Source organism: Primulina eburnea, chromosome 11 (assembly GCF_022965805.1).
Source record: "Primulina eburnea isolate SZY01 chromosome 11, ASM2296580v1, whole genome shotgun sequence".
In the NCBI taxonomy this organism is placed as follows: Eukaryota; Viridiplantae; Streptophyta; class Magnoliopsida; order Lamiales; family Gesneriaceae; genus Primulina; species Primulina eburnea.
In genome coordinates this window covers 32,609,540-32,681,628 of record NC_133111.1, presented here as the reverse complement: position 1 = coordinate 32,681,628, position 72,089 = coordinate 32,609,540, and the positions used below count along the sequence as shown (strand labels likewise).

Below are 72,089 nucleotides of genomic sequence, written 5' to 3'. Positions count from 1 at the left end.
CTTGTATGTGAATAATCGTCTTTTTGTGCCAAATTTTTCAGATTTGAGACAGCGGATATTTACAGAAGCGCACAACAGTCGTTTTAGCATTCATCCTGGTGGCAGGAAAATGTATAATGATTTAAAGACACAGTATTGGTGGAAACAAATGAAATCTGATGTGACTGAATTTGTAGCCAAGTGTCTGAATTGCCAACAGGTGAAGGCTGAAAGAAAGAAACCAGGAGGATTGTTACAGAGTTTGTCCATTCCTGAATGGAAATGGGATCACATTTCCATGAATTTTGTGACACAGTTGCCGAGATCCTCCCGAGGTTGTGATGCGATTTGGGTCGTGATTGATCGATTGACCAAATCTGCATGTTTTATTCCATACAAGGTGACGTATAGATATGATCAGATGGCCGATATCTTTGTCCGAGAAGTGATTAGATTGCATGGAGTGCCGAAGTTGATTGTTTCAGACCGTGATCCTCGATTCACTTCGCACTTCTGGCAGAGTTTGCAGCAAGCTCTTGGTACGAAATTGCATTTGAGTACCGCATATCATCCACAAACTGACGGACAGTCAGAGCGTACGATCCAGACATTGGAAGATATGTTGAGAGCTATAGTGCTGGATTTTAGCACTAATTGGCAAGAAGCATTGCCACTTTGTGAATTTTCGTACAACAATAGTTATCAAACGAGTATTGAGATGGCACCATTTGAAGCGTTGTACGGAAAGAAGTGCAGATCCCCATTATATTGGGATGATATCTCTGAAGTTCCTGAGACTGGACCGGATATGATCAGATATATGACCGAGAAAGTTAAATTGATTCAAAAAAAATGAAGGCAGCTCAGGACAGACAAGCCAAATATGCCAACCTTCGACGACGACCGTTGGTATTTGAGACTGGAGACCGAGTATTCCTGAAGATTTCTCCTTTCAGAGGTGTTGTCAGATTTGGCAAGAAAGGGAAACTGTCTCCACGATATGTTGGTCCATATGAAATTCTTGAAAAGATAGGGGATCGTGCCTATCGAATTGCATTACCGCCTTCATTGTCTGGGATACATGATGTCTTCCATGTATCTATGCTGCGGAAATATCTCCCTGATGATTCTCACGTGATTCAGCCAGACGAGACTGAGCTGGATGAGACATTGAGTTATGTCGAGAAACCGATCAGGATTATTGATCGTAAAGAAAAACAGCTCAGAACGAAAATGATTCCCCTTGTGAAAGTTCAATGGACTCGTCATGGTGTTGAAGAAGCCACTTGGGAGACTGAATCAGATATGAGACAGGAATTCCCAGCATTGTTCCACTGATGTAAAGTTCTATTACATTTCTGTATATACTCCTTACTGATATGATAGATTGCTTGAGATTTCGAGGACGAAATCGTATCTTAGGGGGGGAGGAATGTAATGCCCGGAAATTAATCACTGTAATTGATGATTGATTGATTTATAATGTCATGTGATTATGAATGGACCAATCGGGATACCGAGAAGAGTATTTAAAATGAAAGTAGGGATTTTTGGTGCGAACCAAGACCGCACCCGCGGTCCCTACGACACAGCACCCGCGGTGTAGATGATGAAAAATGGATAGGATTGCCGTGGGGTGACCGCACCCGCGGTGCTTACGAGACCGCACCCGCGGTGCAGGACCGCACCCGCGGTGCAGCAAAGACCGCACCCGCGGTGTTGCGTGTTGCGCGGAAAATGAGCCATCTCTTAGCATGCATGCAAGATATATATAAACCGTTCTTTCCTTCGAAATTAGTAAGAAAAGAATAGGAAAGCTCAGGGGAGGTTTGCGAAATCCTTACGCCTTTATATTTCAATCCGTCCGTCTGATTTTGATTCCGACTTCGGTATTGAGTTCTTAGCGACGTAGGCTACAACTGGACGTAAGTTTTGCTACGTTTTGACATGCTTTGAAATTATGATATTGTCAGAATTGAATGAAATTCATATATGTTGTTCTTGACATATGAGACATTATAGAATCGAAGTCAGACTAAGAAACGGACTGATTATGGAATTGTTATGAATTTTTAGGGTATATTGATTTATACCAGACAGATCTGAATTGTGATTGGATTACGGATTGTATTGAATATGAGTTATGGATTGTAACTATTATCTGTTGACTTGGTATTGACAGGGATATTGAAATTGTACCGTTATACCGTTGATTTTGAATTAAGTCCAGATTGATCAGATTGTTATTGATTTGGACGGTATATTGATATGAGATTATTGATATTGTCATTGCCAGACAGGCTGTGAGTTCAGGACATCGACTGAGCCAGAAACCGACGAAAGAAAGGTATAAGTCAATGTGGTATTGGGAGATGGACTTGAGTCGGTTTAGACTTGGGTTTCCCTAAATCACATACTTTATTTTATTGCATGGATATTTGCATTGATTTGATTAATATACTTGTTCTCTTGATATTTAGACAACAGGTATTGGTTGAATTGTCTTGTGACACACCGTGCCGGATAGTGGTGGTATCGCCATGGCACATTGCACAATGTCACAAGATAGGATGCTAGCGATAGAGCTACAGTCCATGACGGTTAGGTCAGGACACTGGATGTATGGTTATATCGAGTAATGGAATCCATTACGGAATTCGATATAGGAACACCATATTTGGTTATATCGAGTAAAGGGGTTGGAATTCTTCTATTACGGAATTCGATATAGGAATACCAGGGCACTGGTTATATCGAGTAATAGAGATTATGGTTCCATCCTTTACGGAATTCGATATAGGAATACCACATCTGGAAACCGGGATTCCTAGACTAGGATTGAGTCTAGTCTGAATTATGATTGATGTCGACAGTTTGATTTGATATTGTTTATGTTTCAGATTTTGATACATATTCATGTTACCTGATTACATGCTTTAGATTGTTTATATGATTGCATGTTTCATTGATTTATACTGAGGATTATATTCTCACCGGTATATCCGGCTGTTGTCTTGTCTGTATGTGTACTTGACAACAGGTGGGACAGGTCCAGAGTCGAAGAGATGAAGAGCTAGATCGTGATTAGAGTGGTGGCACCGGACTTGGACTAGATGTAGGGTTAAACACTTGAATTTAGTTTTAAACCCTAGTTTGAATAAATGTTGAAATACAGGATTTGTATTTTATATACTGATATGTATATATGTTGTATGTCACTACGTTCCGCATTTTAAAAAAAAATTTAGACCCTGTTTTAATTGATTAATTAGTCCCAATGATGATTAAGAACTTGATTAGCGTCCGGATCCCCACAGCCGCCATCGCTTTCGACCGACCGGCGACGAAAAAATGGAAGGGCAATTTTGTCAATTCATCAAAAACTTGTTAATTATCTCATTCTTAATTATCATACTAAACATAATATTATTTTATCATTATAAATTACATTTCTACTTCAATTATTCTTTTTATCATTTCTCTCCTAATCATTTCATTATTTTATCCTCCAATCAAACGTAGCATTAGTATATTTATTATTTTTAAATTTTTATTACTTATAGATAATATTTTGTGTAGAACCCGAAAATCAGATTACGTATAAGCCATGCATAATTGCTAATATTTAAATCAAAAATGAATTTTTATAAATATATGAAGTGTTTAATTCATTTTATAATTGTTAAATCATGATTATTTATTTTAAGAGTAGATGGTTAGTTTTATCTTTTAAGGATAAATACGCGAGGTCGGGCCGGAGTTTGGAGATTAGAAATAAGATTAATAATAAGAAAATATTCCTAAATTTAAGTAAGTCAAGGAATAAGTTAATTTAAAGAAAAAGAATGTTTTAGAATTTATTAAATTAATGGGAGCTAGGTTATTAAATAAATTCTTTTAGGTTCCATATTTAATTAAAGCTTAAATTAAAATGTGCAAATAAATGAGGATGAATTAATCTAGAAATAATATATTCAAGAAATTAAACATAACATTTAAATACTTAAATCATAAACTATGCCATGTCATGCAAGAACTTATTCTAAATTAATGTGGTAATTCATTAAAATGTATAATGAGTATTTAAAACCTTAAGAATTTAAAATACAAGAATTTAACAATATTTTACCATGCACAAATTAGTAACCTTCGGTCAAGCCATTTCAAAGGGTAGTAACTTTTCTTTTCAAAGCGCCTCTAATGAGGCTACATGGTATATTCATTTCTTTAATCTTTTAATTCACTAATTAGTATAATTCTAACACCATAATTCACCTTAATTATACTTCAACCCATTAGCCTAATAAATTAATGTGTACATGCAACAAGAATAAGAACAAGAACCTCGGCCAGCTAGGGAATGAAGCATTTCAAATTCCCATTAAAAGCTTTCACTTGTAACTCTCAATTCAAACCATCTCTAATTGCACTTCATGGTGTATTCATTTCCTATTTTTAATTCACTAAGTAGTAGTAAATTCAAATACTAAAATCCACATCATTTCCCTCAAGCCATTTCCTAAACAAATTAACGTGCACATGCAGTAAGAATAAGAAGCAAAAACCAACGGCAACTAGGGAAGGAATCATTTCAAAATCCATTCCACTTCTTGACTTGTAACCTCCACCTTAATGCACTTCAATACCCATTTAACACCCCTTGAATCTTCACCTTCAGAACTTACAACCATAAGCTTCGAAAATAGCAGAGAACCAGCAGCATAGAATCGAGAGAATAGCAGCAGAAATAAGAAAAGAGATCCAACTCCGTTTCGCCGCTCGTATTCGTCGTATTGATTTGTTTTTGTCAAAACAAATTCCAGGCATGTATATATTATTTCTTTACTCTTCAATCAAGTCATACTAGATATTTTTAAGCAGTATATGTTCATGAATCCAACAATATAACGAAAATGACAGCAACTTTTCAAGGAAAAAGCTGTACAGAATTTCTTGGTTCTTTTGTTCTTGACTACACGGTTTTGCTGATTTTTGTTGCTTTCAGGGAGTTGCTCGGTTCCAGGCACACATGGCTGCTTCTAGGCATAAATTAGAATGTGTTAGGGTGTTTTTGGGTCATTTGTTTCAGTCCATACGCTCAAGAACGAAGCAATGACAGCAACTTTACATAAGCTGCAGAAATGAGTCACAATTTTCTCTCCTTGAGTTGTTTGAGGGGTGTTCGAATCTTGGCTGTCCTAGGGACTGTAGCCATGGTTAGAACACTCCCTTAACATGTCTAGGACGTGTCCAAGATGTCCTTTCCAAGCTTGGTACACAGATCCATCAGAATTTCACAACAACAACACAAATGCATTTCGGTTTTCTTCAAATTCTGTGTATATGCCCTTTCGGTTTTTGGATGTTGTGTGGATTATGGTTGGCTCCTATCCTGTAGCCATGGTTCATACAACACTCCATCATGTCTAGATCGAACCATGGTCGATGAAATGGCCACTGGAACGACCCACGACAGTAAAACAGCTCAATACATTTCACTGCACAGATTTGGTGCACTCGGTTGATACCTTCGGTTGTCTTAGGTAATGGCTTGGTTTGTGGTTGGCTTTTAGCCCTTATCCATGGTCTAAGCCATGCCTTAGGATGTTGGTAAGAGTCTCTGGTTGGTGGTGCAAGCCACAACAGTCATTAGTTTCATAAATTGATCAAAACAAACACCATAGTTGCTGCTGTATTTTCTGCTTTTGACAGCAACAATGGGTCACGGTTTTGGTGATTGTTTGAGTTCTTGGTTTGCTTTTGGCCCATGGCCTTGGACTGGACACTACCTTAATGAGTTAGAAAAGTCATGTTTTTGGCCGTTCGCGATTTGGTCGAGTTTAGAGGTCGTACGAGAATTTACAGCGAAAGGTGCCAAAATGACTCTCGAAAGAGTGTTTTATGTTTTTGGATTCCTTTCACTTATTTTCGTGTTTTACATTTATTATGCATATTTTTCAGTATGTTTGGGGTATTTTTAATCATGGTTAAATGTCGGTTTTAATGTTGGTTCGGGTTGGTACGAAGCCATGGTTAAAAATCAAGTTATGGGTTCTATTCGTCTCGTTTTTGGTCTATTGTTAAGTTTTTGTCAAGTTAAGATTTATTGCATGTGTCACATATTAGAAGTAAGTCGCAGCAAGCCTGGGAACGATCCAACTCATCCGGAAAAAAAAGGTTATAATTATATTACGTGCATAAAAAACTAAAATGTTTATTTTTTATATATATGCTATATGTCTTGTGGCCACCTTACGTTTATGGGTTTGGAAGTCGGTAGGCGCAACCGAGGACCTCTCCGCCCGGTGACTTACGACCGGTTTATGATTATGTATGGGTACGGACATCCAGTCCAAGGGCTGTGATTGATCTCTACCGCCCAGTATACTGTAGTTTAGTCTGATCAGGCGCTTACGCTATGTTATGAGCCACTTGCTTAGAAACATTATCTCTACCAGAAAAATTATGATATGTTATGACAGAGCTCTATTGAGCAAAGCTTTTACGTATGAATTTTCAGATATGCACGTAGTTATAATTATTCATGATACGATTTGCACCGTACGCTTTACGATACTCTATTTTTACGTTGCATGCGATATTATGATATATATTACTTGTTATTCACGATATATACATGTTGAGTCTTTAGACTCACTAGATTTGATTGTTGTAGGTATTGATGAGGTCGAGACCGCGGACAGAGACCAGTGAGCGATCTTGGGACAACAATAGTAAACCAGAGGACCTCATGATTTGGTTTATGCATATTTTATTATTCAAACTCAGTTTTAATACGTTGGATTATTTTTAAATTGATATTTACGTTGGATTTTTTTAAAATTGTTGGTTGAAAACAATATTTGCTTCCATTGTTATTTTAAAGTTAAAATTATTTACATGTTTATTTTAATTAAATGAGACAAGATAATTATTTATTTAGAAAATTTTTAATAATTCCGCAAAATTATGAATACGAAATACGAGCTTTTACATTTTGAATATTATTGTTGGAACATTTCATGTTGTAATCTTGATTTTGATGTTAACAAAACTTGTTATTTTGTTTCTATTGACTTTACCTAAGTGCGCAAAAAGCTATCTAGCCTAAACTGAAGCTGTTGAGAAGCAAACTGAAAGCGCCTACTGATTGCCTAAACCAAACCAATTCAAATGATATATCAAAGATCAGTTCAATTGATTGTCCAGCTGAGTGGTAGTTCAACAGAAGACCTTCAGAAGCCCGACCAGCTGATGAAGAGCTCAACTGATGAAGAGCCCAGCTGATCAGTTCAACTGAAGCAGTGAAATCAGTTCAGCTGACGAGCCAACTGATTTCACCAAATCAGTTCTAGACTAGTTCAAATGACCAGCCCAGGACATCAGTTAGGAGCCGACCAGTTTGCAGAACACGACAAGCTTATCTAAGTGGAATCCAGCTGTGCGCATTAAGGAAATCAATTGTCCAGTTAAAGAACAATAATGATCATTGTAGTAGAGCTTAAAGTCGAGGCATTCCAGAATGGCTGTCAGAAAGGATAAGACACAAATATCGATGAACTGATTCAAACTGCAACGGACATATTTTATGAGTCTTGAAGAACGGTCACAAAGCCTCTATAAATACAAGATCAAGACCATCAACAAAAAAGAGTGTGAAAATCATGAGAAAAGAAGATAGGGCACGTCAATTCATAGAAGCTTACAAGAAGCAACTAACCCAGATTTGAGGGAATACTTCAACGTGTTATCAGCTTAGATTAGAAACACAATTCCCTCAACGTGTGAGAACACTTTCCTGTTGTATTAATAGATCGGTTCTCACACACACACAAACACCATCACTTACATATGCACATAGAATAGAGCGTATAGAAAAGGTGAGTGATTTTCAAACTCTACTAGTGGATCCTACTCGAGGTGGTAGATGGGTGACGTAGGAGCAGTTGAAGTCTCCGAACATCCATAAAAATATCTTGTGCACTTAACTGTTTAACTATTGTTTTCACATTGATTTGATCCGTTCGAGCTGATATCAGTTCAGTTCTCACAATAACTGAACTGATAAAAGCATGGACCAATTCCCCTCATTTCAGTTATTCAGTTCACACAAGGTAAAAAGCTTTCAAGTTAATCAGTTTTCTTAACAAATGATTACTTTGAGTATTTTCCACTTGGTTTAAAACCAAACTCGATCTAATTCATTGGTATTTACATTTTTAGAACACTAGCTATTGCACCTCATTGAGAATATTATGTTTGAAGCACCATCGCAGGTGTCAAAACGAATCCATCAATTATATTTTTTGATAATCGATGTTGCAGTTGTTTTTTAGACAATATTCTGCTAGATAATAATATATTGTTCTTTTTATTAATTATAGGATGCCATTGTATGCTAGACTTATTGATGCTACTATTATTTATCAATAAAAAACACATGTATCTAGTTTTATTACACCTAACAAGTTAGATAACACCTTAAGAGTTTCTTCGATTAGATAATTTAATTTGAAAACTGTGGAAAAATGGTATATTACACCATCATGTTGGGTCATGTTTATATGAAATGGGCTTTTACGACATCGTCTGTTGTGGTGATTGTGTTTACGATAATCATTTGAAAACTGCTCTTGTACAAAATGACATCGAGAAAATCATACTTTCCACCTTCGAGTTGGCGAGGAAACCATCACGGTACAAGATGTTGCGTTAATTTGGGGGTTTAATGTTGACGGTGACCTTATCATCGGGACATATGTATTCTGGAAGTTTACTCTATGACAGGTTTATTGTTATGATCGGTCAAGTTTGTGTCAGTTCAGATAAACTTCAAATCCAATAGTTTAAAGTTGACTACTCTGTATTTACACTGTACACTTATTGATGAAAACAATATGGACATAGAAGTGACACAATACTCTCAACGTTTTGTGTTGTTGGTTATTAGTGGTTGTATGCTACCTGATTCTGAAGGTTACAAGGTCAACCTAGGCGGATCATTCGTGATGTACTTGACAAGATGGGAGATGGTAAGGTATTTACATTATATAAAATATAAAATTTCAAATATGTCAGATATTGTTTCTTTTTTACATGATTCATTTTTTAATTAATTTTAGTTTAAATAGCTCTTGTACGACCTTGAAGCTGTTGATGTTTTGTCATTGTCCTTAGCATGTATGCATCCCACTCTCTACCGCCCATTGATATGTTTTCACATTGTGGAGATTAGTTATATGAATGCTCAAGGCTGGGGCTCAAAAATTACGATTGAATCAAACATCATAGACTAATGGTGAATGCGTGGGAAAATCGTCATAATTTGATTGTTGAAAGTGATTTGGTGAAAAATAAGAAGAATAATTTTGACTGAATGTTAATGAAGAAGAAAAACTTGAAGCCCCACAGCTGATGTGTAAAAGCATACGAGTCCCAAAGCCACGTGATTGTGGGACTTGATATTGTTTGTGGAGGAAAAAAATGTAAACTGAAGGATAGGTTTTGACACCCTTGAAAGTGCTTCAAACACAGTATTCTCCATAAGCTGCGATAGCTTTTGTTCTAAAAATGAATACACCGATAAATTAAATCGAGTTTGTTTTTCACACCAAGTAGAAGATACTCGAAATAATCCTTCATTAAGAGAATTGAACAGTTTAAAGCTTTTAGCTTGTGTTTAGACTGAGTAACTAAAGTAAGGGAAATAATTTCTGGCTTTGTATCAGTTCAATTATGGAAGAAACTGAACTGATATCAGCTTGAACTAATCAAATCAGTTTTAGAACAATAGTTAAACAGTTAAGGACACAAGATATGTTTATGGATGTTCGAAGACTACAACTGCTCCTACGTCACCCATTCTACCACCTCGGGTAGGATCCACTAGAAGACTTTGATTTATAAAACTCTTTGTACAAACCCACTCCAAAAGGGCAGCACTCAACTAGAACTCCTAGCACTTAAGATTGCAGGCAGCACCTTGCAATCTGTATAATGTTTAACGTCTTTATGCCAAGACTACCAAGACATTCTTTAATGTCTTTGTGTGAAGACTCACTCAGCTTTATACATGATAGAACTAGATATACCAATGATTGGTTGCCTTGACCACTTGATTTGTTGCATCGATTCTGAGTTTTTTTGCCAAAAAAACAGCTAACTTCTTGGACTTGATCTCTGTGTTGGCAAACTGGTCTAGCTGATGCAAACTGGACTCAACTGATTTTGAACCGCATTGATCATTTTGAACTGACCTGGTCTGGCTATGAAGCGGCGGATATACTGCAGATGATTAAGCTTTATCCAACAATTGTAGCTATAAGTTGGGTTTCGTCTGTTGATCATTTGAACTGGCCAGCTTGCAACTAAAATTTAGTATGTTGATCAGTTTTGTTGAACTGCTGACAGGCAACACTCAGAACACTGCGGGCTGATTAAAGCACCAAGCTCGGAGTCGAGAGAAGTGTCCACAATATTAGTTGCAGAATCAATCATCTCTACTATTTGCAATGCTTGTTATATAAATTTTTAAAATGATTTTGAAAATAATATAAAGTACTTTTAAATAACATATAAAAATATTTTAAAATAAAATAATTTTAATCAGTTTTCAAATGTCCTTCTTAGAACAGCTAGCTCTTATACCAATTCAAGGATCAGTCTTGACACTCTTGAAGGTGCTTCAAACACAATATTCTTCATAAGCTGCAATAGCTTGTGTTCTAAGAATGGATACACTAATTAATTAAATGAATTTTGGTTTTCACACCAAGCGGAAGATACTCGAAATAATCATTCATTAAGAAAACTGAATAGTTTAAAACTTTTAGCTTGTGTTTAAACTAAGTAACTGAAGTAAGGGGGATCAATTCTGGTTTATATCAGTTCAGTTATGAGAGGAACTGAACTGATATCAGCTTGAACTGATCAAATCAGTTGTAGTACAATAGTTAAACAGTTAAGGACATAAGATATGTTTATGGATGTTCAGAGACTTCAACTACTCCTACGTCACCCATTCTACCACCTCGAGTAGGATCCACTAGAAGAGTTTGATTTATACAACTCTTTTAACAAACTTACTCTGGAAAGGCAGCACCCAAGTAGAACTCCTAGCACTTAAGATTGCAGTCATCACCTTGTAATCTGCATAATGTTTAAAGTCTTTATGTCAAGACTACAAACATAAATTTAATGTCTTTGTGTGAAGACTCAAACAACTAAACAGTAATCTCAATTCTATGTATATGTGAGTAAGTGTGTTTGAATGTATGAGAACTGATCTAATCAATACAATACGAAGGTGTTCTCACATGACTAGGTAACTGCTTCTAGTAAGCTAATATGAAATGAGTGTGCCCTCAGTTTTTTTCACATATTGTAATTCAATTGTAGTTCCTCTCTTATTGTTGTTGATGTGGTTGTTGTTATCATCTTCAACGGTCTTGGTCTGGCATTTATAGGCGTTCAGCTGACCATACATGAAGATTCTATAATAAAGTCTGTTGCATTTGCATGTGCTTCTTTAGGACATGTCTTGTCATTCTTACAATTGTTTTGTAAGCTTTACTCTTATCAGCTTTGCCCGTCTATGAGGTAGCTTGTAGCTTGTACCTTGAATATTCGTTTTTAGCTGGATTTCATTAGATAGTCTTGTTGTGACATGCGAGCAGATCAGTTATTGTAATTCAGTTGTAGTTCCTCTCTTATTGTTGTTGATGTGGTTGTTGTTATCATCTTCAACGGTCTTGGTCTGGCATTTATAGGCGTTCAGCTGACCGTACATGAAGATTCTATAATAATGTCTGTTGCATTTGCATGTGCTTCTTTAGGACATGTCTTGTCATTCTTACAATTGTTTTGGAAGCTTTACTCTTATCAACTTTGCTGCAACGTCCATTATTGTACCTCCGTCTGTGAGGTAGCTTGTAGCTTGTAGCTTGAATATTCGGTTTTAGCTGGATTTCATTAGATTGTCTTGTTGTGACATGCGAGCAGATCAGTTATAACTGATGCTCTGAACTGTCCTGATGAAATGGTTTTCTGAGTTGATATGGTATCGGTTGAGCTCTTAATCAGCTGGCTCGGCTTCTGGAGGTTTTTTTGTTCAACTGAGCTCTTCATCAGCTGGCCAGGCTTCTAAAGGTCTACTGCCGAACCACCTATCAGCTGGACAATCAGTTGAACTGTTCTTTAATATATAAGTTGGAATGGTTCAGCTTTGGCAATCAATTGACGCTTTCAGTTGGTGTCTTGACAGCTTCAGTTTTGGCTTCGGGAACTGATCAGTTTGGGATCTGACCGGTTTCAACTTTCTGCGCACTAGATAAATTTGTTAAAACATAATAATACATTTTGTTAACATCAAAATCAAGATTGCGAACATGAATTGTTCCAACATAAACTTTTTGAATTCTTACTTCCATCATAATATATTAAGTTATAAGTTATGTATAATGAATTTATGTAAATTTACTTGTTTTTTCCTTCAAATTTTGCATTTGTTTTCAAATATTTGCATTATATTATATTGATACATGAGATGATGAGCTAAGATAAATAGGTGATAAATATGAGATGCTATTTATTTATATACACACTATACAATTATTAAGATTCAATATTTATTCAAAATCTAACAAAGCTCAAATGTAGTAATTTTCATTATTAACTTCAAATATACAGAAACTTAAATATTAAAAAATATTTAAATGTGTCGTGATGCACAATATAAAATTAAAAAACAATGGTGATATTATCAAATAAAAAACATAACGAGATGATTTTACACAGCAAAGAACATATAAATCCATAAAAATCTGTCAGCCCGCGAAACAATAAAATACATTCAAATAAAAACCAAAACAAACTGATCGGTTAACATACGGTACTTAAAAAATACAGAGAAAAATGTACGATCATAATTCTAACATATTGAACATTTTAGTGTTTCTCAAACCGACAAACAATAAATACATAAATACTTAAATATATATTATATTTGCAATATGAATGAAATACAAAAATAAAAATCAATAAAATGTATAGACAGAGTTTCTCATATAACTTTACCTCGAGTTGATTATGGATTTGTAACTTTACCTTATGTTCTGATTACGACGTTGTTGTGATGAGCTTTCTCGCTGGATGGGTTGCCTAGCTCGAGTTGAAGGCTGGTCCATCTCATTTCTGATTCTTGTAATTTGGTCCCTTCCCTTTCTCCATCTTTGACGCCTATTCGGGTTGTGGCACAATTCAAATGTCAGCGCATCCCACTATTCCTCGCCAACAATCAGGCAACATCTTCCCTCATAGGTGTCTATGTTTTCACTCATCTCAAACCAATGTTGTACCGGTTTTGTAGGATCTAATTCATATCATTTGGCTGTAAATATTTCTTGTGAACACATAATTCCAGCATGAGCAGTCATTTAGACAAGGGTCGCCACCTAAACGCGTCCATCCTTACCTTGTCGCCCCCAGTAACAACAGATGACGATTGGTCTCTCATCATAGTATGAGAAGCAGTGTGTTAACTAGATATCACAGACCATTTCTAGAGAAAAACTCATTCTTTTTGTTATTTCAAAGCTTATTCTAATGCCTTTATCGGGCTAATTACTTCAAGTAAGGTTCTGCCATGATCTAGGTATGAGACTAGCTCTAGTAGCCACCCTTTCTCCAACAGATTGAATGGGAATGAGTCAACACCGTGCAACCTATATAAGAAGCGAAGCGTTGTTCACGTCACAGTCACTATGTTGCCTATGACTATACCTACTATCTACGATATTTTTTTTATCAAAGCTAATTTTGATTCAATTGTGACAACAATATATTCAGTTAAGAACTGTATTCATTGTTAAAAATAAAATAAAATAAAATAAAGGATTGTCTTTGAATATAATCACAAACAACTGGAGCGACATTACTTCATTGTCAGAGGGGTGAAGCTTGTAATATGATTTATTTGAATGTTTCTTTTTTATTTCTGAAAAAGTTTGAATTCGTGATTTGGTGAACTATTAATGGAAATGTATCCATACTAAAACAAAAACAAGAAAAAAACTATTCTTATCTTTTTCATATCCTAAAATTATAATATTTCTTATCAATTTATTATTTGATATCTACAATAAAAATCGCGTTGTTGCAAAATAAAACCAATATACAATTTATTTCCTTAAATTATTTCGTTAAATAAAGTATTTTTTCTCAAAACTCTTCCCTTAGAACTCCAAAAGTAAAACCAAATAAACCCTCAATTCTTGGGAGGAATAATGTTTTATAATAATGTTAAGGATCGTCTTCTTTCTTATACACCGAAACCAACAAAGCAATAACACCAATATCAAATCAAGTACACGAACAACCAAGCCACTATCGAATTTAGATTACTCACGCTACAAGCATGTACACCAGATAATCGAATGCACACCACAAGAAACAACACAACAACAATTACGTGGTTTGGTCCTTTTAGAGACCTACATCCACGGAGAAACACCACCAATCTTTATTGAATTTCCAGAAGAGTTTGTAATACAACAAGTTTACCAATTCAACAAGAAAGAAGTATTACAAGATTCGATCAAGCTTACTTCCCTTGATTCTCCTTCCTTCTTATCTTGCCTCTGTATTCTTCTACCTTCTAATTTGATAGTTCACCGGGTTTCCTCCTTTCTTGTTTTTGTTCTCTGGAAGTTTGTTCTGTGTTTTTCTTGCTCTCTCTCTCTCTGAAGAAGCCCCCCTCCCTCTCTTTTATCAGTCTTCAACCGTAATATCTGTCCTCAACTGATATGGGCTTGTTTATCCTCCAAGCTAGTTGGGCTTCATCCTTGAGTAGCCCATTCCCTTCCAGCCCAAGTTTTTGAGAAACCCGATTAACAATCTCCACCTTTTCTCTAAAGGTTGGCTGCTTCTCTTCCTTAGACGAACTTTACTTGTCTTCCACTACATTTACTAAGTTCAAGCAATGTTTGAACTTAGTATAAGGCAGTGTCTTTGTTAGCATATCGGCAGGATTATCCTCTGATGCAATTTTCTTCAGGGACACTTCCTTTCTATTCAAAATGTCTCTGACAAAATGCATCTTTACATCAATGTGTTTAGACCGTTCGTGATATACCTGATGCTTTGACAAATGTATTGCACTTTGGTTGTCACAATGTACAATTACTACATCTTGTCTTATTCCAAGTTCATCAATGAAACCTTTTAGCCATAAAGCTTCCTTGATGGCTTCGGTGGCAGCTATAAACTCTGCCTCAGTGGTTGATAGAGCCACGACTGACTGGAGAGTTGCTTTCCAAGTAATGGTTGTCCCAAACACGGTGAAAACATATCCAGTTGTGAATTTCCGAGTGTCTATATTTCCAGCAAAGTCTGAATCCACATAGCCCACTAATGGTTGTTCTTTCTCACTTATGTGTTTGAATTTTAGTCCGATATCTGCAGCACCTTTCACATATCTCAATAACCACTTTAATCCTTCCCAATGAGCTGGTCCAGGATTAGCCATGAATCTTGATACCACACTTATGGCAAACGCTAAATCAGGTTTGCTACAAACCATTCCATACATTAGGCTCCCCACACCACTTGCATATGGAATGTGTTTCATTCTTTCAGTTTCTTCTTCATCATGCGGAGTTTGATCTTTTGAGAGTTTGAACTGTTGTCCAAGTGGTGATGATACTATCTTAGCCTTGTGCATGTTGTACTTTATCAATACCTTCCTTAAGTATTGTCCTTGACTTAGAAACAAGCTTTTTTCTGTTCTATGTATTTGAATATCCATGCCCAGAATTTTCCTTGCTTCTCCCAAGTTTTTCATTTCGAATTTTATATTCAGTTGTTGTTTCATCATCCTTATTTCTTCCATGTTGTCACTGGCAATGAGTATGTCATCTACATATATCAAAATATAAAACATGACTCTTCCTCCTTCCTTCTTCAGATAGACACAACTGTCAAAATCGCTCATGTGCATTCCTATCTCTTTCATATAAACATCAAACATCTTATTCCATTGCCTAGGAATTTGTTTTATACCGTAAAGAGACTTCTGTAAGAGGCAGACTTTTTCTTGATTTTCAGTTGTGACATAACCTTTTGGTTGTTCCATGAAGATTGTTTCTTCAAGTTCTCCATGTAAGAAAGCGGTTTTGACATCTAACTGATGTAGCTCCAAATCCAGCTGAGTGACCAATGCAAGAATTAATCTTATTGAGCTATTTTACTACTGGTGAGTAAATTTCATTGAAGTCTATCCCTTCACGTTGAGTGCAGCCCTTTGCAACCAATCTTGCCTTGTATTTTATATCCTTAGTTGCTGGATTTGATTCTTTGAGTTTATAAATCCATTTGCATCCTAATACCTTTTTATCCTTGGGTTTATCAACAAGTTTCCATGTCTCATTCTTATTCAACGACTCCATCTCCTCATCCATTGCTTTTATCCATTTCTTGCTGCAGTTGCTCGTCACCGCTTCTTTGTAGGATGAAGGTTCCATGGTTTCCAATTTTTCAGCTATAGTTAATGCATACCATGTCAGATCGAGTTGACCATATTTCTTGGGAGGCTTAATTTGTCTTCTTTGTCTGTCCCTGACCAAAGAGTATGTGTTTGTTTCTTCATTTGTTTCCCCTTCTTGAGTTTGTCGTGTTGAATCATCCTCTAAGTCTATTAGAGTTTCTGGTTCCTTCATTTGAGTTTCCTCATCAGGCTCCACCTCAACTTGAGATTCCTTGAACTCAGAGATCTCACTGGTTGAGTTGTTATCTTTTAAGTCATATCCCATTTTTGATTCATCAAACACAACATTCCTCGTGTTAAAGCATCTTGGTCCTGTTGGCTCTAAGTTCCATACTTTATAGCCTTTTATTCCTTCAGGGTAACCAATGAATATGCATCTCAGGGCTCTAGCATCCAGCTTATCTTGCTTTATGTGTGTGTAAGCAAGGCATCCAAACACTTTTAGATCTTTGTAGTCTACTGGACTACTACTCCAAATCTCCATGGGTGTCTTAAATCCCAGAGAGCTTGTTGGACTTCGATTGATCAGATAGCAGGCTGTGGAAAGAGCTTCACCCAGAATGTCTTAGGGACCCTTGCACTCAATATCATGCACCTCACTTTTTCCAGTAGAGCTCTGTTCATTTTTTCTGCAATTCCATTCTGTTGTGGAGTGCCTGCCACTGTCCTATGCCTTGCGATGCCTCTTTCTTTGAATAATCTGTTAAACTGTTCGGACAGGTATTCAAGTCCATTATCTGTCCTTATATGTTTTACTCTTCGATCAGTTTTGTTTTCCACCATTAACAGCTATTCTTTGAACTTGCCTGCCACTTCATCTTTTGTTTTTAGTATATAAGTCCATACTCTTCTCGAGAAGTCATCTATTAGGGTCATAAAATACCTTCCTCCCCCGTGTGTGGGTGTTCTTGAAGGTCCCTATACATTAGAATGTATGTATTCAAGGGTTGAGGTGGTGTGTTTGGCCTCAGGGAAGCTTACTCGTTTTGATTTTCCCAAAACACAGTACTCGCAGAGCTCCATTGTCTGAATTGATCCTTCACCTAACAGCTTCCTCTTCATCAGCTCATGGAGACCTGTTTCACTTAGATGTCCCAGTCTTTCGTGCCACAGTTTTGTGTTGAGTTCCAGTCTTTGTGTCACTGCAGCTTTGCCTATCACTGTACTTCCTATCATTAGGTACAATGAGTTTTTCATCATAGCTTTCATAACTACCAGTGATCCTTTCATTACCTTCATTGTTCCCCTTTCTGATCTGAATGTATATCCCCCAGAATCCAGTGTTCCTAAAGATATCAAATTCCTTTTAATTCGGGTACAAATCGTACATTCTTCAACAACCTGTCCACTCCATCATGCATTCTAATTCTTATAGTGCCTTCTCCTTTGATTCTACAAGCTTTATTATTACCTAGTAGAACCATTCCCTCATCAGCTTCGGTTAGATCCTCAAACCAGGACCTATTTGGACACATATGGAATGAGCAACCAGAGTCTAGTATCCATTGAGTGTTTGAATCTTCAGTGGTGATGACAAGAGCATCTGCTGATTCATAACCCTCTGTCACCACTGATGCTTCAATGTGATCTGCTGGTTTATGATGTTTCCATTTATTTTTGTCAGGGCAGTTTCTTTTGAAATGGCCTTCCTTATGACATATGAAACACTTGAGTCTCATTTGGCTTTTGGACCTTGATCTATTTCTTTGAAATTTTGATGTTCTCTTGTCTGGCCTTCCCCTTGTCACTAGAACTTCACCCGAGGGTTCTGAATTCATTGTGGTCTTTCTTTGTAATTGTTTAGACCTTATTGCTGACAAGAGTGTTATTGTTTGTTCTCTCCAATACAGAATCGCGTCCTTGAAGTGTTCATAGGTTCTTGGTAATGCATTTAGGAGTATGAGAGCCTTATCCTCTTCTTCCAATTTGATTTCAATATTTTCCAAGTCATCCAGGATCTTGATGAATTCTTCAATTTGATCCTCAAGGCTCTGTTCTTCCTTGATCTTGAAGGAGTACAGTCTCTGTTTCAGGTACAACATGTTCGCCAGGGACTTTGTCATATAAAGGGATTCCAATTTACTCCACACAGCAGCTGCATTCACTTCCCTTGCTACTTCCCGCAGAGGTTTATCACCAAGGCATAGGATGATTGCACTGTGTACCTTTTCAATGAGTTCTTCATTATCTTTAATTGAACTAGACATCTCCTCCTTCTTCTTTAAAGCTTCTAACAGACCTTGTTGAATGAGTATGGCCCTCATTTTTATTCTCCATAGTGAGAAATCGTTTTTCCCTGGAAACTTCTCAATATCACACTTCATTGTTCCCATTGTTTGGGTTCGGTTCCCACAGACGGCGCCACTTGTAAAGGATCGTCTTCTTTCTTATACACCGAAACCAACAAAGCAATAACACCAATATCAAATCAAGTACACGAACAACAAAGCCACTATCGAATTTAGATTACTCATGCTTCAAGCATGTACACCAGAGAATCGAATACACACCACAAGAAACAACACAACAACGATTACGTGGTTCGGTCCTTTTAGAGACCTACATCCACGGAGAAACACCACCAATCTTTATTGAATTTCCAGAAGAGTTTGTAATACAACAAGTTTACAATTCAACAAGAAAGAAGTATTACAAGATTCGATCAAGCTTACTTCCCTTGATTCTCCTTCCTTCTTATCTTGCCTTTGTATTCTTCTACCTTCTGACTTGATAGTTCACCGGGTTTCCTCCTTTCTTGTTTTTGTTCTCTGGAAGTTTGTTCTCTGTTTTTCTTGCTCTCTCTCTCTGACGAAGCCCCCCTCCCTCGCTTTTATCAGTCTTCAACCGTAATATCTGTCCTCAACTGATATGGGCTTGTTTATCCTCCAAGCTAGTTGGGCTTCATCCTTGAGTAGCCCATTCCCTTCCAGCCCAAGGTTTTGAGAAACCCGATTAACAATAATCATTTGGATCTAGATGTTAAACTTGCCAAAAAGATCGCTTAGTGGCTCCACTCGAGCTTAGTTTAAGGTAGTATTTGAAAATATTTTAAAAAATAATTATGGATTTTTCTTTTATAAAGTTGCATAATTGTGTAGTTTTGTTCTTTAAGATCGAGCTTTCAGAGCTCAACTTCGAATATTTGTAAGTATTCAACTTGACTAATAATTAATTTTATCATTATAATTATGTTTCAAATATAATTTTAATTACTACTTTATCTTAAATTATGTCTATTAGTAATCAATTTATAAATATTAAATGGTATTTTTTATCAGTGGATAATCAAAGCTTAAATTAAAGAAAATCAAGCTTCTTGATTTATTGTTCGAGTTACTCGAGAATCAAATCTTGAAAGCAATGGTGTTAATTCGGGTGGTTTGGGTCGGGCTGAGCAACAATACTATTCAATAATTGCTCAACCCGAACCCGAGCCAACCCGGAGACTCTTAACTCGACCCAAACCCGAACCAAACCGATCAAACCGATTAACTCGGTTTTGAATTGTTTTAAATTTTTTTTTAAGAAAATTAAATAAACTTCAAAAAAAAATTAATTTAACATATAATAACAAAATCTCCCTCGTATATATGATTTAAATTTTAAAGTCTAATTGTAGAAAAATAAAGTATATTTACTAAATCAAATAAACAATTGTTTAAAAAATAAAAAATGTTCAAAATAAATATTAAATTATGAAAATTTATGGTATAAATATACAATAAATATTTTTTAAGACATACAATATATAAAAATATAGACAATATTTATTAATTATATATTTTTTAAAAAAATTACAATTTTCGAGTCGACCAGAACCCAACCCAACCCAACCCGATCATTTTTTTCGGGTCAGCTATCGAGGTACAACCCGATCTGACCCGAACCCGGAAGCCCTAAATCCAAACCTGATTTTTTTCGAGTTAAACCGTATCAAGTGGATGGATCGAATCTGCATTGGATATCCCTACTCGAAAGCCTCTAATTGAGTAGAAGCTTGAGCTAGAATTATAAAACTTTATAGCAACTCAAGCGCAACTTGACTACAAGATGCCTCATACTCAGACTCTCTTATTATTCAAAGATTTTAAATTGCATTTCTTTGTGTGAAGACTTGATAGTTGCGGATGCAAACGTATATTGCCGATGTAAACCTAAAGAAAATATTTGATTTTTATTTGAAATATTTTCTTATTTGAAATTATCCGAGTAAAACTATTACAATTTTTTTGAAACCGAATTCGATTACAAATTGGTTTTTATAGAGTTCTTGAATTTTAATAATATATATTTTATTTACATATTAAAATATATATTTCAATATTTTTCAAACGATAATTTGAATAGATAGGAAAAAATTGTTCAGAACTCGTAATTCGAACCAAATTTGTAAAAAAATATTTAAACTATTTGAGCTCAAGTACATCTAAATCGAAACAAATTCGAGCCTTAAAAATTATGATATCCTCGTATTCTACTACATCTACACCCTACCCCTCAATGCCAAATTGCACAAGCCTAAAGATATCAGAAAAATATGATCATGCGTGTGAAGCATAATCATATAGTTTAAACCACTAATTTTTTTGGTGGTAATCATCAATAATTATACATACAATGTATGATTATACTGTACGGCTACGTTTGGTTGAAAGGATAAAATAAACTAATGATTAATATGTAAATGATAAAAAAAATTATTGGGATAGAAAAGTAATATATCATGTAAAATAGTATTATCTTTGGTATTAAAAAATATATTTCAAGATTTTTCAAACGATAATTTGAATAGCTAGGAAAAAAATGTTCAGAACTCGTAATTCGAACCAAATTTGTAAAAAAATATTTAAACTATTTGAGCTCAAGTACATCTAAATCGAAACAAATTCGAGCATTAAAAATTATGATATCCTCGTACTCTACTTCATCTACACCCTACCCCTCATGCCAAATTGCACAAGGCCTAAAGAAATCAGAAAAATATGATCATGCGTGTGAAGCATAATCATATAGTTTAAACCATTAAATTTTTTTGGTGGTAATCATCAATAATTATACATACAACGTATGATTATACTGTACGGCTACGTTTGGTTGGAAGGATAAAATAAACTAATGATTAATATGCAAATGATAAAAAAAATGATTGTGATAGAAAAAGTAATATATCATTTAAAATAGTATTATGTTTGGTATTAAATATATTTCAAAATTTTCAAACGATAATTTGAATAGCTAGGAAAAAAAATGTTCAGAACTCGTAATTCGAACCAAATTTGTAAAAAACTATTTAAACTATTTGAGCTCAAGTACATCTAAATCGAAACAAATTCGAGCCTTAAAAATTATGATATCCTCGTATTCTACTTCATCTACACCCTACCCCTCAATGCCAAATTGCACAAGGCCTAAAGATATCAGAAAAATATGATCATGCGTGTGAAGCATAATTATATAGTTAAAAACCACTAATTTTTTTTGGTGGTAATCATCAATAATTATGCATACAATGTATGATTATACTGTACGGCTACGTTTGGTTGGAATGATAAAATAAACTAATGATTAATATGTAAATGATAAAAAAAATGATTGTGATAGAAAATTAATATATATCATGTAAAATAGTATTAATGTTTGGTATTATAAAATATATTTCAAGATTTTCAAACTATAATTTGAATAGCTAGGAAAAAATTTTCATAACTCGTAATTCGAACCAAATTTGTAAAAAAATATTTAAACTATTTGAGCTCAAGTACATCTAAATCGGAACAAATTCGAGGCTTAAAAATTATGATATCCTCGTATTCTACTTCATCTACACCCTACCCCTCAATGCCAAATTGCACAAGGCCTAAAGATATCAGAAAAATATGATCATGCGTGTGAAGCATAATCATATAGTTTAAACCATTAATTTTTTTTTGTGGCAATCATCAATAATTATGCATACAATGTATGATTATACTGTACGGCTACGTTTGGTTGGAATGATAAAATAAACTAATGATTAATATGTAAATGATAAAAAAAATGATTGTCATAGAAAAGTAATATATCATGTAAAATAGTATTATGTTTGGTATTATAAAATATATTTCAAGATTTTCAAACGATAATTTGAATAGCTAGGAAAAAAAATGTTCATAACTCGTAATTCGAACCAAATTTGTAAAAAAATATTTAAACTATTTGAGCTCAAGTACATCTAAATCGGAACAAATTCGAGGCTTAAAAATTATGATATCCTCTTATTCTACTTCATCTACACCCTACCCCTCAATGCCAAATTGCACAAGGCCTAAAGATATCAGAAAAATATGATCATGCGTGTGAAGCATAATCATATAGTTTAAACCATTAATTTTTTTTTGGGGCAATCATCAATATTATGCATACAACGAATGATTATACTGTACGGCTACGTTTGGTTGGAAGGATAAAATAAACTAATAATTAATATGCAAATGATAAAAAAAAATGATTGTGATAGAAAAGTAATATATCATATAAAATAGTATTCTGTTTGGTATTAAAAAATATATTTCAAGATTTTTCAAACGATAATTTGAATAGCTAGGAAAAAAAATGTTCAGAACTCGTAATTCGAACCAAATTTGTAAAAAAAATATTTAAACTATTTGAGCTCAAGTACATCTAAATCGAAACAAATTCGAGCCTTAAAAATTATGATATCCTCGTATTCTACTTCATCTACACCCTACCCCTCAATGCCAAATTGCACAAGGCCTAAAGATATCAGAAAAATATGATCATGCGTGTGAAGCATAATTATATACTTTAAAACCACTAATTGTTTTTGGTGGTAATCATCAATAATGATGCATACAATGTATGATTATACTGTACGGCTACGTTTGGTTGGAATGATAAAATAAACTAATGATTATATGTAAATGATAGAAAAAATATGATTGTGATAGAAAAGTAATATATCATGTAAAATAGTATTATGTTTGGTATTAAAAAATATATTTAACGATTTTCAAACGATAATTTTAATAGCTAGGAAAAAAATGTTCATAACTCGTAATTCGAACCAAATTTGTAAAAAAATATTTAAACTATTTGAGCTCAAGTACATCTAAATCGGAACAAATTCGAGCCTTAAAAATTATGATATCCTCGTATTCTACTTCATCTACACCCTACCCCTCAATGCCAAATTGCACAAGGCCTAAAGATATCAGAAAAATATGATCATACGTGTGAAGCATAATCATATACTTTAAACCATTAATTTTTTTTGTGGCAATCATCAATAATTATGCATACAATGTATGATTATACTGTACGGCTACGTTTGGTTGGAAAGATAAAATAAACAAATGATTAATATGCAAATGATAAAAAAAATGATTGTGATAGAAAAGTAATATATCATGTAAAATAGTATTATGTTTGGTATTAAAAAATATATTTCAAGATTTTTCAAACGATAATTTGAATAGCTAGGAAAAAAATATTCAGAGTTCGTAATTCGAACCAAATTTGTAAAAAAATATTTAAACTATTTGAGCTCAAGTACATCTAAATCGAAACAAATTCGAGCCTTAAAAATTATGATATCCACGTATTCTACTTCATCTACACCCTACCCCTCAATGCCAAATTGCACAAGGCCCAAAGATATCAGAAATATATGATCATGCGTGTGAAGCATAATTATATAGTTAAAAACCACTAATTTTTTTTTTGGTAATCATCAATTATGATACATACAATGTATGATTATACTGCATGGCTACGTTTGGTTGGAAGGATAAAATAAACCAGTGATTTAAATTTAAATGATAAAATTAATGATTGTGATAGAAAAGTAATATATCATGTAAAATAGTATTATGTTTGGTATTAAAAAATATATTTCAAGATTTTCAAACGATAATTTGAATAGCTAGGAAAAAAATGTTCAGAACTCGTAATTCGAACCAAATTTGAAAAAAAAATGTTTAAACTATTTGAGCTCAAGTACATCTAAATCGAAACAAATTCGAGCCTTAAAAATTGTGATATCCTCGTATTCTACTTCATCTACACCCTACCCCTCAATGCCAAATTACACAAGGCCTAAAGATATCAGAAAAATATGATCATGCGTGTGAAGCATAATCATATAGTTAAAAACCACTAATTTTTTTTTTGGTAATCATCAATAATTATACATACAATGTATGATTATACTGCACGGCTACGTTTGGTTGGAAGGATAAAATAAACTAATGATTAATATGTAAATGATAAAAAAATGATTGTGATAGAAAAGTAATATATCATGTAAAATCTAGGAAAAAAAAGTTCAGAACCTGTAATTCGAACCAAATTTGTAAAAAAATATTTAAAGTATTTGAGCTCAAATACATCTATATCGAAACAAATTCGAGCATTAAAAATTATGATATCCTCGTAATCTCCTTCATCTACACCCTATCCCTCAATGCCAAATTGCACAAGGCCTAAAGATATCAGAAAAATATGATCATGCGTGTGAAGCATAATCATATAGTTTAAACCACTAATTTTTTTTGGTGGCAATCATCAATAATTATGCATACAATGTATGATTATACTGTACGGCTACGTTTGGTTGGAAGGACAAAATAAACTAAAGATTAATATGTAAATGATAAAAAAAATGATTGCGATAGAAAAGTAATATATCATGTAAAATAGTATTATGTTTGGTATTAAAAAATATATTTCAAGATTTTCAAACGATAATTTGAATAGCTAGGAAAAAAATGTTCAGAACTCGTAATTCGAACCAAATTTGTAAAAAAAATGTTTAAACTATTTGAGCTCAAGTACATCTAAATCGAAACAAATTCGAGCCTTAAAAATTATGATATCCTCGTATTCTACTTCATCTACACCCTACCCCTCAATGCCAAATTACACAAGGCCTAAAGATATCAGAAAAATATGATCATGCGTGTGGGGACCCGGACGCTAATCATGTTCTTAATCGTTATTGGTACTAAATCAATTATAATAATCAGGGTTTAAATTTTTTTTTAAAATGCGGAAGGTAATGGAATCAAACTCCGATACATATCAGTATAAAAGTATAAATCTGATAAAATATACAATCATACATACTCAGGTTCAACAACTACTATCAAGTGTTCAAACCCTAGCTCTAATCCAAGTCCGGTATCACCACTTTAATCTCGATCTGTCTTCACCTCTGTGACCCTGTACCTGTCCCACCTGTTGTCATGCACACATACGAACAAGACAACAGCCGGATAATTCCGGTGAGATATAAATATCCCAGTATAAACAATGTATTAAATGCCATCATATAAAACATATATAAAAGCAGAACAAACATCAAAACATGTATATAATCTGACTACATGAATCAATGACTCGTGGTCTAATCTTATCTTATCTCAAATCTAGGGATCTCAATCTAATTTAGACTTTGGTATTCTGTATCGAGTGTCTGAGATAGACGTCGATCTACATCTAAAGCTCTTCGATACACCGTAAGTCTAGAGTCCTATCGGTTCTGAGAAAGACTCGGCGGTTCTGCCCTAGCTAGGCTGATCTGCCCTAGACTCGGACCTGTACACGGGGTCCGTGTCCACTACTTTCGAGACATGAAAATTACAGTGCCTACACGGACCCCCTTCCGGACCTCTACACGGGGTCCGTGTCCTTTACGAATTGGAGAGAAGATTTTTCCTATTTTAGAGTTTTATTTATTTTGGCAAGTAGATTTGATATCTTTTGATTTTGAGACAATATATACTCAAAAATTTCATCATTGTAAACAACAATTGATTATTATTCATCCTTTATGATATTGAGAATTCTCTCAACACAAGCTTAAGTTTCGTTATAACTTTTGCGTTGTATCAAATCAAACTTATCAAAAGATTTATCTTTTGTGGCGTTTGTCGGTCGATTTTCACGAGGGTTGCCAAGGGCGGGTTCTTTGGAGGTTCTCTTGAAACGCGATTGTTTCTCTTGTTGATTAATTGTTGCTAGACCGCGTGATCTAGAGGCGATTATCACACCTATCCATTACTTGTTTCAAAGATCGGGAAAACACAACCGTTTCTCTATAGTTATATATAAACATATCAATCTGATAATCTGCAAATATTAATGCAATAAAATAAAGTATGTGATTTAGGGAAATTCAAGTCAAACCTAACTCGAGTTGTGCAATCCCGAATCAACATTTATTTATACCTTTCTTGCTGTCGATCTGATACAATCGAAGTCTTGATTCAAAATCTGTCACTGTTCAATCTGGCAATGACAATACCGATATTCTGTATCAATATTCTAATCAATTCAAAACATCTTTGTTATATCAAATTCTGACAGTATAACAGTACAATCTTGCGATACTGATAATACTATATCAGTCTATATCAATTCCCAACGTTTACAATCAACCACCGTACAAATCTGACATCACATCTCAGTCAATTTAACTCTGAAATTCATAACAATTCCATAATCAATCTGTTTCTTAATCTGACTTCGATTCTATGATGTCTACTATGTCAAGAACACCATATAAGAATCGTATCTGATTCTGGGCATAACATAATTTCAAATTTTAACAAAACGTAACAAAACTTACGTCCTGTTGTAGCTGTCGTTGCTAGGAACACGGTGCCGTACTCGGATTCAAGTTTGGACGGACAGATCGCTCGAAGTCAAATTAAACGTGATTTCTCCCGGAAGCTCTCGTTCTTTTCCTCTGAGATTCTGAGGAAATTTTGCATGTATATATATATATATTATATATATATATATATATATCCGCAAAATGCATCAGGACGAGTGGCTCAATCTTGGCTCCACACGTCTCGCGCATATGCGCGACTTACTCGGCGCATATGCGCGAGACCTTCGGGTCTCCGCGTTGAAGCTCTCGACAACTCGCGCATATGCGCGCCCCATCGCCGCGCATATGCGCGAGACCTACTGTCTCGTGCCCACCTACACTCGCGCATATGCGCGCATTACTCGGCGCATGTGCGCGAGGCCATATCTCAAATTTACCAAGTCTCGGGTACCCTCGCGCATGTGCACGAATCCATTGGCGCATATGCGCCAATCTTTCTGGAACCCTCGCGCATATGCGCCCATATAGTCGCGCATGTGCGCCGATGCTAATGTTCTCACACATCAATTTTCACACGTGATCTCATTTCGTGTCTCGGTTTGCCCTTTCATAATCGTCTCGATTAAAAATCAATAATCGTAATTTAACACGACATAAAATATCGGGCATTACAATGCGTGTGAAGCATAATCATATAGTTTAAACCATTAAATTTTTTTGGTGGTAATCATCAATAATTATACATATAATGTATGATTGTACTGTACGGCTACGTTTGGTTGGAAAGATAAAATAAACTAATGATTAATATGCAAATGATAAAAAAAATGATTGTGATAGAAAAGTAATATATCATGTAAAATAGTATTATGTTTGGTATTAAAAAATATATTTCAAGATTTTTCAAACGATAATTTGAATAGCTAGGAAAAAATGTTTAGAACTCGTAATTCGAACCAAATTTGTAAAAAAATATTTAAACTATTTGAGCTCAAGTACATCTAAATCGAAACAAATTCGAGTCTTAAAAATTATGATATCCTCGTATTCTACTTCATCTACACCCTACCCCTCAATGCTAAATTGCACAAGGCCCAAAGATATCAGAAATATATGATCATGCGTGTGAAGCATAATTATATAGTTAAAAACCACTAATTTTTTTTTTTGGTAATCATCAATTATGATACATACAATGTATGATTATACTGCACGGCTACGTTTGGTTGGAAGGATAAAATAAACTAATGATTAATATGTAAATGATAAAAAAAATGATTGTGATAGAAAAGTAATATATCATGTAAAATAGTATTATGTTTGGTATTAAAAAATATATTTCAAGATTTTCAATCGATAATTTTAATAGCTAGGAAAAAAATGTAATACGAACCAAATTTGTAAAAAAATATTTAAACTATTTGAGCTCAAGTACATATAAATCGAAACAAATTCGAGCCTTAAAAATTATGATATCCTCGTAATCTCCTTCCTCTACACCCTACCCCTCAATGCCAAATAGCACAAGGCCTAAAGATATCAAAAAAATATGATCATGCGTGTGAAGCATAATCATATAGTTTAAACCACTAATTTTTTTTTGTGGCAATCATCAATAATTATGCATACAATGTATGATTATACTGTACGGCTACGTTTGGTTGGAAGGATAAAATAAACTAAAGATTAATATGTAAATGATAAAAAAAATGATTGTGATAGAAAAGTAATATATCATGTAAAATAGTATTATGTTTGGTATTAAAAAATATATTTCAAGATTTTCAAACGATAATTTGAATAGCTAGGAAAAAAATGTTCAGAACTCGTAATACGAACCAAATTTGTAAAAAAATATTTAAACTATTTGAGCTCAAGTACATATAAATCGAAACAAATTCGAGCCTTAAAAATTATGATATCCTCGTAATCTCCTTCATCTACACCCTACCCCTCAATGCCAAATTGCACAAGGCCTAAAGATATCAGAAAAATATGATCATGCGTGTGAAGCATAATCATATAGTTTAAACCACTAATTTTTTTTGGTGGCAATCATCAATAATGATGCATACAATGTATGATTATACTGTACGGCTACGTTTGGTTGGAAGGATAAAATAAACTAAGATTAATATGTAAATGATAAAAAAAATGATTGTGATAGAAAAGTAATATATCATGTAAAATAGTATTATGTTTGGTATTAAAAAATATATTTCAAGATTTTTCAAACGATAATTTGAATAGCTAGGAAAAAAATGTTCAGAACTCGTAATTCGAACCAAATTTGTAAAAAAATATTTAAACTATTTGAGCTCAAGTACATCTAAATCGAAACAAATTCGAGCTTAAAAATTATGATATCCTCGTATTCTACTTCATCTACACCCTACCCCGCAATGCCAAATTGCACAAGGCCTAAAGATATCAGAAAAATATGATCATGCGTGTGAAGCATAATCATATAGTTTAAACCACTAATTTTTTTTGGTGGTAATCATCAATAATTATGCATACAATGTACGATTATATTATACGGCTACGTTTGGTTGAAAGGATAAAATAAACTAATGATTAATATGTAAATGATAAAAAAAATGATTGTGATAGAAAAGTAATATATCATGTAAGATAGTATTATGTTTGGTATTAAAAAATATATTTTAAGATTTTCAAACGATAATTTGAATAGCTAGGAAAAAAATGTTCAGACCTCGTAATACGAACCAAATTTGTAAAATAATATTTAAACTATTTGAGTTCAAGTACATCTAAATCGAAACAAATTCGAGCCTTAAAAATTATGATATCCTCGTATTCTACTTCTTCTACACCCTACCCCTCAATGCCAAATTGCACAAGGCCTAAAGATAATTATGCATACAATGTATGATTATACTGTACGACTACGTGTGGTTGGAAAGATAAAATAAACTAATGATTAATATGTAAATGATAAAAAAAAATGATGGTAATAGAAAAGTAATATATGATGTAAAATAGTATTATGTTTAGTATGATTTTTAATAATAATATAATTTGTAATTTTTGGATGAAATTACGAAATTACCCTTTTCTTTATTTTTTTTCTTTACTCCGGCGACGACAGGCGGTGGTCCGGCGACGTCCCGAAGACGGAGGTGGTCTGACGGCCGGCGGCGTTCCGACAGTCGACGGCTGGTGGTCGGCCGGAATCGGCGGCGGCGGTCGGCCGGACTCGGCGGCGGCGGTGGTCGGCGGTCGATCGGTAGAAGATTGTGGTGATGAGTTTGAATTTAAGAGAAGGGTAAAATTGGAAAAATAATATGGATTAAAAGTGAGATAAATAATTCTAAGAAGTGAAGAAGTTTGATTTTAACCCACTAATATAACCTAATCATTCATAGAAAAACTTGACCTGGTTAAATAAAAAACGTACTAAACAAGTTATTAGGAGTTTAAAAAAAAAATTAAACCAAGCTAATCCTACAAACCAAACGCAGCGTACAGAATGTGTTTCAATGGTGTTAATGTACAACTCAAACAAAAAAATAATAGCGTACAATGAATGGATAATTTTTACAAAACAGGGAAAAAGAAAAAAAAGAAGGCGGCATTTGTTCAAAGCAGTAATGCTACTACAGAGCAAATATGGATTTCTAATAAAAAAAATATATAAAAAAATTAGTTGCCATTAGAAAGGAACTACAAAATGTACAGAAAAATGCCAAAAATCGGTTCTCTTGTACCTTAAATTACATACCCGATGAGGTTCTGTTCATCCTCTGAGCACCCAATTTAGGAGCAGCTGGTTTGGTTCCTCTACCTCGCCCGGATGACAAAGGCTTCGCTCCAGTGGTTGGTGGTGGAGCTGCGATGGATGCCCAGAGGTCATCATCAGCAGATCCACTAGATTTCAGATTCAAAGGCTTGGAAGATGTTTTAGGAACTGGGGCAGCTATAGCGCCCCATGGATCATCATCAACTTTGCTGGATTTCGAGTTTAAAGGTTTTGATGTAGATTTTGGAGCAGGATGTGCTACAGAACCCCAAGCATTACTATCATCATCATCATTGTTGCTTGTCTTTAACGCGCTCTTCAGTCTCGAGCTGGGAACTGAACCGAACATTGCATCGGGTTAGAAGTAAATCTAGAGTGATCTTCCACGCCCTAGCGTGCATCATTATGTGATTATATGAGTTCAAGTACCTGTTTTCAAGTCATCCTCTTTGGAAGTATTATCTCGAGACTTCGGATGTGAGACGGGACGTTTTTTAGCAGCTTGGATGCTTGCAAGAGCTGAAGATGGATTTAATTCCTCCAACGGCTCAATATCATCCCAACCATCTTTGTCTTCATCAATGCCATTTTCGAGTTCACCCCACCCATCAGTTGATGTAGGGGATGCGGGTGGAGGATGGTCGGTGAATTCAGTCAAGTCAGAATGGGAATTTACACGCACCGATGATACATTTGCTGTATCCATCACTGTGGCATCAAAGTATCAATGTCAATGCAGTGTACTGGCCAACATGCTAGTAAGTGCAAACAAGGGCAGAAATAACAACTAATTAGAGACTTATCATTCCTGAGTGCAAAAAAGGGCAGAAATAACAACTAATTAGAGACGTATCCTTGCAGGATAAGTCAATCTAAAATACAAGAGGCAAAACAGTTATTTTTTTCAATGCAAAAAGAGGTAGAATGCGCACCAGGGCTGGAATTGGAAATTGATGAAGTAAGAGGTGCATTTTTTGTGTCCGATGCAGCAAGGGTATTCTGTTCAGAAGGTTTGCCTTTAAGAGTCAAAGAGCTCATAGCCCATCTGCATCAAAATCCGTAAAGTGATACCAACAGCGAAGGCAAATCTCTTTACGATGAAAAGAGTAGACATTTTAGTTCAAAAATATTAGATCCTGCAGTTATATTTAGTGGGTGGGAGAAAACAATACGACTTCGATAGCAGCCATAGAACCATGAAGGGACGGCTAAAAGAATAACAAACAGGCAGGTGACAAAAATTGTTCGCCTCAAAAAGTGTCAGAAAGTATAACACCCTTCTTTTGAAAATCCAATCATCCTCCGATACAATTTTTATCACAAGTACAGATACAAATTATTTTTACCACAAATGTCATCCTTTCTACAAGTAAACCCCATCAAGAATATCAAGGATTTCCAACCACGTACCTTTTACTACATTCTTCACAGATATTATAATACAAGTTCAAGTCGATAAAGCATCAAAGGGGACCTTATAAATTGTTAATTTAAACTAATTCCAGTGGCAATGAGGAAAGATATATTAGGCTCCATACCTCATAAAATTCCAAAAATTACAGACTCAAACTCAACGTACCCAAGTAAACCAGCATTTCCAGGTATTGACGAAATTCCTGCATCTGATGAACCTGTGGTGGCTCCAGTGCTTGTCTAAAGGAACCAAAAGATACCATTAATCCTCAAATCAAAAGAGAAAAAAAAAAAAAAGGAAGGACTAGTCAGTAATTTAGGATCCGATTCATTGATCAAATCTTGCGATTGTGACAGCAGAAAGCAAACATAAATAGCATGCACTGTTGTGCAATTAAGTCTTTATCTTTTTCCCTATCAGACGGGGCTTGATTAAGTTATGAATCACACTGTTCTTCAGAATTTTTCGCAAGCTTTAGCAATAATTCATATCCTTTTACCAATATGCAGGAAGTAATACCACAACAATCAGGTACACACCTTATTATGGTATTGTTTCACTAATTGCAAAAACTGTTCAACAGCCTGGAATGCCTTTGATCGAACATCACTGTCCCAGCAGAGGAGTAAGAAAAGATGAAGTATAAAAAGTCTAATAAGATGAGAAGCCCATGACAAAAGGCATCAAATGTGCATTAAGTAAAAATATAAACATATATTAATGACAAGGAGTTGTCAAGGGTACAAAGCAAAAAATCACAGGGATAAGAAGCAATTAGAAAATGGAGACAAGGAAACGGAAGAAAATAACACTTTCCTCCGGCATTAAAGTCAGCACGCCTAAACAAAAAGAAATATATACATGAACACCAGTATAGCTTGCAGAATTTGGAAGTAACAAGTTCACCAGTAGGCAAGATCATCTATATAAAAGTGGGTGTGTGTGTGTGTGTGTGTGTGTGTTTGGAGATAGCCAGCGTCACCAAACTAAGAATATTTGTTCTCCTGAAAAAATTCGCAAAGATTGAAAGATGGTGTCCTACAATTTGATGTCACAAAATTCAACTCTGTATTATCTTGAGAAACGTAAAATGAAATATTTTGAAAAAACGGCGTAATATCAACCTTTCCCTTTAATTCAGTATTAATGCTTCCCCAAGACCAAAAAGTTTCTACATGGTGCTCAACCTCATGAAGCATATTCAAGGTCAACCCAGAAAAACTGTAGAAAAAGCAATCAAAAGATTTGTATAAAGGTGACATCCGATGTCAATTAATTCAAGATCAGCTCACTGGGGAGATTCTTAAGAACACATAAACAACAAAAAATAAATATGGAAGCGAGAAATTAATACTCTCTACCAGACAATCAAAGTAAAATAATACCTGTCAGCATCTATGGTCAGGATAACAACATTTGGCAAAATTCGAGTTGCAATCTCATTGACATCATAATAAGAACTAGTGGCACATAAAGCCATAATACCTGACACAAAAGAAAGTAACAATATAGGAGAGATGAGAGGTGGGGCGAGGGGAACTTGGAAAGGGTAGAGAATTCATTTTGACTAATAGAGGGACAAAAACTTTCTTTATAAATTCTCTTCGGGTAAAAGACTAAAAAGTATATGGTGTAAGAAACCAACTCTAGGACAGTAAAGTCTTCCTGCTACAAGGTCAGAAAAAGAGTAAAGTTTTACCTGCTCCTCGAGCAGGAGAAAATGTATCACGCAAGGCTCGAACTGTAAATGCATTTATCAGAACTCTTTTCCTTGTCTGCATTACAGTAAATTCTTGAGATGTTAATATTGGAACCAAAGATTTATTTAGTATCAAAGGATATAAGTGCCAGAAACATCTGAAAGGTCAGAAAAAGGATTATTGTATAAGAACCATTTGATACTGACCCCCTCATTCAGGTGACTCGCAATATTTCCAAGTAATATGGTTGTATTTGTTCTGATTGCTGGTTCTTCATCAACCTACAAGAGTAATAAAATTAGAATAACAAATTCGTAGAACGGTAAAAATATCAAAGGAAGTCATAGACGTAAAAGTTTGCGAAAATTATAGCATATCTGATTAAGAGACTGTTTATTCAACATATATGAGCACATACCTGAAGCTTTGAAAGAAACTTTAGCAACGATCCCGATATAGTGCGCTGAGAGAGCTGTGAAAAGGTTAAGCCAGGAAAAATTCAAGAATAATTTAGTTTTGGCTTGAACATCAGCTTGTACATCCCTTGAAAGACAAAGAGCAGTTACCTTGGGAGCCAAGACAAGCATAGATTTCAGGGTCAACTCTCTTAGAAAAGCTGAAGCGTCAGAAAATCCATTAGCGACGTGAGGGTAAACCTGCAATAAAACATATTTTTTTCCAAAACTCCGACCGATTTATTTGTGCATCAAACAGAGTGGAGATTTAACATTAAGAGTATTTATCTTGATTATGAGCCTTGTTTATACTTGTTCATCAACAGTTTGAGCAGATAAGGCCTCGCCATACTGATCGATATGCTGAAGAAGACCAACTCGCATAGCCCGATCATTAGATGCAAAAAGTTTGACAACTGTAGGCAATACCTACGAATGAAAAAACCAAGTTTAACTACAAGAATAAGCAATATGAAAGATTGAAATAAAGATATAAAAGATAGTTGCCTTATGGCTATAATCTTCTGTCGAAAGCCAAGAACCCAGTTTCAACAATGCAGTCAATGCAGGTGCAGCAGCTGAACCAAATTCAATGGCGGACGCTAGTAATGGAAGCAACTAAAAAAGTAAAACTTTAGTAAATTCAGTTGTAAAAAATTAAACAGATCATGGAACTTCATAAACACCACCTTTTTCAGCACTATTTGGCGAGGCAGCTGCTCTGCAAGATTTGGAAGTTTACGAAAAAAGTTATCCTTTTCTACACTGTCCTTCAAGTTAAGAATTTCCATAAACTGGATTGTCTCCACCAACTTGTTTTCAAAATATTCTGCCAACACATAACAAGAAAATTTTAGTCCATTAAATAAATAGTCCACAAAAAAGGTTACTCATAATCTTGAACCAGCGAAATCAAAATATATTAATTGTGTCAGCAAAAATCAAACCACCATCTTTATGGAGAAACAATGCCGTTATAACTCCATCAAAGAATTTACTTTAGTTTACTTAGCAAATCTAAACCAAACTCATTCACATCCAGATCATGAATGTTTGGAATCCAGGCGCAAATTCAGACGAAATAAATATCTTACAAATAAATGTAAGAATCCCAACGAATCACTAATCTTAACAACCATTCTTATGTCAGGCAGTCATATAAAATTTAATAACAAGGAGCATGGGAGTGAATTATAGATCAGTAAAACCCAAACATCAATGATCAACTTATTCCACAAGTTTAGAAAAACAGGCGACAGAAGAATGCTTGATATCTATTTCTATCCAGGTGAAATTTCAGCTAGTTTTGCCCGCCTTCGACAAGTAAACCGTCAATTTCGCATATAAAAGCAAATAAGAGTGGAATTATAATTGGCATTGGCATATTGTCTTCAATCTTTAAGAGCAAATGTAAATGTTAGTGAAGTTTATACTAACTTAAAAAGGAATAGTTGCAACTAAACATACATCGTCTTTAATTTGTGAAAAATTCAACAGAAGTTGAAGGGCAAAGATAAATGAAACCTGTGTTGAGGAAAGAGGAAATAGTCACATAAAAAGCACAGAAAAACAGTGGCATCTCATAGAGCGATTGAATAATCCAAACTATAACAATCATATTAGATTACTAATCTGTACAAGTATGGTAACCTATACCGTGATTATTTAATTACAAATTAAATAAAAATTCTTGTGCACTCAATATTGCAGCGGAAGTTGTTCAGAGGAAATATTTAAGAAATAAATTCTAACAGGTAATGGAGGTATAAACATATCTATTAAGTAATATGAAGCAGTAAAGAATTCTGTCAGGTAATGTCAAGCTAACATCCAGTCCAGATAGAAAAATTGTAAAATAATTCAGCCAAATATACTGAAATATCAGAAGAAAAAACATACCGCCATTTTCCAGAAGCTTTGACGAATTCAACCTGCGAGAGGGCATAGAACTCAAAAGCCGCTGATAATCTGGAAGTAGAGACTGGGACAGACCAATATACAATTCCAAAAGTTAACCAATTATCAAATCGAATGAAACTTGAAGCAATCACTGAACCAAAAGAATTCAGGATTGCATAATAATTACACAATCCGAGAATAACAATAAATTCTGAATACCAACTGGAACTATACCCCTGATAAGTTAAAAAAAGCATAAACAAGTATGTTGCACCTTAGGTATGCTAGAAGTATTCCGCAACTCCTCTGTTTTACTCAACTTAGCGCCCGAGAATAGTTCATAAATCAGACAGCCTATCGTTGCAGCATAAAAAATAAAAAAGGAGAAATCTTGGGATAAAGGATGTGTTACAAACTCCAGCCACAATTATAATGCAAACCATAATTTCATTAACGAAAGCAGAAAGATTACACAAGAAAATTATCAATCCTCACAAAGATAATGACCCATAGAGCAGAAATTATTCTAGACAGAATAAACTCTCTCCCTAGAAAGTGCTAGAAGAAACTGTAAACAAAATACACACCTATCGAAATAACTACCCCATGCCCCCTTTTTATTCTCACGCACAAAATAACTAACCCCACCCCATTTTAATTCTAACACATATATTTTATATAGTTCCTATTTGGATACAGCCCATTATCGCACATAAACCCAAACCCACTCCTTCTAAAACCCCGTCACAGAATGTCATGTTTTTTATTTAAATTTTGAAAGAAATAAATATTATAAGTAAAAGTAACCCAAAAGAAAAATAATATTCCTACATCTATTCCAAAGTAATCATCCTTCCATTATTTCAAATTTTGAAAGAAATAAATATTATCAGTAAAAGTAACTCAAAAGAAAAATAATTTCCTACATCGGTTCCAAAGTAATCATCCTTCCATTAGAAAGCTATGTTAACAGAGAGATACGGTGAAGCATTTCTAATGGGAGACGCTTATCAACCAGAAAAACATTCTACAAGGTGCAATTGGTTTTCATCAACCTAAGATTTGTTTTCCTAAGCCACAGATGGATGCGAAAGTATAGGTGGCCTTTTACTCAAAACATTATTTTTCAAAGATTATCTGTGTTCTATTAATTTCAAGAATTTCATCACAAAAAGGAATCTCATAGCGAAATAACGGGATAGCTGCCTTTATTCTATTTATCCAGCAGAGAAAGAAGACAAAAATATTAAAACTCCATCTAACCTCAAATCATATTAAATTAACATCAAGCTGCTTTTGCCTTGCACAAAAATGAGACATTAAACCTAAATTCTCAAGAAGAGAACTGTTTCAGATTTCCATTCTCTCAAATATAAATTTGATGAATCTCAAAGTTAGCTTGGTAAATAATTAACTAAACATCTTATCAGGTGTTGAGCATTCAAATGCACACTTACCTAAGCCCCAAGAATCAATAGCCCATGGTGGAGACTTTCTTACAGCTGCCCAGTCAGATTTTGCCAACTCCATAGACTTGTATTGTGAACTAATAAGCCATTCATATTGCTGTGTCAAAAAATATCAGAAGTGAAGAAATGAAGCATCATGTATTTAAGCTTAAAAAAATCAGCTTTTTTAATGCGGCAATAAAACAGAAGTCAAATTAGAAAAAAATGTCAGATAGATCTTATGAAATATTACCTGGTTCAGTTCGACATAGATATTCTTTTAAAACTTAAAAGCATGAACATTTTCAAAAATTATACGGTTTTCATGCATTTAACCTTAAGTTTCTACTGGCAGGATTTTTTTCACTCATGTCGCGATTTGATGTTTTACTACTTAGCTTCCTCTCAACACACCAAATTAAGAAACACTTTGGAAGTAATCTTCACATAGCCAGACAAGGATGTAAATGAGCTCGCATGATTTTAAGTTTAAGACACACTAACAAGAATCTTGTTCTCCCTCGAAAACCCGGTTTCTCCGAAAGTATACTGTGAAAAAATGTGGAAAACATGGGCTCAAAGTGATAACTTACAAGCATTGGTCCAGTAGCAGCTTCATTATTCCCGTCAAATTCAGATAGAACATCAAATGCATGGAGTTTCCAGTCCAAAGTTTGAGTGACAACAACACTAGCCATGCAAACATTACCATGAACCTGCAATAGGACAACAACGAAGACATAATCCTTGATATAGCTAAAAGCAGGAATACGGTGAAACCGAGGGAGCGCAATTACAAAACAAAGTTTTGTTTTTATACAGATATTCATACACAATGTTAGCGGAGATCCAGTTAATTTACATGCATATAAAGTCACGATATCACATGAACATATCTAGCATTTTCTGAGGCAATTCATCAACTCACAACATAATCACATTCAAGAATCAAGAATTGACACATAGAAGTATAAACATTTTATGACTGCAAATCTAAGGCATCACTCATTTCAAGGCTCATATCAAGTCTTTCTCCTATTCACCATCCGGAAACAGGCTGCCAAGTTATTGGAACTTTTTTAATAAAAATAGATATCATCAATAAAAGACACATTCACAGCAATTATAGCTAGATTGTAGAGCTCAAGCCATGCAACCAGAAAATAATCACATGCAGGTTCTCCCCAAATGGATATGTTAGTGGAAACCGCTGAAACTAGATATAAGATGCATACCAATTTACAATCATTATTTAAAAAGCTCACAGCTTTAGCTATCCGATGAAGTCCCCAAGCAAAGTATTCATCCCTGACACAAGAAGCAACAAAACATTAGAAACATTGAAACATGGCAAACAAGAGGATAAATCTGAGGAAGCTAGAGAAATCCTACGAAAGATGACATGCCAAAGTCGTTTAAACAACAATACACTACTCTACAAAAAAAAAATACAAAGTCGCACGAACTGACATCTGTTGGTAGGACTAAATAATATCTAAGGAACAAGGTATCAATAATTATTGAAAATACACTTAATAAAGCAAACAAAATCCAAATGTTAAACAATGTTATTCAATGCTTGAATGACATCAGAGAAAAAGACTTCAAAAATACTACACCTTTGGCTTCCTTCTAACCCCAATTCCTTGATCTTTTCGGACAGGGGCATAACAGGCTCCGTCACAATATAGATAGTGACCTTTGTGCTTGAACCATCAAAAGTTTCTGCTTCAGTGCTGTGCAGAAATGACAAAATGTTGGGATGCCTGACCTGAAGAAATAAACACAGTTTTAAGTTAAGAAAAGCATAGAGAAACCAAGTGCATCACAAGTGTGTTGGTAGCCATGCTTCAAGAACTGTGAAAAACATGAAGAAAAGGAAAAAGAAAAAAAATTGGAAGTCGTATTACAGAGTTTTACAGCTTGACAATAATATTTCATCTGGACACATGAATTTTTATGCTAATTTCATCAGAAATACGATGCATTAGATGCGCCTGCTCTTTAAGCAAAATAATCTGCATCATTTTGGGTTAATAACATAGAACTGTATGATAGCTTTTCACATCAAATAAATTTCAGAACTCAACTGGAAACCAGAGAAGAATGGCTCTTAAAGAAGAAGCTCAATTATTTCAATCAATAGTTTCAAAAATTGATTGGCAAAACCGAAGCTCACCGTTCGAAGGCGTTTGACACCGTTACGACCAGCAGTTAAATGCCCATCATTCACATTGCTTCCGGAAAGAGAAAATATCGAAACAGGAGCCCCATCTTCCTGTTTGGTAAGATGAAATGGATGAAGAGGCGAAAAGTAGAGCCCTTTATTTTTATCAGGATTGCCATTGAAATACGATTCAGAAAGTACCAAACAATTTCAATGAGACAAATAACTGGAGAAAGTTGACCACCGACTACACAATAAATAAACCTTAAATACCGGCATAAGCAAGGGAACCTTGAAAGTACTACATCGGCACACCATATATGTTTCGAAAAATAATCTTCCAACAATGAAAAAGCAATGGCCTAAAATCCACCCCGAAACAACAAAACAAACCATAAATTGTGTTTCTATGATTATTGGCTTATGTAAACGTTACGACCACTCCACCACTCATGCCATGTCATGTACACCAGTCGCCCATGTCAGACCACTAGTATCATCAATGTGACGTGGATGTATAGTCCCAAGTCTTGTAACGCAAAAAGGATTATGTACTTATGATTATCATAATGACATAGCTTATATTAGCAACTAACTAATCCCATCCATTATTCCACCCTCTCTCTTCTCCAAATTGATCTTCTAAACTTATTCTTATTGTTGCAGAAAGTAAGCAGCCTTCAGTTGCAATGAGCACTGATATAAAAATCGGCCTAGGCGGCGCCCAGTCACTATGCCGAAGCCGTCTGCCTAGAAAAAGGGTTAATCAGCCAGTCTAGATGTTCTAGTCGGCCGGCCTAGACGGTTCTAGGCAGTCCTACACGAGGCTAGGAGGCTAGGCCTTTTATTTTTTATTTTTTTGCATTTATGGTTTTTTTCAAGTTTCTTGGTCTTTTAATTTAAATTAAAATTTTAATTAAAAAAATGAAAGGTAATTTTTTTTATATGTCCTAACCCAAAATCCAACAAGAAATGTGATTTGTTGATTTGTTCTAACACATCAAACTTAATCTTATCTTCGATCTAGAGCCACAAAACTTTACGAGGATGATTTTGCATCCACAGAAGAGAATGATCACAATGATGATATTGACTTAATTTAAGAAATGATTTAATATCCTAAAATAACAAAAAATCATCTTACTTTCTATTAATCATGTTCTTCCCACCTATATTAAACAATGATTTAATAGCAAAAAAAAAAATTAAAGCTATTAATATATAATGTTACAAAATATTATAAAAATTAATTTAAAAAGATTGTGCAGACGACTATGGTCCACCTACCATTTTTTAGAACACTGAGGATGAGTAACCACCAAACCAGATTAAGCCACTAAACATAGGGATATTTAGAAAAATGGACTTGGTCAACCATTTTTTTTTTAATCGACCTCCCAAGTGCATTTGAAAAGTGAACGGAAGCATAACTATTTTCAGCCTTCAAATCCTACTCCAAATTTCAACTAACATGTAAAAACAGGGGAAAATTATGAAACTAGTTAAGCCACAGATGCTGAAATTTAAAGTTTAGCCCCATATTTTTCCCAAAATGCAAGTTTCAACTTTGTAAATAGCTTCCCAACTGAATTCTAATTCCACCCTTATGATACTATAACTATTAACTACCACCTCAAGAAGCTGGAATTAAACAAAGCAGAATTCGACAGTACTTCAAAGAAATCAATCAACTTCAAAAGAATAAACCAGTAAAGCACGAGATGGAAAAGATACGAACTTTGGAGGTTCCATGGCTGTGCACCCAAGATCCCCAAGCAGAGGAGTAAGGCTCGCCGATGTCGTACGGAAGATCTTTCAGGCCGGTACCGGATCCGCCGACCACCCCTTTCAGAAATTTAAACATCCCTCAAAGCCCGGCTCCTGATCCAGGAAACCGATGCAGAAACTCGATCTACAACGCAGTAAACGGGATTTGGCGCGCAGAGCTGGACGCGATCGGAAGGAGCGAGGGATTTTACTTCAATCGTTTGATCGCAGTTTCTGCGCTCGCTCCAAATCCAATGCCCATGCCACGTGATGACTTTGGCTAACTGTGGACTGGTAACCCGAATAAGGCCGTTAGCCCATATTACATGGATGGATCAGTGGCCCAATATATTTATTTATTTATATATTTATATTTATATTTATAAACGTGTGTATTTATCTTATGGTATATATATATATATATATATATATATATATCATTTTTTATTGACCTTATTACACTTTCATATCATTTCATCACTTCATCATACGATACAAGTTATATTTTACTTAATTCATTCACTATTTGTCCATCACGTTTAGCTTGAGCTCACAATCCGATCTAACAAATCTTTTTTCATTTCATGAATATATTTCTTACAAGATATTAGCAAAGAGTAAGAGTTACCAAGAGGTCAGATAAAAATTAGATCATGCATTGTGAAAAGAATTTTAGTTGTTATAACATCATATGCACTATTAAAATCAAAGTTGTAAATGGCGGGAGGCGGTGGAGAGACGGTCGGCGACCGCCTACCGCCTCGGCCGTCTAGGCGGTTGAATTTTTTTAAGTAATTTTTTTATAGATAATCATGTAATATAATAATTTTTATGTAAAATGTGCAATTAAATAATGTTTAAGCTCAAAATAAAATATCATCTAGATAATGTGCAATTAATAAAGATTCATCATCATATTAATGTTATTATGCTAACGAAATAATATAACTTTTTTTACCAAAAAAACTAAGTTTAAATTTTCAAAGTTTCAATCAATTATCCATCATTAGAACAAATAGTAGACTAAACATAATTAATCTTCCAAATCATCTACATATGCACCATCTACTATATTCATGATCCTCTCATCATCGAACTCAAAATCAACATTTTCTTCATTCTCCTCCTCCGATGTTTTGAATCATCATTAAATTCTCTAATAAAGATGTTCCTTGCACTCCTCCTTGGATGTAGCACTTCATCCACTCCCGAGGCCTCTGCTACCATTCTCCAAGTAAGTCCTGAACACGGCTCGACCTCATCTTCATCACCATAATCGATAAGCCAACCTTGAGCTTCACTATCTTGAGAGGATAGAAGCAAATCTCCACCTATTTCTCTTTTACTCTTCTTCTTTAAAAGATTAGCATGGAATTTGACATATACAAGATCATTCAATCTTGATGTCTCAAGCATATTCATTTTCTTAGTATGTATCTAAAAATTTAAAACCATTGTTAAAAAAAATGATAGATAACATAATTTAAGAATTAGTTCTCAATATTTATCCCTTCAAATTGACTCCAATTTCTTTCACACCCCGATGAACTACTTGTCCAAGAGAGAAATCTCATTGCCATTTTTTGTAAGTTTGGAGTGTCACTTCCATAATTGGACCACCATCCAACTTAAAAAAGCAAAGAGGAAAAAAATAAGTATACCAAAGATGGGTAAAAAAAATACATGTACTGACTTGAATAAAAATAAAGGAAAAAAGATTTACGCGAGTCAAAGTCATGGTACACATCCACCTTCTCATATGCCGCGACCGCCATTTTTCTTCCAAAGTTTACAGATTTACTCTTATATTTCAGCAATTCATCATTAGCAATGGTAGATCGCATGTCCTCGTCAGTGGCAAACTGTAACGTATCATATTTTTTACTACTTAAAATTTGCAGAAAAATAAAAAATTTCTTAATTATAAAATAACTCTCAATTTCGATTTAAAATAAACTGTACGTCTCAAGGTGGTTGCAACCAAAGAGCTAAAAATAAATTTTGCCAAAAGTATCTAATTAAAATCTCGTAACCTGTAACATGAATCAGAGTATTTTGATCATATCATAAAACTTAAAACATGGCGGTCCTCGGGTTTAGCCTCCAGCTCAGTCCAAGCCAGCTCCTTGGTCCCCACCCCTAGTCTCCTCAAAATCATCCTCACCTGCATCGATCAAGTCTAGTGAGTCTAAAGACTCAACACGTATAAACTGGAAGTAACGAGTAATACGTAATAAAATCAAATGCAACTTTAAAATAGAACATACATACGGGGACTTGAACTTGCATAAATAAACTTGAACATACGTACATAAATACATAGACGTGCCATAACATGAAACTTTTCTCAAACGTTCTTGCATACTTGTACATACTTGAACATAAATAAACTTCATCATTTTTGCGTAGAGGCATGTTTCAAAGCAAGTGACCCGTAACATAAATCGTCTGATCAGACTAAACCACAATACTGGGCTGACAGGGAAGAATCCACTGCCACATACATGAGATCCCCGTTCATGCTTTAACGGGTGGATTGGTCCTCGTTCATACTTTAACGCTTTCCAATCCTGATCTAAACCCGTTCATACTTTAACGGGGTGGGTTGGTCCCCGTTCATGCTTTAACGCTTTCCAACCCCATACATAAATTGGTCACAAGACATTTAGCATACCTCAAAAACTTGAAAATATTTTCTTTGCACGTCGAACATACTTACTTGGCGTTGAGGATTCGTTAGATCTCACTTGGGATCACTGCTGCACATACTACTATAAGTTCAAACACTTATCTTGCATAACTTATACCTAGGTAACTCGTGCTCGCCACCGAAGTAAATAAATAGCTTAAGACATTCTAGATCACTCGGGACTTGACCTCGTTTAATAATCGTACTAAGCCATGATATAGAATCCCAAAATAAATCCTATATTATTACATAAATAAATTTTTTAACCATCGTACTAAACCATGATATAGAACCTCGAAACAAATCCTTAAAAAAAAATTATTTAAAGAGGGAGGTAGTCCGGGTAGGCACTGGAATTTCGCATTTTTGAAGGAAAAAGGACACGGACTCCGTGCCGGGGTCCGAGAAGGGGTCCGGGTACCCTCTGTATTTGGAAATTCACTAACTTAATCATTCACCCTTTCAATCCAAGCCTAAGGACCATGAACCAATACCTCAAGACTCATCCTAGGATACTATTACATTGATTCAAACACGTACAAACACCCCAAATGTCCCTAAGCATCGACAAGTAACTTCAATACGACAATAACTCGTAATTCGGCATCATTTCTCTTCCTACGACTTCTGTTACATCCCAAGCCAATCCCGACCCAAACGAACCACCAAATAACACCTAATACATCCCATAAAATATCTAAATGCAGTAACGATCACCCATCGATCCCCAACGAAGCCTGCAACAATAAAACTTCAAGAACACATCAGTATCATAATTCTCTGAAAACGTAGTTTGAGCAGTCCCACGAAAATAATCATAACTCACTCATTTTTTATCCAAATAATTGAATTTACTATCAAATCGAAGGTAACAAAAAGTTCTACAATTTTCATGTTGAAATTTGTCTCAAAATCACGACCGAAAAATCGAAGTTTTAAAAATGACAGCAAAAACGAGATTTGTGATCCAAAAACTATTTCAAAATTGATCCAAACATCATTGCTCAAACTTCTACACATCACACATGTATTTTTACGCATAAATAACAACACAACGCATAATATAACGAGATCGATGCATAAACGAAAGAATATACGTGCCTTTAAATCTTTAACGTTACCGAAACGACGACTCCGAAGCGGAAAGGAAGCGAGGGTTGAACCGGGACGAACGTGAAACTATTTTCTTTGAAGAAAACACTAAAAAACCTTACTAGAATTTCAGAGGAAAAGGGCGGCTGCTCTTGGCAATAAGAACCCTAGCTTTTCTTTTAAAAAATCTGAAATAGGGTGTAGAGAATTGTGTGTGTGTTTTTACGATTTTTAGTGTGTGTAAAAGAGCGTGTGTGCGTGAGTTTTGTGTTTAATTAGGGAATTAAATGGTTTAATTACACAATTAAAAATATTAATTAAAAATGCTAATAAAAAGGCTAATTAAAAATGTTAATCCTCACTACAAGCCAAGTCCCTAATTTAAAATAAAAAACACACTTGCTAAACTTTAAAAGTTTTAAAAATCTTAAAATCACTCAATTAAATAATTTAAGATTTAAAATGCTAAACTAAATAAATTATTTAAAATGTCCCAATCTTAACTTAAAATGGAATACCACGTTTTAAAATTATCAAAAATCGTCCCGGTCTCTTCTCCTTGATCCCGCATCGAATAATCGCCTGAAACATGAAACTCGAGAAAATATTTTAACGTGCATCACATAAACATTAAAATAATGTAATTTAAATAAATCATGCATCACTAAGATCATTTTAAAGTGAAATAAATGATTTAACGATTAAATAATTGCATGGGTTTTACGTGTACTGAATTTGGGCACTACAGTTCCTCCCCCACTTATATAAATTTCGTCCTCAAAATTAAATCTTACCAAACAACTCCGGATAGCGAATCCTCATATCTGCTTTTCACTCCCAAGTGGCATCCTCCACTGATTGGTTCAGCCACCGGACTTTGACCAACTTGGTTACTTTGTTCGAAGTCTCCACTCCTGTCTGTCTAGGATTTGAACAGGTCTTTCCTCATATGACAGGTGTGGAGCCAACAATAACGGTTCATAGCTCAACACGTGCGAATGATTAGCTAGGTATTTCCTCAACATCGAGACGTGGAACACATTGTGTACCCCGACCAGATTCGGCGGGAGGGCAACATGATAGGCTAATGTCCCAACTCTATCCATAATATCGAAAGGTCCAATAAACCTCGGACTCAGCTTGCATCTTTTCCCAAATCTCATAACACCTTTCATGGGTGATATCTTTATAAAAACGTGATCACCTACGGCAAACTCGAGATCTCTTCTCCTCTTGTCAGCATAACACTTTTGACGACTCTGGGAGATCTCTTCTCCTCTGCAGTTTGCTGAACTATCTCTGGACCAAGTTTTGCTCTTTCACCGACTTCATCCCAATGAATTGGCGATCTGCACTTCCTTCCATACAATACCTCATAGGGAGTCATACCAATGGATGATTGAAAACTGTTATTGTAGGTAAACTCCACTAGAGGTAGCTTAGATTACCAAGTACCATAGAAATTGATCATACATGCTCGCAATAGATCCTCCAAAATCTAAATCACTCGCTCAGATTGGCCATCTGTCTGTGGGTGAAAAGCTGTACTGTATAGCAACTTCGTCCCCATGGTTGCATGTAAGCTCTTCCAAAAGGACGATGTAAACCTCGGGTCCCTGTCGGACACAATTGAAACTGGGATTCCATGCCACCGAACTATCTCCCTGATATAAAGCTCTGCATACTGCGTCATGGAGAAAGTTGTCTTCACTGGCAAGAAGTGTCCCGACTTAGTTAGTCGATCCACTATAACCCATATAGAATTAAATCCTCTGACTGATCTCGATAACCCAACTACAAAGTCCATGGCGATATTCTCCCATTTCCACTCTGGGATGGGGAGTGACTTAAGTATTCCTGCTGGCCTCTGATGTTCTGCCTTCACTTGCTGACAATTGAGGCATTCAGACACAAATCTGCGGATGTCTCGCTTCATCCCTGGCCACCAATACAAAACCTGCAAGTTTTTGTACATCTTAGTACCTCCTGGGTGAATTGAATACGAAGATGCATGTAGCCTCTGTCAGAATATCCTCTCTGATCCAATCAACACTAGGCACACATATTCTATCTATGTATCTCACCATACCATCTGACACTGTGTAGAGTACACTGTCCTGGGCTTCGTCTTTCAGCCTCCATTTCTTCAACTGCTCGTCTGAATGCTGTCCTCTACGGATTCGGTCTAGCAAATCGGATTTGACTATCATATTAGATAGTCTGGGGGCTCTGTCCTTGGGATAAATCTCCAACCCAAACCTCTGGATCTCAGACTGAAGAGGTCTCTGTACTGACAACTGAGCTATGACTGCAACTTTCCGGCTCAAGGCATCTGCCACTACATTAGCGTTCCCCGGATGGTAGCTAATCTCACAATCGTAGTCTTTCACCAGTTCTAACCACCGTCTCTGTCTCATATTCAATTCTTTCTGCGTGAAGAAATACTTGAGACTTTTGTGGTCCGTAAATATCTGGCATTTCTCGCCGTACAAGTTGTGTCTCCAAATCTTCAACGCAAAGACAACATCGGCTAATTCCAGATCGTGAGTCGGGTAGTTCTTCTCATGCACCTTCAACTGCTTGGAAGCATAAGCTATTACCCGACCCTGCTGCATCAAAACTGCGCCTAAATCGTGCTTAGATGCATCGGTGTATAACACAAAATCTCCTTACCCTGATGGCATGGCTAACACCGGCGCTGAAATAAGAGTATGCTTCAAAGTATCGAAGCTCTTCTGACATTCGCCACTCCATATGAATTTAGCATTCTTCTTGGTCAATGAAGTGAGCGGCACTGCTATCGACGAAAACCCCTGAATAAACTTCCTGTAGTAGTCTGCTAAACCCAGAAAGCTGCATATTTCTGAAGCATTCTTCGACTCAACCCATTCCTTGACGATTGCTATCTTCGCTTGATCCACCTCAATGCCACTGCTAGAAATTATATGACCCAAAAAATGCTACCTTCTCCAACAAAAATTCACACTTACTGAACTTCGCAAATAACTTGCGACTCTGCAGGATTTGTAAAACCGTCCTCAAATGCTGGTTGTGCTCCTCATGGATCTTCGAGTAAATAAGGATATCGTCAATAAATATTATGACGAACTGATCAAGGTAAGGTTGAAATACTCGATTCATGAGGTCCATGAAAATTGCTGGAGCATTCGTCAGTCCAAATGGCATCACTAAGAACTCGTGATGCCCATACCTGGTCCTGAAGGCGGTCTTGTGCACATATGCATCTTTCACCTTCCACTGGTGATATCTGATCGAAGATCTATCTTAGAGAACACTGTAGCTCCCTGCAACTGATCAAACAAGTCTTCAATTCTAGGAAGTGGGTATTTATTCTTGATCGTTACCTTGTTCAACTCTCGGTAATCGATGCACAGTCTCATGCTCCCATATTTCTTTTTCACAAAGAGCACTGGTGCACCCCACGGTGAGAAACTAGGGCGGATAAATTCCTTGTCAAGAAGCTCCTGAATCTGTTGCTTGAGCTCTAACATCTCAGCTGGAGCTAGCATGTACGGTACCTTAGAGATTGGCACAGTGCCTGGCATAAGATCAATCGCAAACTTCATCTCTTTCTCTGGTGGAAGACCTGCAATGTCGTCTAGAAATACGTCAGGGGAATTCTTTGACCACCGGTACCTCAGATATAGATGGAGTGGGCACATCGGGTGTTGAAATAATGCTGGCCAAGAAAGCCTGACATCCCTTGGAAATGAGTCTTCGCGCCATGCATGCAAGAAATCATGCGAGGGAAACTCCTCCATCTAGCTTGTTCAAAGAGAAATTGCTCCATGCCCAAAGGTCTTACTAGCACTGATCTCTTTTGGAAGTCAATCAAGACCCTATTCTTCGTCAGTCAGTCCATTCCCAAAATAATGTCAAACTCTGGCATCGACAACATTACAGTTCTAGATCAATATCTCTGACCACAGTGGTAGCTAACAATTCTTCCCATGATGGGACTGTCACTGAATAGCTCGCGTCAAGTCCAATAGACATGACATCTTGATGACTAGCGAACGTTTCTGAGATAAAGGAGTGAGTGGCTCCTGAGTCTATCAGAGCCTTCGTGGATAATCTCTTTATGAAAATATTTCCTGAGAGATGTTAACACCACACAAAACTTATATCTCCAAGTTTCTTACATTAACCTCAAGCATAGTAGAAGTTAATATCCCAAGTCATTCAAAAAAAAATCACTAGCACACTAATAATCCCAAATAAAATTCCAACATGCAAGGCAAAAAGTTAGTACTGTACTGAATTAAATATGTTACCAGTCAACATCGTCGTGTCTGGGTTCGCCTCCTGTGCATACATGGCGAACACTCTGTCCTGAGTCGGCTGCCTCCACTGGGGGCACTCCTTCAACATGTGGTCACTTGCCCCGCATTTGAAACACTTGCCTGAACCATATAAACATGGCCCCGGGTGCTGGCAGTTGTACTTTGGGCACACTGGGAAAACAACTGGCTTTTGAGGTGTCCCCTGCTGCTGAATTGGACCCTTGCCCTTTGGCGGTCCCTGATATGGCTTCTTCCCTGGCTGCCCCTGAAACGGCCTCTTAAACTGAGTTCGTTGTTGTTGTAGCTGCGGTGGAGCCTGATAGGGCCTCTTCCCCTGCCTGTCGCCTCAATATCCCTTTGTTCTTGTTCTGCCGCCAAAGCTCTAGATACAGCAATGGCGTAGGTAGTAGGACCATCAACTCGAACATCACGGCGCAAGACCGGCCGCAACCCATCAATAAAATGCCTCGGCTTACTGTGGGCATCATTAGCCATCAGGGGTACAAAGTGACACCTCCTCTCAAACTTCCTGACAAAGTCTGCCACGCTGCTATCTCCCTGCCGCAGCGACATGAATTCCCTGGTCAGACGGGAACGTACTTCTTCAGTGAAGTACTTTGAGTAGAAAACCTCCTTGAAACCATTTCAAGGCAACACCTGCAAGTTGACAGACACTGACGCACTCTCCCACCATAGTTTGGCGTCTCCTGTCAGAAAGAACATGGCACACCTAATCCTATCTGCATCGGTCAGTTCTATAAAATCGAAGATTACCTCGATGGACTTAATCCATCATTCAGCTATCATCGGGTCAGTGGTACGCGAAAACTCCTTCGGATTCATCCTCCTAAATTGTTCATACACAGCCTCAGGTCGGAGCCTCGCCCCTGCATCTACTGCGGCTTGGTTCCCTGCAAACTGTGCGAAGAACGGAGTCATCCCAGCAAGCATCTGAGCTTGCATATCTGGTGGTGGAGGTGGGGGATTGACCATCTCCTCAACTCGAGGCTCTTGGCCCTCTTCTCTTGCTTCCAGATCAATCACACATCTAGGAGGCATACTGTTCCAACAATTTACCCAAAACGTAAATCCAATGTGCATGAATATAGGTATCAATAGCATAAGATGCACGTAATTGAATTTTAATATACACATGCTGAAATTATGACTCAATGCTTACTACATAACATAATTAAAACTTTAAAACTTATAGACTTGAGGTGTGATTTCGTGAGCTTCTTGCGACTGGCAGTAGGCATAACCCTTTACAAGAACACCGCTCTGATACCAACTATAACGTACCTTACTTTTTACTACATAAAATTTGCGGAAAAATAAAAATTTTCTTAGTTATAAAATAACTCTCAATTTCGATTTAAAATAAACTGTACGTCTCAAGGTGGTTGCAACCAAAGAGCTAAAAATAAATTTTGCCAAAAGTATCTAATTAAAATCTCGTAACCAGTAACATGAATCAGAGTATTTTGATCATATCATAAAACTTAAAACATGGTGGTCCTCAGGTTTAGCCTCCAGCTCAGCCCCAGCCAGCTCCTTGGTTCCCATCCCTAGTCTCCTCAAAATCATCCTCACCTGCATCGATCAAGTCTAGTGAGTCTAAAGACTCAACACGTATAAATTGGAAGTAACGAGTAATGCGTAATAAAATCACATGCAACTTTAAAATAGAACATACATACGGGGAATTGAACTTGCATAAATAAACTTGAACATACGTACATACATACATAGATGTGCCATAAGACGAAACTTTTCTCAAACGTGCTTGCATATTTGTACATACTTGAACATACATAAACTTCATCATTTTTGCGTAGAGGCATGTTTCAAAGCAAGTGACCCATAACATAAATCGCTTGATCAGACTAAACCACAGTATTGGGCTGACAGAGAAGAATCCACTGCCACATACATGAGATCTCCGTTCATGCTTTAATGGGTGGATTGGTCCCAGTTCATGCTTTAACGCTTTCCATTCCTGATCTAAACTTGTTCATGCTTTAACGGGGTGGGTTGGTCCCCGTTCATGCTTTAAAGCTTTCCAACCCCATACATATATTGGTCACAAGATATTTAGCATACCTCAAAAACTTGAAAATATTTTCTTTGCATGTCGAACATACTTACTTGGCGTTGAGGGATTCGTTGGATCTCGCTTGGGATCACTGCTGCACATACTGCTATAAGTTCAAACACTTAATCTTGCATAAATTATACGTAGGTAACTCGAGCTCGCCACCGAAGTATAAATAGCTTAAGACATTCTAGATCACTCAGGACTTGACCTCGTTTAATAATCGTACTAAGCCATGATATAGAACCCCAAAACAAATCCTATATTATTACATAAATAAATTTTTTAACCATCGTACTAAACCATGATATAGAATCCCGAAACAAATCCTAATTTTTTTATTTATTTAAAGAGAGAGGTACACGTGTAGGGGTTCGTGTACGGGTAGGCACTGGAATTTCGCATTTTTGAAAGAAAAAGGACACGGACTCCGTGCCGGGGTCCGGGAAGGGGTCTGGGCACCCTCTGTATTTGAAAATTCACGAAAATTCACTAACTTAATCATTCACCCTTTCAATCCAAGCTTAAGGACCATAAACCAACACCTCGAGACTCATCCTAGGATGTTATTACATTGATTCAAACCCGTACAAACACCCCAAACGTCCCCAAGCATCGAAAAGTAACTTCAATACGATAATAACATGTAATTCGGCATCGTTTCTCTTCCTACGACTTCTATTATATCCCAAGCCAATCCCGACCCTAATGTACAACCAAATAACACCTAAATACATCTCATAACACATCTAAATGCAGTAATGATCACGCATCGATCCCCAACGAAGCCTGTAACAATAAAACTTGCCTGCAACAATAAAACTTCAAGTACGCATCAATATCATAATTTTCTGAAAACGTAGTTTGAGCAGTCCCACGAAAATAATCATAACTCACTCATTTTTTATCCAAATAATTCGAATTTACTATCAAATCAAAGGTATCGAAAAGTTATACAATTTTCATGTGGAAAGATGTCTCAAAATCACGACCGAAATATCGAAGTTTTAAAAATGACAGCAAAAACGAGATTTGTGATCCAAAAACTATTTCAAAATTGATCCAAACATCATTGCTCAAACTTCTACACATCACACATGTATTTTTACGCATAAATAACAACACAACGCATAATATAACGAGATCGATGCATAAACGAAAGAATATACGTGCCTTTAAATCTTTAACATTACCGAAACGACGACTCCGAAGCGAAAAGAAAGCGAGGGTTGAACCGGGACGAACGTGACACTATTTTCTTTGAAGAAAACACAACAAAACCTTGCTGGAATTTCAAAAGAAAGGGGCGGTTGCTCTTGGCAATAAGAACCCTAGCTTTTCTTTTAAAAAATCTGAAATAGGGTGTTGAGAATTGTGTGTGTGTGTTTTTACGGTTTTTAGTGTGTGTAAAAGTGTGTTTATGCATGAGTTTTGTGTTTAATTAGGGAATTAAATGGTTTAATTACGCAATTAAAAATATTAATTAAAAATGCTAATAAAAAGGATAATTAAAAATGTTAATCCTCACTACAAGCCAAGTCCCTGATTTAAAAAAAAAAGCACACTTGCTAAACTTTAAAAGTTTAAAATTCTTAAAATCACTCAATTAAATAATTTAAGCTTTAAAATGCTAAACTAAATAAATTATTTAAAATGCCACAATCTTAACTTAAAATGGAATACCACGTTTTAAAATTACCAAAAATTGTCCCTCGTCTCTTCTCCTCGATCCCGCATCGAATAATCGCCTGAAACATGAAACTCGAGAAAATATTTTAACGTGCATCACATAAACATTAAAATAATACATTTAAATAAATCATGCATCACTAAGATCATTTTAAAATTAAATAAATGATTTAACTATTAAATAATTACATGGATTTTACGTGTACTGAATTTGGGCACTACACAAAAATTATCTCAACACAATTCAAAAACTCATTCATGACATTGGTGTCATTTGATATGCTTGAATCTTTGAAATAAAAAAACGGATTCAATAAATAAGCGGCATAATGCAAATGACCATCAAGTCTACCCTTAGAATTCTCATCAATAATCTTCAAAATAGGGATGGCATTTTCCTCTTTTTTGAAAGACTTTTTAATGTCATCTTTGGCTTGTTTAAGAGCACCCAATAAGAATGTCATGGAGGACTTCTTATCACCGTCAACATGACGTAAAGCTTTAACTAAAGAGGTGAAAACATTCAATGATGTGCATAGATGAATATAGTCAAGGCCTTTGCTTTCTCAAGTATTCCGCTAAACTTGAGTAGTTTTCCAATTGCTTCAAGCATGAGGTTGATTGTATGAGTCGCACAAGAGGTCCAAAAAATTTGAGGTTGTGTAACCTTCAATAAATCCGCCGCCGCCATATTGTTTGTGACATTGTCCGTCACTACTTGGACAACATGTTGCGGGCCAATCTCAATGAAATATTTTTCAACAAACTCAAATATATAAACCCCGGTGTGTGCCTCCATGGATTCTTCAATAGAACCAAGGAATGAAGTGCCTAGCTTGCAACTAACACATATATTCATAATGATTCTCCTCTTGCGATCAGTCCATACGTCGGTCATTATGGAACATCCATTTTTCATCCACTCTTCTTCATGTTTTTTTAGAGAAAATTTGGTCCTCTCAATTTCTTGTTTCAAAAGTGGCTCTCTTAAAAGATATTGACTTGGAGGTTTGTAGCCCGGACCGAATTGGCCAATCGTCTCTACAAGTTGTCTAAAACTTTGATTGTCAATTGAATGAAAAGGAATCCCCGTTTCGTATATCCATCTAGCAACATACTCATGCACATCATTTGTAAACTTTAACTTCAAGGCATCATTTATGTTTTGTTGTCTTATCTTCGTTGGATCGATTGCAGATGTCCACTTATCAATAGGACCGAGATTCTTTGGCCTTTTTTTGAATTATCTCCCATCACTTGACAATCACCATCCTCTTCATAAACACATATGTTTACCTCCGCCCTTTCTTCTTTTAATTCTTCCACATTTCGACGCTTTTTATTCTTGCTATTTTCAAGATAGTCTCTCACTCTTTTTTTGTCCTCATCGGATGCTTTAGGACATGCTTCAACTTGTCCTACAATACCCGCAATATGATGCTTCATCCTATAAACTCCTCCTTTAATAAGCCTATTACACAACTTGCATGTGATCCAATCCCTTTTCTCTTTATTATACAACACCCCATATTCCCAAACAATATCATTAGACTTTGACTTAAATTCCAACTCTGGTTGTTTATCTTTTTCCGCCGTTAATCTTCAACAATAAAATAATAAATTAATAATAGGAAAAATTTGATTTTTGAAATCACAAAATCTGAAATCCTATAAAAAAAAGTATGATAAATAATAAATATGCAATGCCTAATCTAAAATCTAAAGATTCTGACTTCCGGCGGCGGCGAGGGGCGGCGGCAAATTGTGTGTGGACTGTGGTGGTTGAGAATTGAGAGTGAAAACATAAAATAAAATAAAGAAAGAGGTGTGTTAGGGTCTTAATATTTAAAATTAGTTGATTTTGACTTGATTTTTAAAATTGCTGACTAAGTTTTAAAATTTATTGACTAGATTTTTAAAATTATTGACTACTGCCTCGCCCGCCGCCTTCGACCCACCTACTCGCCGCCTCGATCAGCCTCGACCAGCCTCAACACCCGCCTCATGTATAGGCGGTGCGGTCGAGGGCCGCCTACCGCTTAGACGGTCGTCTCGACCGCTATTTAGAATACTGATTAAAATAAAGATTGTCAATCCCATTCAAATTTGTTGAAATTCAAAGAGATATCTCGAGTTTGTATATATCAACTGGCATGAATCCAGAAATTCTGAATAAATAAGGAGGACAACAAAAAAAGAATATGCTAATCATTAACTCATGCAAATTTCCTACAATTTCATTTTAATTTAGCAAGTTTGCTTTTAGAAATGAAATTCATTGGTTTAGTGTTAGTAGTCAAATTTCACAGTTGGTGGACAAACAATGAGATATTTTAATTTTTAATCTTTTATCAACAATTTTTTGTAAAAATGACCTCATCAAATATAAACAATCCAACAAATATTATTTTACAAATTTTCTCGAAATCAGTTGGTTTACAAACTATTTTTTTTAATTTACAATTAAAATATATATATATATATATATATATATATATATATTTCAAATTTTGGTTAATATTTCATCCCAAAAATAACGTTTCCAATCGGTTTTGTCTTGTAAGCTGCTTGCACACGCGGAAAAGAGACACAAAAGCCGAATCTGCCAAATTCTAGGGTTTTTTAATCGACCATGGCCGGCCCAGCTGCGTCGGGATCCGGAATCTCCAAGTTCTTGCGCCCCGGAATACGACCCCAATCCGTTGACATCCAGGCAGCCGCCTTCTGGGGCGTCGCGGCCGGCACGACCGCTCTCTATTTAGTTCAGGTTTTCCATATTCTCCCAACTTCCCCATTTCATTATCGATCTGAAATTGCCCCTTGATTTTTTACATTAGATCTCCCTCCTTACCAATATTGTCGATAATAAATGCAGAAGTATTATTATCTTCTGTTTCCACGAGAAATTTTTTTTATTGATTTTTGTGATCAATTTCCTGGGTTCTGCGTTTTGCGTGGTTTATTTATATTCTTGTGTGGGATTTGATAGTAGCACGAGAAGATCAAATTCCGATGTTAAAATCCTACTGTGGTGTATATAGATCCGCGTCCTCAATTTATGTCGTCCCCCCATAGAGACATGATATCAGCAACCAAATCAATCCCATTTAGGCCTCTAAATCCGTTCTTCCAAATTTTAACTCAATATAAGATTGGAAATAACAGATTCTATAATAACGTCAAGTTTAATTAAACTTAAAAGGTGATATAATAAGGTGACTGTTTTAGAAAATAATCCTATGATGTAATTTTGATAAGTTTCTAGCTTTTTCACGTGAGCATGTTTTATTGTTTTAATGAAGTTTGGCTTGTTTAGTGTAAACAGCTCCCAACTGACTTGTATATTTATATTCATTTGTTTACTATCGAATTATGTCATAGGCTACAATGCAGCAAATATTGTTGTTTTTGAAATATATCAAGCTCTATTTTATACTTGAATGAGGGTGATTGATACTCGAAGCTCAGTTGTTGGCTTCTCAGTGGTGGCATAACCATATCAATGATTTATTACACAAGTTATCTATGATTAGTGAGAGAAGAGGTACATAATAAGCATGAGAAATTTAGAGGTGTTTAACTTAAAAGTGCAAAAATAATAAATTGTGTGTATCAAATTTTTGGTGTTGTGTGTTGGTGTTGTCAACACATATTCACAACATGCACCGGAACGTATTATTTAGCACACACATAAACTTTAATAACCAGAATATGAAGGATTAAATTATGTAAATACTTGTATAGTGACTCAGGGCAAATTAATTACTAGAAAAATTGTAAATCATTTACAAAAGTCAATACCAGTGACACATATAAAAACTGTATTCCTTGTCTCAGCCCAATGAAGGAATTTGCATCGAAAATGACCCAAATAAAATCAAAGATGCAAATATTGTGTTGATTAAAACACAAACCGCCTTCAACCAACAATCCACACGAGTGTTGTTCTTCGAGTTCTTCAACACAGATTGGCAACGCAGCAAAGCAATGGATTTATCACGAAAATTATTCTGATCAAAGATCTTCAACACTGCGTTTTTGTCTTCTCTATCAAAAAGACTCCACCTGGCGGCCATCCAAGCTCTCTATATTTCTACCCTTTATTTGACCTAGCGTTTATTTCATAAAAGAGTCTTGCAATATATGAACACTAGACTTTCATTAGGAATAAAACTCTTTTAATCAAAGTTACAATATCAGAATATCTAATGATAAATACCAAATCAAAAACAATGCAAAACTCTATATTTAATATTTTCATATTATAAACCGAAAAATTAAATAAGGAATAAAATATTCCTTTCAGTATAGAACACAATGGAGAAGATGGATTCATGTATCTGAGATCGATTAGTTAATTTAGTATGAAAACAGGATTTAAATGATGATTAATTGGCTATAATACATGGAGTTCCACTAGTTCTACTTTAGGTGGGCTTAGTGAATTAAAATTGATTTTCCCTGCATATGACAGGTTGTAGAGAATGATTATTTTATCTTTTATAGTTGAAATTTCTCGTATACGTGTTTCTAATGTGCATCTTGCAGTTTCATGGTAACACATATTTTGCTATTGCATGTGCTTTTTAGTTTGTTACTGTTTGTTTACTTTATTTAATTTACATACATTTCTTTACCTTTCCGGAAACCAAAGAGGGGATTGAGAAAGCCGGTTATGCTTGTTTAAGCACCTTCAATGTAATGGCCTTGAACAGTTTCGTGCGCACTGTGTATTGAACATTCTTGAAGTGGTAATTAAGTGTATTATATTTTTGCATTCCTATACATCCTGATTTAGATTTTTCTTCCACTTTTCAAATGGGACAGCCTTTCAATTGGTTGAGGAAGACGTTTTTCGAGAAGTCTGATCCCGAAGAAAAGTGAAGAGAGAGGTGAAATATCTAGCTTTTTTCTGTAGTTTCTTGTCTATGTTGAATGCAAACTTTGGGAAGCATTGGATGGAATAAAAAGTTTTGTATCTGTGCTTTTAAGCATGTATAAAGCTGTTTTTCTTGTTCTGTTATTTTGGTATCAATGCGGAAACAAGCTGGGAATGTCTCGTGCTCTTCTATCTGTGGCTTTGCTTTTACTGACCTTCCACTAGTTGTGTTTTTTGAGAACTTTGATCTTGTTTGGTTATGTTTATGGCATCTGTGGAAAGTTTTATTAAATACACTTCATCTTTAATTTTTTTTGTTAAATTTGATTGTGATTATTTTTTATAAATTCATCAATAGTCTCAGTTCTTAAAATAAGTTATCCACGACTTTAATTACTCAAAAAATTAGAGCTAATTTCTTTAAAATGGAAAAATACACAAAAACAATGTTAAAAATATTATTTATTAAAAAACAAATAAATTATTCATCAAATTGATGGTTTCTTATTATCTGATAAAAAATATGTAAGTTCCAGATTTCGAACACCCACCCAAACAAACACAATATTTGTAGAGTTCAAGTCTTATTTTAAGTATCGATAACGCATATAATCAACTAAAATTTATAAAGAATCATAATTTATTTATTAAAAAGAAATAGTAAGTCAATCTCTCAATCAGATTAATAAGTAAATAAATTGATCTTCAAAAAAATAGCCAAAATATTTGAAAGGAAATAATCCATCAATCCTAAAAGAACTCAAATGAAATAATTCAAGTCTCCAAACTCTAGGAACATCTTCTATTTCATCATCATCTTCAATGGTCTTTTCTATATATTCGTTTCCTCATTCAAATTATTATCTGAAACCAAACATTTTCAGTACATTCATGTATCCATCCACTAATTCGATCTCAATGATAACGACAAAAGCTTTCACAATAATAAATAATAAATACACATGTATATAAGATGACAAAATGCAAGAATAACATAATAACAGAATTTATATCGGAATTTCCATCATACAGGACTTTGACCATAGGGAAACAAGAAGTAGTTCACGTACTCCCCCTCACATGCAGTACTTTGACCCGCAGGAGTCAAGAGGTGGCTCACATGACAATCAGAACAACATCCACGATGGGACTCTGTCATGCAAAACTTTGATCATAGAGAAACAAGAAGTGACTCATATGCATATCCATATTGTGGGGACCCGGACGCTAATCATTTCCTTAATCGTTTTTAATATCAAAGGGAACAATTAAGTAATGTGGGGCGTAATTTTTTTTTTTAAAATACACAGCGGAAACGTAATGTAAATCAATCTAATTTACATATTAAAGTTAAAGTACAAGTCTAGTACTTAATACATTCCTATTAAACTAGATTTCAATTACTAATGATCAAGTACTGAATCCTAGTTCTGAGCCCGGATCTCCACGCTATCTAGTCCAGCCTCGTTCTCTTCTTGATCCTGAACCTGTTCCACCTGTTGTCATGTACACATACAAACAAGACAACAGCCGGATACTACCGGTGAGAAAGATATCCCAGTATAAATCAGTGAAACATGCAATAATATGATAAACATAAAAGCATAAACAAGTAACAGTAATATGTATCAAATTCTGAAACATAATCAATATAAAACTGTCGACAACGCTCGTGACTCCACGACTCAGACTAGACTCAATCCTATGTTGGTATTCCTATACCGAATAACAGTAATAGAAAAGACTCCAGTTCTATCAACGTCGATATAACCAAACATCCAGTGTCCTGACCTAACCGTCATGGACTGTGGCCCTATCGCCAATATCCTAACTTGTGACATCGTGCAATGTGCTCGTGGCGATCCCGCCACTATCAGGCACATCTGTCCCAAGATTCCTATACTATCTTGTGACATCGTGCAATGTGCCCGTGGCGATCCCGCCACTATCGGGCACTTCTGTCACAAGATCACTCGTCGAGACTCGTCTAACACATGCTCTCTATAAATCCATAGAACACGCATATCAAATCAAGTCAATGTAAATAATAACAAATAGTATGTGATTTAGGGAAACTCGAGTCCCAACCGACAAGTCGATCTCCCAATCCACATTGACTTATACCTTTATTTCTCGATTCGACGAAGACGAAGTCCCGAATTCAACTCTGTCCATTTCAAATCTGGTAATAACAATATCGAACATACATAATATCAATATATAACTCAATTCGGAACATGTTCTGATCAATACTCAAATCAAAATACACTCTGATCAATGTCAATCGACATACGGTACCACAATACAATCTAAATCAATACCGAATCCAATCAATATCAATCAACTGATATTTCGACGGCATAACAATACAGTCTCGATAACCCCGTCAGTTCCAACATCATAGATATAATACCAGAACTCATAATCCGTAGCAGTACAACTCATAATCTCAATAACAACACAAATCTGATATCGAATTTTAGTCAAATCGACTTCGAAAATCATAAAAATTACATAAACAGGCTGTTCTTTAATCTGAATTCAAATATACGATGTCCGCTGTATCAGAAACACCATATATGATTCATCTTCAATTATGACAATATCATAATTTCAAACGATATCAGAACTCAATGAAACTTACGTCCTATTGTAGCCTGTAACGATATGAGCACAATACTGAAGTCGGATTCAAAATCAAACAGACGGTTCGCTCGTAAATCAATTTCGAAAATCACGAACGGAGCCTTTTCCCGAAACTTTCTCTTCCATTTCTTTTCTGATAATTGACGTTGTATATATATATATATATATATATATATATATATATATATACATATATATATATATATATATATATCATATATATATATATATATATATATATATATATATATATATATATCTCGAGCATTCCATATGCCCGAAGTGGCTTATCTTTCATTCTACATGCCACGTGCATATGCGTGCACACAAGCCGCGCATATGCGCGAGACCTTCTGGTCACGCACAAATCTTACCACACAGCTCGCGCATATGCGCGCCAACTCTTCGCGCATATGCGCGAGGTTTTCTGCCCATCTCGCGCATATGTGTCGCGCATATGCGCGAGGTATATTGTCCTCGCACAACCTCCGTTTTTTTCGTACGCCTTTCCGATCTAATCCTTTCCGTCTATAATCACATCAATTATCCTTAGATCATTTCAGATTACGGTAATCAAATTCTCGGGCCTTACATTTCTCCCCCTCTAAGATACGATTTCGTCCCAGAAATCACAGTCAATCAAATAATATAAATATAAGAAGAATTGTATAACAAAGTTTTAATCAGAAAACTCTTCTCAAGGAACAATTCCGAAATCTCGCTCTTATATCAGATTCTGTCTATCAGGTAGTCTCTTTAATGCCTTGTTAACTTTATTGTATTTTCAACAGCAGAATAGTCTTCATTCTGAATTATCTGTCTTTCACAGATCGCTGATTTCCCTCTGGAATAATCATTTAAGAAGTATCATGTAAAGGCCCTAAAACTTCTTGCTTGAAAATTTGCGGAAATTTAAAATTTTTATTTTTAAAAGAACTTAAATGGCCTTTCTCATAAAATCAATCGGTGAACCAAGTTCAATGTTTAAAAATAAAGCAGCGGAAGAAAATAAAGTTTGCCAACAATTTAAATTTAAAAATATCCACGACTAATAAAATTGTTTGCGGAATAAAATAAACACTGCTGTACTGAGGTCCTCGGGTGCCACTACTGCCGACCCAAGCTGGCTCACTGGTCCCCGCCCTCGGCCCTGACCTCATCAGTACCTACAACAATCAAGTCTAGTGAGCCTAAAGACTCAGCATGCATATATCGCAGGTAACGAGTAAAATCTGAAGTAAAATATTCGTGAGATATGCTGAAAATAATCTGTACTGAGCAATTAAATTACGTGCATAACTGAACTGATAATCACAGTAAAAATATTTGCTCCTTGGAGCCTGTACTGAAATGACTGGTAAAATTTTCTGTTGAGATTATGTTTTACGCCTGTGGCCACTGCACTAAGCTGAACTGATCGGTAACTGACTACCGGGGAGCCTGGAACTGAGCTGACGGTCACTGAAGACCCGATGGTACCAACCTGAACTGAGCGGTCACTGAAGACCCGATGGTACCAACCTGAACTGAGCGGTCACTGGCGACCGTATAAATAATAATAATGCTCCCACATAGTGAATGAACCACAAGCCATATCGCATAAATCTAAAAAATAATCATTTTTTTTTCTGTTTTTATGCACGTAAAATAATTAACTGACGATAATGAAAATATCCTGAAATTTTACCAACTGGAATGGATCGTCCCCAGGCTCGCTGCAACCTAAAAATGCCATGAAAATATGCAATGGATTTTTCTTAGGCAAATTTATGCAATTAAATTTCTAAAATGCGACAACTACGTCTAACGACCTCGTATTTAATCATGACTTTAAACCAACCCGAACCAACACTGAACCAACGTGACGTCATGATTAAAATACGTTTAAAATTATGAATTTATGCTCCTAAAATTATGAGGGTCGAAATCTAGGTGAAATGGAGGCCAAAACATGAAACGCTCTTTCGAGAGTCAATTTGGCACATCGCACCGTAAATTGTCGAACGACTTCAAAAATGATCCGAATCACGAACGGTCGAAAACATGACCTTCCTAACTCAATGGGGCACTGTCCAGTCCAAGGCCATAGGCTAAAAGCCAACCAAGAACTCGAACAAGCCTCCTAATCGACACAGCAAGTTGCTGTAATTTCCAGCAGCTGTGCAAATGTAGTGTCTTGCTTTGATCGATGTCTTGCGTCGTTCCAGTGGCCATTTGGTTGACCATGGCACGATCTAAACATGTAGGGGCATGGTATGAACCGTGGCTATGGGCCATAGGCCAACCAAGATTCACACCAAGCAACCCAAAACCGAAATGCATGTGCTGTACAATGAAGGGCCGAGAAGGGGAGTGTGGACTGTTCTTGTTTCGTGGGTTATCTTGCGTCGTTCCAGTGGCCATTAATTTACCGTGGCACGACCTAGACATCTTGGGGTGTGGTATGGACCGTGGCTAAGGGCACAAGGCCGAACCAGATCCACACCAAGCCACAAAACGAAATGCAAACCTGCTGTCAAAACTCAAGAGCCGAGAAAGGGGAGGGGCTGTTGTGACGTTTTATTTACAAACCGCGGAGCCATGGACCAAGCCACCAAAAGGGCGACTTAGTCACGTCTTAGACATGCTAGGGGAGTGATCTAACCATGGCTATGAGCCCTAGGGCAGCCAAGATCAGATTCAATCCCCTTGACCACCAAACTGAATTTTTTCGAAAAGCAAATCTGTCTAGAATGAAGTTGCTGTCAAATTCTGAGTTTCCAGCGACAAGGGGCTAGAATGAATGGACTAATCTGATCCTAATGCATCCTATTACGTGTATAGATGTCGCCTTGGGAGCCTGGAGTCGATCCATAACCTGAAACTCACAAACCAACAGAAAATGTGAAGCATGAAGAACTAACCAATCTGTGCAGAATTTTTAAATGATGTTGCTGCCAAAATAAATCGGTTTCATGCTGTAAAATCGTGACTATGAGATGCTATAAAAACACTATAGGACTTGATTGAGGTTTAGAAAAGAACATAGACATGCCTTGGTTTCGTTTTAATGAAAAACGAATGAAGAGACGACGACGCGGCACGGAAGAGACGGAGCGCTTATTTCCTTTCCTTCTACTCGATTCTTTTTTTTTCTATTAATGAGCTCTCGATTTCCTCACTAAACCCACGATCAAGCTCTGAAATTCTCTCAAATAATCGGTGGTGGGGGATGGGAAATGGTTAGGAGGGTGAGGGAGGTCCAATAATAAAGGGACACCAAGGTATGACCAAGTTTTTTTTTTTTTTTTTTGAATTTGAATTCTAGTTGCTAACAAAAGATTACTTGGGTGATTCTAGAATGTGTAGTGGCCGATTATATCCATCCTAATCTAGACTAGGATTATGCTAATTAATTAATAAATGGAGGTTGATAGATAATTAGAATTATTAGCATGCTAAAAGATGGCAAAGAATTGGTCAATGGTGAGTTGGCAAAGAAAAATCTAGATACCACAAGGGGTGGCCGAAATCTTCAATTAAAATGGATGGGGAGGGTTGTTTAATTACTAAATTAATAACTCTTAAAAGCCTCACTAATCCCTTAAATAATTTAGTGAATAAAATTCTTAATTAAGTAACTTAAATGAACTAATTTTCTACTCACCCCAAATAATTAAAAATAGTTCCTTAAACTACTTTTTAACTTAAATTAACTTACTTGCTAGCTAAAATAAGTCCTGGAAATATTTCTCGAATCTTAAATTCTATCTCAAAACTCCAACTCTGGTCCGACCTCACTGAAATAACTGAAATGCTGAAAATCAACTACTGAACTGAATAAATAAATAATTAACTTCAAATAAACGCATAAAAAAATAATCATGCAATGAAGTTAATTAAATTTAAAAATCTAGAATTATGCATGGCTTATACGTCTACTGATTTACGGGTTCTACATATCATTTCATAATACAACTTGAAGTAATTCTGATAGATTCGATCTCAGAACATTGGTTATACAACATCCGTATATACAACTGATAACAAATCAATATTATCCTCTATTATCAAATCCGGTACTTCTCGTCAAGATAACATTCAATCTTCCAGTTATAAATATCAACAGTCATCATCCGACGTCAACATATTCAGTCCATTTATTCTGAGCTATCTTTATTTTCTTCTAAATCAGTTTCATTTTCTTTATCAGATTTCTGATAGTTCACTCCGACCATCCGTCAATTTATAGACGATAGATGAAAGAGTTTAGTGTATACCCTGCCAAAAGTACAAAATCAAACGAAAATCACAGTCTGATATGTTCAACTATGGCATTCAATACAATCTGACCCTTTTTCTGACATAAATCCCCGTCATCTGGTCATGTCTGTACCTCTTCCTGTATCATATAACATATGCATATTTGAACAGTCGTTCAATCACAATCACATCACCGTCATTGTCATAAACAGATTTCAGTAATTTCATTACAATATCCATAGAAATGTACTCCCATTTCTATTCAGGAATCGATAATCTATATAACCAATCTCCTGGTTTCTGTCTTCCTCTGTCGACGATTCAGAAATTTCAGCACAAATTCTACCATAAATGATTTCATCTGTTTATATCAAAACTGTCTTTTCGAATTATCATACCTTTTTCTGCTCCCAGAAAACATACTGAATCGACTACTGCATGCTTCTAACCATATTTATCAGTTCAGGTTCGAAATATTCGGCACAACCACGTCAGGTAGTCTCATATAGTACATTATTACCTACCAGATATTCTGATTGACACTCTGTTCTGGCTATCGAAATCAAGTTCTGAACAGTCTAATCAAATTTCTGAACTGCTTTAATCTTCAAAATCAGTTCTGACTCGGATTGAACTGTATATAATCTCCAGCAATATCGGCTTAGATTCTAAATATCAATCATCTATACTGATCTAATGAACTCATAGAACATAATTTTCTGACATTTCTGACTCGGTGTCATTCTCAGTCATTGATCACTGCCTCAGCTGTGATAATATCAATCGGTATACCATATTCGGATATCACATACTCGGAATACAATCTGTTTCAATCAAGATTCATATCTGAACAATTTCTGTATACAACAATCTCGGTTATCAGAATATTCGATACAATTTTAACTGTTCGATTCAATCAATCATACGCTGCAAGTATATCAAGATATCATAGACACAATGAGCATAAAATCATCAGAATATATTTGAACACAGGATTCATCAACCCATAATCAGAACTGAAGTATCTTACAGAGAAACACACAATCAGATGTAACTTTCGGTCAGTAAATCTTCTAACTGATATTTCAATTCTTTCAAATCAATTAGTATCATGCTATACGGAATTCTAAAATGAAACTAGTACCTGGTATCGAATCAAGGTTGAACTCACTCTCCCTGACATAAGGCAAACCTGAAGTCTCATCTGAAAAACTATAGTAACTCTCCTGCTACTAACAAATCAGTCCCTGGTAGGCTCAACTTCAGTAATCAACTGAATACATAAGGAATTACTCCATTCCTTTCGATAATCATCGAATCATAAATAATACGGATATCATAGGAATCCAAGATCAAGAATCCTTACCGTATATTATTCATTCTTCGGCCATTTCAGGTCCGAATCTTACCATCTCCTGGCAAGAATCTGTAATGACTCGGTACTTGGTCAGCATATTAGTATCCACTATGCAATCTGAATCAGATATCGCAAGTACAATATAATATACTCAATCTCATTTCTTTATTACTGTAGTATACGATGTCTCACAGAATTTCACTGATATTAGCCTTTCCCCCAAAAGGTAAGGAAATCACTACTACAGTACATACAGACCCAACAGATCAAGCATCTATCAATGCAACTCATTCAAAAATAATCGTAGAGCATGCATTAGTATCTATCAATACATATGCCAAATAATCACAAAAGAACAGTTACCTGTCAGTATATCATCAAATGCATCTTGGGTCTGTTCCTCGGTCACCGTAACCAGATGCCTCTGCTCCCGGGAAGCTTCGGGAACCTTTCAGTGGGCTAGAACCACTGGAGCTAGATGAACCGCTCCCTAACTTCTTGAACTGCTTCTTTCGAGCTTTCAATTGTTCTCTCTTTTCACTACTGCTGCTACCAATCTCGATTTTGGGAGGTAGTTGCTGTGGTCACGGTGTTGAAAGGACATATGAAGCTTCCTTTTGTCTCATCAGAATTGTTTCTGCTCTCCTGGCTCTGTTCAGAGTATCGGCAAAATTATTCGGTTGCTTCACATTTACCAATGTACGTATCTCCGGATTCAATCCTTGGGTGAACTTATCAAACACAGCTGCATCATTTCTAGCCACGTGAGGGGCAAAACATAACAAAGTGAAGAACTTGGTCAAATACTCATCAATATTTAAGTGACCATGTCTTAAATTTGCAAACTCTGCACTTTTATCCTGTCTGTATGATACCGGGAAAAATCTTTGATAGAACTCAACTTTAAAAATTTTCCACGTAATCGCTGGACCACGCTGTTCTAAAGCTTCTTTGGTTACCAGCCACCAACTCCTTGCGACTTCCCGTAACTGATGTCCGATCAGTTTAACTCTACAATCATCTGTGAAACCCAGAAATTCAAACAACATTTCTATGTCTTCTAGCCAATTCTCACAGTCGACTGCGTCTCAGTACCTTTCCGAATCGGCAGTTGAAACGACTGAAACTTCTTCATCATTGTTTTCATAGGAGTTTCTGAGACATCCATCTGGTCAGGCGAAGTACTACCTCGTTCCGGAATTCTTCTAGGGGGTATATCTGATAATCACAGGTGTTAGTGGTAACATGAGACAAATCCGTTTCAATCCCAATTCCGATCAGCTTACCTCTGATCAAGAATAGGTTCCAATCCAATCTCAAATAATACACATTACCAAATCAACTCAGATATTCAGGTAACATGTATTTTAAAGCAGTAAAACATAATATCATGCTAGCATACACAATGTAATTCAACATTTTAATAAATCACATGCTAGCACTCACATGCAAGGAAAGAAAATTCATCCTACCCCGCTCACTAGCTTCTATCTCAGTCTCAAGAACCTACAGTTCTAGAACCTACTGTTCTAGAACCTAATGCTCTGATACCACCTGTTGTGGGGACCCGGACGCTAATCATTTCATTAATCGTTTTTAATATCAAAGGGAACAATTAAGTAATGTGGGACATAATTTTTTTTTTAAAACACACATCGGAAATGTAATGTAAATCAATCTAATTTACATATTAAAGTTTAAGTACAAGTCTAGTACTTAATACATTCCTATTAAACTAGATTTCAATTACTATAGATCAAGTACTGAATCCTAGTCCATTTCTGAGCCTGGATCTCCACGCTGTCTAGTCCAGCCTCGTTCTCTTCTTGACCCTGAACCTGTCCCACCTGTTGTCATGTACACATACAAACAAGACAACAGCCGGATACTATCGGTGAGAAAGATATCCCAGTATAAATCAGTGAAACATACAATCATATGATAAACATAAAAGCATAAACAGGTAACAGTAATATGTATCAAATTCCGAAACATAATCAATATAAAACTGTCGACAATGCTCGTGACTCCACGACTCAGACTAGACTCAATCCTAGTCTAGGGATCCCGATTTCCAGATGTTGGTATTCCTATATCAAATAACAGTAATAGAAAAGACTCCAGTTCTATCCACGTCGATATAACCAAACATCCAGTGTCCTGACCTAACCGTCATGGACTGTGGCCCTATCGCCAATATCCTATCTTGTGACATCGTGCAATGTGCCCGTAGCGATCCCGTCACTATCAGGCACATCTGTCCCAAGATTCCTATACTATCTTGTGACATCGTGCAATGTGCCCGTGGCGATCCCGCCACTATCAGGCACATCTGTCCCAAGATTTCTATACTATCTTGTGACATCGTGCAATTGCCCGTGGCGATCCCGCCACTATCGGGCACTTCTGTCACAAGATCACTCGTCGAGACTCGTCTAACACATGCTCTCTATAAATCCATAGAACAAGCATATCAAATCAAGTCAATGCAAATAATAACAAATAGTATGTGATTTAGGGAAACTCGAGTCCTAACCGACTCAAATCGATCTCCCAATCTACATTGACTTATACCTTTATTTCTCGATCCGACGAAGACGAAGTCCCGAATTCAACTCTGTCCATTTCAAATCTGGTAATAACAATATCGAACATACATAATATCAATATATAACTCAATTCGGAACATGTTCTGATCAATACTCAAATCAAAATACACTCTGATCAATGTCAATCGACATACGGTACCACAATACAATCTAAATCAATACCGAATCCGATCAATATCAATCAACTGATATTTTTTCGACGACATAACAATACAGTCTCGATAACCCCGTCAGTTCCAACATCATAGATATAATACCAAAACTCATAATCCGTATCAGTACAACTCATAATCTCAATAACAACACAAATATGATATCGAATTTTAGTCAAATCGACTCCGAAAATCATAACAATTACATAAACAGGCTGTCTTTAATCTGACGTCAAATATACGATGTCCACTGTATCAGAAACACCATATATGATTCATATTCAGTTCTGACAATATCATAATTTCAAACGATATCATAACTCAATGAAACTTACGTCCTGTTGTAGCCTGTAACGATAGGCGCACAATACTGAAGTCGGATTCAAAATCAAACAGACGGTTCGCTCGTAAATCAATTTCGAAAATCACGAACGGAGCCTTTTCCCGAAGCTTTCTCTTCCATTTCTTTTCTGATAATTGACGTTTGTATATATATATATATATATATATATATATATATATATCTATATATATATATTTATATATATATATATATATATATCGAGCATTCCAAGACCAAGTGGCCTATTTTCATTCTGCATGCCACGCGCATATGCGTGCCCAAGCGCCGCACATATGCGCCGGAAGCTCTATCCGTGCTACTGTACTGCTCGCGCATATGCGCGCACACAAGCCGCGCATATGCGCGAGACCTTCTGGTCACGCACAAATCTTACCACACAGCTCGCGCGTATGCGCGCCATTTCAGATATGCCTAGATCACATCAATTATCCCTAGATCATTTCAGATTACGGTAATCAAATTCTCAGGCCTTACACATATGCAGCACTGTGACCCCAGAAACCAAGAGGTGGCTCACATCATATGACATACATATCATGCAAAATATCATAAAAACATAACTGAATACAGAATTCCAACATATAAAAAAATAATAAAGCACAAATAACAACAATATACATCCAAATCTGTTATTGTGGATTTTTTACGAAATAATGTCGAAATATGAATATACGCAAATGAGAGCCTTGGCTTAATTTTGAATACATAGACAAAATCTTTCAACTCTGACAATCTTAAACCAAATTAGTTATCTCAATTAACAGTGACTTTAATAAACTCTAACTTTAATGCAGTATAACTCTAACTTTAATGCAATTATTTTATATATTTCAAAGATTTTCCTATGTATTACAATTAACTAAGGGTCACAAAATTTCCAATTATAATATTTTATGAAACATAAGAAATATCTGAGTGCATAGTTTTGGCACCAATTCACATATTCAGACAACCTTAGAGTCATTTCTATATTCCACTCGAAGATTGAAGTTTTGTTGAAATTAATAATTAAGACTTGATAATTCAACTAAAGTCGCTGTAAATTTCCAAAACTTAGCTATGATTTATTTAAGACATTTACACGTAATATTAGAATTCAAGAAAACTACTTTTCTACAGAATTTAACATTTGATCTTAATCCATCAAAACTAATTAACTTTATATAAAATCATTAGTATTTAGATCTTCATAATTAATCCTAGATATTTCGTAGCAATATTCAGCGTGAAATTTAGTTCCTTTGTTTCAAACATTAGGCTGCTGCTTCTACCATGATGACCGACGCACTAAAATCTTTATCTGAGAATTAAGGCAACTGCCAAAAAATATGCAAGTTTTCCATAACTTGGAGAATTTTATTTCAAATTAAGTTTACTGATCAATTAGTCAGAATTCGTAAATCTAAAAATGTAATTTAAAGCTATTATCTTTGACCATACACCTATAAAGCAATCACAAATTTAATGATTTTGGTAAACTAGCAGTAATCATCTTTTTTTTTTAAAGTCGATAACCAATTGGTGACTAAGGCATAGTTTGGTACACAAGATAAGGGAGAGATTGATAAATAATCCTCCTTATCCCAACGTTTGGTACATTTTTAGAAAGTCCATGATAATATCATGGGCCGTAGATAAATAACTTTATATAAGGATAAAATATCCCTTCTATTAGGTGTGATAATTTTAATATAATGGTAAAATACATTACAAATTACTTAATTGCCCTCAATTTATAAAAATCCTAAACCCTATCTTCTCTCATATCATATTATATAATATATAAAATTAGGTAAAAATAAATAAATCATGCAAGCACGGTCGGCGCATGAACATGTAAGAAATATAAACTCAAACAACAACTTTGAAATTAAAAAATTTATTATGAAAAAGTTAATTTTGTCATTCCAATCTAATATATAAATTTAATCACTCTTATTAAAATCATACCAAACATTAAATATAATATCCTACATCTTATTTATCTTTAACTTATTTTTATATTATATATCACATGTGTATCCTATCATGTATACCAAACTATCACAATTGAGTAGAGAGAAAATTTGTAAACATTGAGATATTCAACTATCACAATTTTAAAGTTATTCATGAGATATTCACATGTTTATTTTCTTCACATATTGAGATACTTATTTATAGTTGAATATCTAAAATTTGTAAATATTGTGATACCTATTTATAGTTGAATATCTAAATATTG

General features: G+C 35.5%; 1 protein-coding gene and 2 long non-coding RNA genes across 3 annotated transcripts; 1 reads left to right on the top strand and 2 right to left on the bottom strand.

Annotated features, from left to right (window-relative positions):
* Nucleotides 1–30,652: 30,652 nt before the first annotated feature.
* On the bottom strand, nucleotides 30,653–42,049 carry LOC140805133 (uncharacterized). Its single transcript, XM_073161333.1, has 21 exons — nucleotides 41,719–42,049; nucleotides 39,993–40,091; nucleotides 39,433–39,584; nucleotides 39,049–39,121; nucleotides 38,407–38,529; nucleotides 37,823–37,931; nucleotides 36,640–36,719; nucleotides 36,366–36,447; nucleotides 35,156–35,295; nucleotides 34,974–35,084; nucleotides 34,779–34,895; nucleotides 34,578–34,667; nucleotides 34,430–34,483; nucleotides 34,218–34,292; nucleotides 34,011–34,086; nucleotides 33,697–33,796; nucleotides 32,851–32,920; nucleotides 32,477–32,550; nucleotides 31,830–31,942; nucleotides 31,327–31,605; nucleotides 30,653–31,233 (listed from the first exon to the last, which is right to left on the bottom strand). Exons 1-21 carry the CDS (start codon nucleotides 41,842–41,844, stop codon nucleotides 30,872–30,874), a joined length of 2,505 nt encoding a protein of 834 aa, XP_073017434.1. The 5' UTR covers nucleotides 41,845–42,049; the 3' UTR covers nucleotides 30,653–30,871.
* A 417-nt stretch (nucleotides 42,050–42,466) lies between these two features.
* Nucleotides 42,467–55,446, bottom strand: LOC140805115 (uncharacterized). Its single transcript, XR_012112275.1, has 3 exons — nucleotides 54,903–55,446; nucleotides 54,506–54,848; nucleotides 42,467–42,873 (listed from the first exon to the last, which is right to left on the bottom strand). It is a non-coding gene; the product is annotated as an uncharacterized lncRNA (long non-coding RNA).
* A 695-nt stretch (nucleotides 55,447–56,141) lies between these two features.
* On the top strand, nucleotides 56,142–58,685 carry LOC140805904 (uncharacterized). Its single transcript, XR_012112389.1, has 2 exons — nucleotides 56,142–56,383; nucleotides 58,444–58,685. It is a non-coding gene; the product is annotated as an uncharacterized lncRNA (long non-coding RNA).
* Nucleotides 58,686–72,089: the final 13,404 nt, after the last annotated feature.

Bases quoted from the DNA above. Each gene is read 5' to 3' on its own strand.
- LOC140805133 (XM_073161333.1), bottom strand. From the start codon at position 41,844: ATGTTTAAATTTCTGAAAGGGGTGGTCGGCGGATCCGGTACCGGCCTG. The intron at 32,921-33,696 runs GTATTATTTTAC...CTGCTGGGACAG, and splicing joins CTGACCATAGATGCTGACAG to TGATGTTCGATCAAAGGCAT. The intron at 31,943-32,476 runs GTACGTTGAGTT...ATTTTGATGCAG, and splicing joins GGAAATGCTGGTTTACTTGG to ATGGGCTATGAGCTCTTTGA.